This window comes from Vidua chalybeata, chromosome 1, assembly GCF_026979565.1.
Source record: "Vidua chalybeata isolate OUT-0048 chromosome 1, bVidCha1 merged haplotype, whole genome shotgun sequence".
In the NCBI taxonomy this organism is placed as follows: domain Eukaryota; kingdom Metazoa; phylum Chordata; class Aves; order Passeriformes; family Viduidae; genus Vidua; species Vidua chalybeata.
The window spans coordinates 74,487,003-74,559,091 of record NC_071530.1 but is presented as its reverse complement, the minus strand read 5'-3'; positions in this window follow the sequence as shown (position 1 = coordinate 74,559,091).

The window sequence follows — 72,089 nt, the reverse complement described above, 5'->3', positions numbered from 1 at the left end:
AAGGATGAAATTAATTTTACTCGTGTAAAAGTGGGTAATCTGTAGCAGGAGGATAGCAACCAAAGTTTGGCTTATTTATTGCACCGTAGGTGTGGGGAAGACCCTTCATTAAGGGCCAGAAGACAGGACAGTCTGAAAGTGTGCAGAATCCTAGTAGCTGAAACTACTCATTGCCTGCATTTTTAGTTCTTCGCAAAGCTCAGGCTGTGACACATCAGCATTCTTATGACACACTGTTTATGTGTAAGATGGGAAAGAATAACCACTGCATTACTGAAAACATTAGTCTGAATGTGTGCCTCTCTCCATGAGGCTGTAGGACTAAATAAAAATGTCCACCAAAAGTTCAGCTTTTTTCTTCCAAGAGATCTCATGGTACTTCTGTGCCATATTCATCTCCATCTGTGGGGTCCAAATCTGCATCTCATACAACAGTCTTTGCCCTTTCCTTTAGATTTCCTTTATATCAAACAGATACCTCACCTAAGAATTCCAGTGTTTACCTGAAATAGTACACGGGTAGAGAAAAGCAAATGAAAGCAAAATTTAAATTTAAGGAAGGCTCAATATAAACGGATAAAATTTTCTGAAAAAAAAATTGATTTCTTTCAGCAGGTTTCCCCAAGGTATGAGTGCACACAAACAAATATACGAAATTGTTTCTTTCTCATGAAAAAGTAGGAGCTTTGCAGGGTGGATGCAGAGGTTGTAATATTAAATCCACAAGGATGGTTTTATAGATTCTTTTTCATATTAACTAAAATACATTTAAGAAAATATAAAATAATACACTTTTATTTAAACTTGGATTTTAAGGACTGATTCGGGAAACTGTGTGAAAGAAATATGGAAGTGCAGCTTTAAGACTGATATTATATGATGAAAACTTTTAACAGAGTTTGCATTACTACTGATCCTGAAACTATAGCTTCTAATGTGCTTTTATGTGGGAGAATCCTTGTTGGTCTTTAAAAATGTTTTAATGATTGAGTGAAGTCTATAGAAATTACCTGAGTTTGAGTCTGTCACAATCTTATTTCCTTTTGTTTAAACTTTTTTTTTGTTGTTGTTTCATATTTCTTATATAAATGGATTTATTTAACCATGAAAACTTGTTCCAACATGTAATGTTATGAAAATGTTCAACATTTAATGTATAACTGTATAAAGGGCTGGATAGTTGTTATGTCATTGTCATGTAATGAAAATAAAATATAGTAAGACAATACAGAGGAAAAAATTAAAATATTAATATTTAAAACATATGTATTACATCTTTAATAGTTCTGTACTGTTGCATCCCGGGTTTGGTCAGTCAGGGGTTCTGATAAATGTTAGTTAGCCGGTTCTGTGTACCTCTACATTTCCCCCACGGTGGTCCGCTCTGAGTCACTTACCATTGGAGCATCCCCATGCCAGTCTTGTGGTCACCTCCCTGTCCACTCCTGAGAGTTCTGTGTCTGTTACCCTATCCCTGCATTCCCATTCGTCCTGGAACCCAGTACACACCCCTGTCGTGCTCCCATTAGTTAGCGTAGTCCCCGTCACTCCCCTGTTGTCTGTCCCCATTGGGCGAGGGGGGCTTCCGCCCTCATCAGTCCACCCCCTATAAAATGCCACACGCCCCTTTTTTCACCACCATCATTGTCCATGCGGTGCTAGGGAGCAGTCGCTGTTCTCCTTCGCAGCACCACGCAACCATAAACCTTCTCCAGCCAACTGCAAGGACAGGGTGCACCTTCCTTTGCCTCTTTACCTCATCCCAGGGCTGGTTACCAAGTGCAGCCAGCCCCACGCCAGCGTGCTGAATGCCACAGTGCCTGGGCCACGCAGCACCCCATTCCAGCCGAGAAGCAGCGCCTTTAGCCAGGCTCTCCAGAGCTGCCGGGGAGAAGAACACAATGCCATGCTGTACTGTTCTTATTACAGAAATTAACATAAATAACTTAATTACAAGGTTTTGGCAATATAAAAGATTGTCTTCATCCCTGAATATTCAAAAGACTAAGTCAAGAGCTCCACTGGTTTAACTGAGTTATGAATTAATTATTCCTCTTCAGAATCTTCCGAGCATATCTCACTGTTCTCCTTGACAATCTTGACAGAAACTGTTAATTCATGAGGCAACAAGCAGCAGCAAAACTAACTGAAGAGTGCTAACACCAAATAGAATTAAGAAAATTTCTAGTGTTTTACTTAAAAGATGTAAATATATATATATATATATATATATGTATGTATATATGCTGTGTTTTATCTAGCTGCCACATAATCCACAAGTATAAAGACTTTCTGCTATAATATTAAATAAACTTTTTTTTTTCAATGTTTGTTTTCCTTTTCCTTTAAAAACTTGTGATGAAAATACTTTCTTCCCCTGGACTAGTTAATATATTGTTAAAGTATTGTCTTTTCCTATATGATAGATCATTCCTGACTGCCACTTTGATGTTACATATCTTAAGTTCAACCTTTTTGAAGAACTTATAATGGCAGAGCACAAAGTTTTTCATTAGAGCAAAATTAAGGACAAACAAGCCCAGGGATACCACTGATATGATGGAGAAGTGACTGCCTCTTTAGTGTTTTCTCCACAGTCAGCTTTGAATATTTAGGAAGCATGATATGTTGAAGCAAGTCAGAGTGAAACTATTTAGTGTAAGACTTGTTAAGGAGGATGGAAAAAACCAAGGTAGCTACTCAGTTCCTAAAATGTCTCCTTCTTCCTTTCTTCTTAATTTCTATGTAATCTCTTATTTTAAATTGTTAGAGATTTCTTTCTTAGTTAGTATTTTTATAATTTAATCCTTAAAGGACATATATAAAAGTTAATCATAATACCTTATCGCAAATAAATACACACTACATTGAGTATGCACTTCATCAGAGAGCTAAGCATGTGCTTCAGCTTTGTTCTGAATGAAGATATTTTCTACCTTGGAGCTTTATCCTAGTACTTGCCATTTCATCCAGATTCCTTTAAGCTTCCCATAAGAGATTAAGTTGCCTTTAATGGAAATGGGATAAGGTCCTAACTAAACTGGAATTACTATAAAGCTATATACCATGTAAATCAGGTTGTCACTTAGTTTAAAAAGTCATAGATAATACTAACATGCTCTTTCCTGAGGCAATAATATCTGATTTAATATGGTAATGCTCTTACATCAAATACAGAGGCAGACCTTCATGCATGTATTTCCAGTTTATAAAAAGATTGCTTTAAGGTTATCTTGAATTGCCATTACATTTTAAAACAGAAATGTCAATATTGTTCTTAGGCAAAATTTCATTACTATTCCTAATATTCATTATAAATTTTCTTTCAGTAGACATTGAGGAGCATTTAGCATATAAAGGTTTTTTTGTGTTAAAAGATTTTCATCATTAATTTACAATAAAGTGTTAAAATTGCCATTTTCACCCTCACTAACCCATGAAATCAGTTGTCTGTCTGATTTATTGGGAGCTTAGCATATTTTAACAAATGAGATAGAGGAATAGATGCCTTGCGAAAAATAAGTTTCCATTTTACAGATATAAAAAGTCTCATAACAAATCAGTTCTGCCATGAAAAATTATAAGCACAAGGCACACTGTGGATCACAAGATTTTTTCTGAGTGTTTGTAGGCTGAATACTTTGCTTTCATTGCACTTTAGATGAGCAGAAAAGGTCATTTTTATTTACTGATATTTTTGGTCACATGAGAGCCATATGAGTACAGTCAAAATTCTAAGGAAGTATGAGAAGAACATTTGGCATCTCCCAAAGAATATTAAATCATTATGCCAAGTGTATTACAGATGGGGAATGCCTCCTATGTTAGCAGCTAATGATGAAACAATAGGGAATAGAAAACCTACAGTAAAATAGTAAAAAGGACAGACTATAAGACTGATCATATACAGTCCTTGAGACATAAAATAACATCAGACAAACCTATTGAAAATATGTCAGAGTCAAGACTCCTCAGATTTACTACTAATTTAATATTTTTTGGCAACAGGAAAATATCTTTGGCATTTTTAAGGTATAATTGTTTTAATGGATTAACATAATATCAATGTTATAATTAGTTGAAACTTGCATTATGAAAAAGAAGTCCATTAAAAAACCATGATAAGTACTTGAAGAAACTCTGAACAAATAATACAGACATATAGGATATTTTCAATAATAAAGATAATTTAAGGTATACAAATTATTTACCACAAATACAAAGAACATATTCTAGTTCAACATTTGGTACAAAATATGTCAGATTTAAATTTTGAAATTTTTTTTTATAAAAGAAATATTATTTATAATGTTACAATCCCTTTCTGATAAACTTCTATAAAATACCTTTGAGTCCCATTGAGCACTTTGGGTTTCAGAGCAGAAGATAGTTATCTCTTAGGGTACGGTTGAGTTTTACTGAAAAACAGTACACAGACTGCCATTCCCTGCACCTCAAATAAGATTTCAGGGGCTGCTGTCTTCCTGCTTTCTCGGTTTTTGAAAACTGGAACGTGCTTCTTCAGTGGTTCTTATGACCGCCCTATAAGGCACATGTACAACTCCTCAGTTTCCCAAAGCATGGAGGGTATTGTCCAACCTAATGAGTCTGACCCCTCACTTATCTGTTCTTTTTGAAGGACAAACATGGCTTTGAAAATCCAAAAAGAACATTTTTCCCTTTTCCTTTCCAGGTCTAAGATATCACTCGCTTTGTTTTTCAAGGGCTAGCAAACACAGTATGCACTTCACAACTGAGTAATGTCTAATCCCATATTTTTTGATATTTCCTAAACAGATAGAATGACACAATTCTTCTTAATCTATCAGCTTAATGCATCTACAGCATTTGGCTGAGAGTCATACATGTAGAAATAAAAGGCTCCCATATCACCAATTGAATTCTGAGATCATCAGGGCCAAGGCACATAAACATCAACAAGGGAGTTATATATTGTATGCTTCAGCCAGCCAAATGCCATTGCTTTATGGAATTATACAGTATTGAAATTGAAAATTATTTCTAAATGCTACAGCATTTATTAGTGAACATTCTGGCTAAAAAAGCTTTAAACACCATTTTGCTGTGTCTCAGTGCTAGGAAACGAGTGTACACTAAGAAGCAGTCAAACAATGTGAGTTACTCATCAATAATGCAGTAAGAATTTCTTACTGCAAGTAAGAAAATAAAAACACCCAAGTAAATCACTGTTTGCACTGCCCAGAAGTGAATAGCTAATGAAACTGAGAATTCTGCTTAACTTTGCATAACTGTGAGATAATCAAATATAAATAAAGAAACAAAAAAACAAGATGTATAAGTTTCTAGAATTTTTCTATCCCAAAAACTGAAAATAGTTTTTATTTAAATTTATCTAAAATGTCAGATTATTTTATGTGCTAGAACATAAAATCTTACTGCTTTCTGAAGGTAGACTCTTCAGATGAATAGCACCACCAAAGTTCACTCAACAGGAGAAGAAGAAAAAATAAAAATTAAATTAAAACCAGGGAAGATAGTTGTTTTGCCTGGCTTCGTGACCATTTCTATAGTGTTTTTCAGGGTGTTTCAAAAGAATTTGGGACATTAAAGTGGCTCAAGCCACTGTCTGATCTGGATAGGAAAACTCAGAACATTGCTTGCTCTTCTTTAATTTCTTTTTATTAGATGTGGCACAAGGAACTTGGTGCATCAGATCTCTGGACAACAAACAGGATTTGGCACTGCAGAGCCTATAGGGATGCTGTGAAGTGCCAGTGTCGAAGCAAGGGAGTGCAAGATACCTTTGGACATCTTACCATGCTGGTGACCAAATTTCCAAGAAATCAGTATTTGTACTCTCCTGAAGAAAAGACAGCATTCTCATCTGATGTTTTTTCCAGTGCTTACAAGTATTATCAAGGTTGATAGCTTAATGGAGAATACACTGCTTGGGCATAAAACTTTGTCAGCACATTTTTGCTCAGGCTTTTAGTTTATGCATAGCACATTTTTAATCTTTGAAGAAATAATCAAAATCCATCTCAAGGCAAAAAACAGGGAAACAGAAATGTGGTAAAAGCCAAAAGTGTTTGAAAATTGAAAAAGAGAGTTTATTTTAATGCTTTTCTGCATAAGCCAGCATGGAGATAAAATTGTGGTTGACTGGGACTCAAACACATTGTTTTAAAGAATCATAACAGTGTCAAACTTCCTTTGGTGCAGAAGCAAGAAGAGTTTCAGTGTCCATTTAATACACGCTGCTTGATTTTTCTTCTCAGTTAGTTTCTTAACATGTACTGTGATAGATACTTGTTGCATCCTGGGATTGGGTTTTAGGGGTTCTTATTTGTGTTAGCTAGCCAAGGCCTGTGTACCCCCATGCTTCCCCAGTGTATTCCCCGCCCCCCTGCAGTGTCTGGCCCCATGCTGCCTGCTGTTGGGCTTTCCCCCCTGCCACTCCAGTAACCCCGTCCGGCCCTGGGAACCCCCGTGCCTGCCACCCCATCCCCACGATCCAACTCAGCCCGAGGCTCGGTGTCTGCCCCTGTGGTGTGCTGGTTGGTCCTATGTCACCATCGCGTCACCCGCACAGATTGGGGGGCAGCGTCTGCCCTCCCTATCACTCCCCTATATAATCCTACTCCCTCCTGGGTCCGGGCCCCATTTCCCCCACGTGGCGTGGGAAGTGCAGGTCGCTACCCCCACCGCAGCTCTCAGTGACAATAAAGCCTTCCTGCCTTCCTTGTGGGTGATTTAGATGTTCCTTCCCTCTTTGCCTTGGACCCTCACGCGGGTGACAGAACCCGGCAGACCCCGACCAGCATGCCAGCGGCAGCAGCACGCGGGAGAGAAGCGGCGGACCCGGAAGTCCAGGCGGGAGCAGCGCCAAAGGACACTGGAGCTGCTCCGGACCAGGGAGAAAGAGTGAGACACCGCGGATACTGTTATTATTCACAAGTGTATTTATGTGTTGAAGTGTGTTGTATTTTGCCTTTCATTTGAGAAACATAACTTCTTTTTTGCTGAGAACAAATGTCAAGCTAGTATTTGTATATGATTCTGTTGCTCACATGTTTTATTAAACTTCATCTCTCTCCTAACCAGTGAGTCCTACTATGATAAAAGAATCTATCACTTTAATCCTAATCCTTACAGTATCAAACTTTCAGAAAAGTTGTGGTTTTCTACTAATATAGTGTTTTAAAAGCTGACTTCCTTATTAGTAGAACCATGCCTTAGTTTTTATGGGTCAAGAGATTTTCCACAAAAAAAAAAAAAAAAAAAAAAAAAAGGCATACCGACAAAAGGAGTAAGAAGTTAGAGAAAATTTACTTTTGACAAGAGGTTCATTGACGTCCATATGGTAAAAAAAAAAATCCCCTGGTCCATCACAGAGCAGTGTTTCTTGCCTATCTCAGCAGTTACTAATACTTTGCTGAAAGCTTCTATTGAGATGTATATTGATATATCCAAAGAAAAAAGATACAGAAGGGAAATATCAGTTTGCAAATTACACTGTAAGAATATTTTTTATTAACCATTACAGCATAGACTTCTGAGGGTTTTCTGAAAACTGTTTCATAAAGATTATCAATATATTTCTAAATTAAATTAATAGCATAGTAATTTCTCCATAAATTAATCCTGACTGGAAAATGTAATCACAGACTCCCTTTTAATACTCCTAATATTTGGCTAAATTTGACCTAGATCTGTATAAGCATTTTTTGATTTTGAAATCAGTTTAAGATTCCACAGCTGCATACACACATACCTTTTATATCTGCTGGATGAGGAACAAAACATGGAAACTAATGATGCCTTACAGATTTGTCCAAAGTGTACATCTAAGTTTGTATATTTTACTGGATTGTCTAATACTTTCAAGTAAAAAATTTCTATTAATAATACATTAAAATCCTTCTTAGTATTCTAGGTGTGTAGCCCCTCAAAACATAATGAACACTTAATGAAAATATGATTCTAGATGAACCAAATCATACTTTGCTACCAGTATAGTTATATTTCTTGAAAGGGCCTATTATGTGTATTTACTGATGCCAAAAGCATTGCTTCAGTCTCTACAAGATGATGAGTTTTTATATTGATGTTAATTGTGCTTTTACAGCAGTTATAGTTTTCCCAGCATGAGTAAAGTAAAATACAGCACTGACAATTTTGAGGCACAGCAAGACCTTTGTGAGGCAGTAATCTTGTTAACTAGTGATGAAAATTCTGTTAAAATACCTGAGACACAAAAAAATCAAAATGTGAGAAGATACAAATATAATGTGTTCATTTTCTTCTCTTCAAAGTGTCCCCTCTTGTATTATGTATTGCATATTGGTAAGTGAAACTTGTTTAATAACCAAGTCATTTGTGCATGGCTGAAAATCAGATATTTGAAAAAAATATTTTCTTTGAAGATAAGTCAAAGGCAATTCTTTTGGTGTTGTAAATCAAATTAATATTCACAAAATGAATCTAATTTTTTTTTAGTGCTATAGTTCAGGTTCAGTCTAGAATAGAGCTCAAAATTCACTACAGGTTCACTTCACATGGGATCTGCTAAATCAAGAGTGTTTAGAAGTGTGCACAGTAATTTAAGTCAGTTTAGCAATTTGATGGAAGCTGAAATTCCTAAGAGTTGAATTTATGTATAGGAAAAAATATTGACTACCCATTAGCTATAGCATGTGTATCTGAGAGTGGAATAGTCTCAACTGGATTTAGAAGATGCTATCTCTCCTGTTCAATTCTTCCCGTTGGAAGAAACCTCCTGTCATTATATCAAGAGCAGTTCTGTAAGTGTAAATCTAAAATAAATTTACTTTGTCAAAAGTACTGTACCTTTACGTGGAGGTAACTAAGGGTAGAATTTGGCAAAACTTCCCACATTGTCATGATTTTGTCCAGTTAATTCTAACAACAGACTATTTTTCTGAAGGAATCTAGTTTCAAATCTCATTCAAAATAATAATATCCATAAAATTATATACCTATTATTAAACAGAGGCATTTTCATAACAGTTTACCAGGAAGCAGCTGAAGATGCAGTTACTCTAATAGCTGTGAAATCTCTTACACTCATTAGAGATGATTTCCAAGCTGTAACACGGCTAAGACTTCAAGGATTTGCAGAGTGAAAGGCACAGACTATTATCCCTATTTGTGTAGGATTAGATAATAGAGAATTTTGCATTTTTGTTGAATTTGATAGGTGCTTCGGCTAGTAATTTCCATTTTAGAAATCTGAAATGAAAATAAAGATTGCAATGACCAATCTAAAAATTTATCTAAAAATTATTAATGTCATGTATGTTCAATGAGACAAATATTTTCCTTTCATGAAGCTCAAATGAAAAAATAATTCAGATGTTTCAATGTATCAAAAAGACAATATAAAAATTATCCCTTTAGCTTTATGTAAGACTAAAACTTTCTTAGAAAACTCATGTGGTTATTTAAGCCTTTACCACTAGTTTATGAGGTGCATTTTCACCTACTGTGAACCTAAATCTATCTTCTCCCAGAAAGATTGTTCAGATTGTTAAATGCCACATATTTTCTTGACCTGAGTTAATTAGACAAATAATTCTTTCTGTCATCCCATTCAAAAGTTCTTTATTTGCTGGATTGTATACCTGCTCTGCCAAATGTGTTTGTTTCATTCCTCAGATATCTAAAATATTTCCACTATATATTCTCAATAATTTGAAAGGTAAAAAATTGGTCAGCATCCAAATGAAAATGAAGATTTCTGAAATATCAACTTTGTATTATTTGAAAATAACAATCAGTATTTGGACACCTACTTTTTACATGTTTTTAGATGTCTCCATAGAGCCCTAGTAATATCTACCATTTGTGTGCACATGGTTAGATGACAACAAGATTTTTTATGATCAGTTTTGGTCTTCAATCTACTAGTTTTTTATGACTACAGTCATTTGAGGAAATAAATATAACAGACTTGTGGCATCTCCATCAGCTTGCAGATTACTGCTAAAATATACGAAACAGGTCTAAGCTTTTGTTAGCTTTTTGCTTAGCTTTTGGAAGAAATTATTCAGCTAGGGATTCTTTTTGTTGTTGTTGTTGCTATTAATTTTATATTCCTCCCCTCACTGAGACTGACTTTAATTTTTTGTCCATATTTTAGCTCACTGCAATTAGTTCAATATGCTGTAATATCACTAGTATTTAAACTGTTTAATATTTTGTCCCTGAGTTTTGACTTGTCTAAATTGTATCACCTTATCTTTCTTTTTAGCAAATGTACTTTTAATGCTAAATAGTATTCACGAATGTGCCCTATGACATAGTTTTTGATACAGTCAGTAAGCGTGCATTTTCTAAATTGTGCCTGCTGCAGTTTGGTATAAATCCTAATTATTATTTTTCACATGTGACAATATAAATTTTGGAGTGTATAATGATGAAAGCAGTGAAATACCTGTTACTCTCATTATATATTTCTAATGCAAGTGGATTTTTATGCAGAAAACTATATAGTTGTAAACAAGCATTACAATGAAAGAAAACTTTACTGTATAAAAATGTCTTACTACATTTGAGTTTTGCAAAGTTCCCAACAAATGTTCTTTTGAGTTGATTCTACCATTAACTTAGGATCCTGGCAGTTGCAGAGTTTTAGGGGGAGATTTTTTGTATTGGAGCAACATCACAGGGCAATTTAACAATTTCCTCCTAGATGCATATGAGACACCTGAAATAACTTTCGATGAGTTGTACATAGATAACTCAGGTAACAGGTAACATGTACTGCACTTTAACATCAGCTTCTCCTTTTCATGTTTAGCTGGTGGACAGTGTTCCTTTCACCAAACTAATGAAAAACATTGTATTGACTTATTCATGTTGCTATTGTTCTTGTGAACATGAACTTTTTTGTTGTGGAAACATGAAAACATTTATATTATTTTTATATACACATATATATGAATATCTTATATTAACAGCAGTATCTGCTAAAGACTCATGACTGCTTAGATTTCAAATTCATATCATAGAAAACATGAGCTATACAACTGGAAAATACATCAAGTCTAGACTACATTTTTGGTGTTCACTTGTACAGAACCACAGAACTCTTAACAGCACCCCAGAGCTCAGCTTCCCCTTTATGGTTGGTGTCAGGATTCTGAGAGAGTAAGACCATGTAGTTTTAACAAAGAAAATGTTATTATCTGCTTTATGATGCTGATTTATTTGGCATTATAACCTAGGCTAGATGCTTTGATCATTTTTTTGCCATTTGGCTTGTCACCATTAGCACCACTGATGTTCAGGTGTGAAAGCTGACATCAAATGTTTTAGATTTCTCAGTCTGAAGATTTTTTTCTGATTCTATTAAAGCAGGAAAAGAATGTGAAAATGTATCAGTATGAGTAGTTTTACTGTGGTAAACCAACACATCATTGAAATAATAGGACTTTGATGTGAAACATAGTCCCACAGCAATAATAATCTGAAGACATAATAATGACTAATTTAGCGATCACACAAATTTCACAAAGCTTTCAAAGCATTTGGTTAATAAGTGTCCTCCTTCAGGAGGGAAAAAAAGCACAAAAAAACCAACCAACCAACATTTTTTTAAAGCATGAGCAGAGAAGGGCAAGATGATAAGAAGGAAAATAAATTGTTATGTCCTCACAAAGCTTTCCCTTTAACTCTTTTGTAAATACAAATAAAAAAGCCTAGCTTGTACTTTGTGCATTGAACACTACACTGCCTGTTGTTAAATGAAGCAGTGGAGGTCAGGAAACTTATGAGGCATAAAAGGAGTAAGATTAGAAAGAGCATAGTAAAGAGAAAATCAAAAAAGTGGTTCTGATATGGTGTAGAATATTTCTGAAAATCAAACCTCTTTCAGAGTACAAATGGATTCAATAAATTTCAAACAAGATTTAGTACCTTTGATCCAGAAAGGCATGATAGCTTTCAGTGAATACAATTCCGCAGGAGAAATGTTTTGCTGAGTTGGAATGCCAGTACGGAACAAATGAAGCAGGACAGAGTATGCTTTGTCCAGAAATTCAGTGGCTTAATTAGAATGAGAGAACTGATTCAACCATTTAAGAAAATACAACAATAAATGCTCTTTTCAATTTCCTTTGATTTGGGCATTTAAAGAAGAAGCAATGGTGAAACATTGCCCTAGATGTTTCCTGTATTGTCAGGCCTTATATGAGGGAGATGAAACAAACATTCCCGTGTCTGTGGGAGAGCTGAGGAACAGATGATTTTCAGAAAGCAAGTACCACTTTGAGTGATAAATGATTCCGTCTACTAGTCCATCCTGACTTTACATATCTGCTGAACAATACTGCAGATGTTTAAAGGTAGTAAAGATCCATATATCCTTAAGTGAATGAAACTCCTGCATTATCACCTGGTACTTCATGACTGTCTATTGAGTTTCTTGTATAATGCATCCAAAAAGGAATTTGAAATAGGGTGTGTACATAAATACACACACATGCTTTTATATAGACATTAAACACACACGTATGTAACATGTATAACAAATTCTATAAAACCTCTGCAATATGCATTTATTTTTTTTTCCAAAAGATACATGCCTTCCTAACACAGTATTGCAATACAATAAATCAGAGAGGAAACAGTCTAAGATGGTCTGAGGGTGTGTGGAAAATAAGTTCCTAACACAGGTGATGAGTGAGACAGCTAAAGAAGGCACCCTATTGGACCTGGTGTTTGTGAACAGGAAGGAGTGGTGGATCATACTTGGAGGCCATCCTGACCATAACAAGCATATATAAAGTTTTTGATTCTCACAGAACTAAGGTGGGGATCAGCAGAACTGCTACAATGGACTTCCAAATGGCAGTCTTTGGACTTTAGGAGTTTAGTTGAGAGACTCTCTTGGGAGGCAGTCCTGAAGGGCAAAGGACTCCAGGAAGGCTGGACATTCTCCAAGAAGGAAATCTTAAAGGTGTAGGAGGAGACCATCCCCACGTGTCAAAAGACAAGCTGGTGGGAATGACTGGTGTGGTTGAATGGAGACCTTTTACTGGAACTCAGGGAAAAAAGAGAGTTTTCTGCATAAAAAAATGACTGGATGGCCAGGCCAAAAGAGTTGTGGTGAATTAAGGAAATCCAGTTGGCAGCTGGTCACAAGTGGCATTCATCAGGGCTTGGCATTGAGGCTATTCTGTTTAGTATCTTTATCAATGATCTGATCCAAGGGGATCGGGTGCACCTTCAGTCAGTTTGCAGAGTGCACCAAGCTGGGCAGGAGTGCTAATCCATTAGAGGGTAGGAGGGCTCTGCAGAGAATTATGGACAGACTGGATCAATGGGCCTCAGTCAAGTGTCTGTGTACTCTTTTCGGACCCTTACTATAAGAAATACACTGAGGTGCTGGATCATGTCCAGAGAAAGGCAACAAACCTCTAGAAAACAATTCCTGTGAGGAGTGGCTGAAGGAGCTTGTGTAGTTCAGCCTGGAGAAAAGGCAGCTCAGGTTCTACTCAGTGAACAGTGCACTTCTCCAAACCATGGATCTCCAAGGAATCACTGTGGGTGACAATGTCAAAAGCTTTGATAAGGTCCAGATAGACAACATCCATGGTGTTTCCTGCATGATTAAAGTAAAAGTGAAGTTAGCATAAGAAAACACCATCATATTCTGAACTGCAACAGAAATAAAATGTTAATTAACATCAAGAGGTAAGCAGTCAACATGTGCATTGAAAGACATATCTGAACAATTTTCACACAAAATAAGAATAATAAATAGAATTCTGTCTCTATTTTGCAGCTAGCTATATTAAACAGTACTAAATAGTAATGAACCAGTGAAAATCCCAGACCTTCTCATGATGCTTTGTGACCTGATGAAGAAGAACCTCTTTTTGGTGACGGAGCAGAGTTCTTGAGAAGATGTCTTGTATCTTTTGTATATATGAGGGAGGCTTTATATACTTTTCAACAAAGTCTTAGCTTCAGAAAACAATGGCAGTGCACTGGAGTTGAAATTAATGAACAGAGAATCTCCTCTGTATTCTCCCCCAAACTGACATTTTAATTTTCCTGATCTTTATAACTAGTGGTCTCACTTGTAGTATGAATTAGAGTCAGGGTTTTCTAAATGCTCTTATCTTCAATTTTCTTTCTTTTTCTCACACCCTTTCTTTCACCTGCAGAGAAGTCAAATGAAGACTTAATTTGGTGTCTTAGGCATGGACCAGGCACATAATTTGAGTTTCCTACTGTCAAAAATCTAAGAAGTGGGAAAAACAGTAGTGACAAATAAGAGGAACTAGGAACAAAATTCTGAAATTGCATTATTAGAAAGCAGGGATTATTGTGTCAGTCAGTAGGGCATCCGTGTTAATATTTATTAACAAGAAGAAATATAGTACAGAAATCACAATGGACACTAGATGTGGGAGTTATATCTAAAGAGTTTTTCTTTAAGAAAGTAGATGGTCTGAACTATCTTTGAGAAGTGGCATAAAAAACATCTTGGCTTATGAGAAGCAGAATTGGTGAGGAATTGTGAGTTTGTTTTTTCCTCAAATTTTAATGAGAAGAGTTAGTTTTAAGTCTATAGTTCACTAACAAAAAAAAGAAAAAAAAATTAGTCAGGCTTGCTAGCATTATAAGTACCATTGAAATAATTGCTCCATTTCCAGTAGAGACTTCACATTATAATTAACCAGTAGTGATTTGTATTGAAAATGAATCATATTATGGCTACTATAATCTAGTCTTCTACAGCTAGTGAGACAGATGGTTCCTTTTTTAAAGTTATAAATATAAATGAGAGTATTAATATCATTAGAAATAAACATTAGTAATATCTAGTATATTTATGATACCTTTTTCTGGAATATGTATTTTAAGTCTATTTTTGGGTATAGGAAAAAATGTATTTTGATGGTTACCTTATAGTTTAAAGGCCTCCTAAAAAAATTAGGCCCCTGGGATCCATCCTTCTAATTCTGTTCTAAACTATTCTTTTGCAAAGTATTACTTTACAGAGGTGTTTGTATTTCTCATGGAAACCAAAAAAGGAAGTAATCTGTGAGAAAAATATATATATATATCCATTAGATGGATTATGATGTTTGAAAAAAATAAAGTAATTTTGGAAGACTGTAGCACAAATCACTTTTTGTACTCAGACAAAATATTGTTTTTCCAAATAAATGAAGTGATATTGAATTGGATCATTATATACTACAAAATAAATTAGAGGCACATTCATGTTTATTGCTGAGAATTTTGAGGACTCATAGTACAATCTAGATACTTTCTTCTTGGCTTACAAGATCTGTTTTCTACATGTTTATGCAATTCAGTGCTATGCCAAACACAGGTATTTGTACTGAGCACATCTGAGGAGTTAATTTTCTTTGCAGCAGCCTATATTTTGCTGTGTTTTATGTAGGTGAACAAAAGAATGCTGATATGCTGAATGCTTCTATGTTTTAGGTAAGTGAGCAAAAGAATGCTGATAACACACCAATATCTTGGCTATTGCTGAATAGGGCTTGCACAGCATCAACACCTTCTCTCTTTCTCCTCATCTTCTCAGTTAGTACAATGCAAGTGGGCAAGAGATTTGGAGAGCTAGAACTGGGACAGATGATCTGAACTGACTAAAGAGGTACTCCATGCTACACAACAAAATTAGGAAGAAGTTCTTTGAAAGTAGCTATTTCTTGGAGACTTTTGGGGCATCTGTTTGTTGGTAGTGACTTTTGCACCACTTGTGTTTTTCACAGCTAAGCCAAAGGTTTTACCATGTCAGTTGCAGCTGGAGTCAAGGCAACTCTCATAAACAAGTCCAAGTTACCTCTGCAAAGATCATATAACCTATATGTTAAATGTTTCCTTCCCTCTTTCAATAATCAAACACTAGCTGATACAAGAATTTGAGCCATTAATAAAGAATAAATTCAGTCCATACAGACTCATTAGAAAAAAAAAAAAAAATTAGTTTAGGACCTTCAAATTGGGGTCAAAGGTGTAAAGCAACTTCACATCCTAAAAAAATAATTATACACTTTGAGCGAAGGTAGGATTTATAATTGAATTGTCTGTCCTGGTTAATTAGATAATTAATGTGTTCCAGTATCTTTGCATACTGTGGTAATATATATATATAAAATAATGCAGAAGGACATTTTGAAGTTTAACAATAGTAGTTCAAATGTATATGTTGTTCAAATAATATATACAATACTGAAATTGGGGTGAAGATGAAGGTTTGTGACTTTGGATGTTGGATAATGAGATAGCCTTCATAAGGTTGTATTTCTGGCTTAGCAAATTCTCAATGGCATTGAACTTCATTAAAAGAGCTCTCGGGATACATCTACCAAGGAGACAGTGCTTAGATGTAGAAGAGAAAATTTTGTTCAAGTGCTCTAATATGCTGAAATCTACCGAAGTCTTGGGCATGAGGGAATAGTAACAGACTTTTATAAAACAGTAAACAGGTGGGAAACTTTCTCATAATTTTACTTGAACCAAAGTGGCAAGCTGTTTGAAAAACAAAACTAGAAACTCTATCTATACATAAAATATCTTAATTTTTGTTGTAGGTTTATGCTATTTGCTTTATCTTGATGAACTGGACATCATACTGTATTGCAAAGGGTTCATAGTTTCAAATAAAATTACTATTATGAATTAATTGATAGAGACATATTGGGAAGTTGGTAGAAAGACCAATCTCAACATAAGTTAACTATTAAATAAGCAGGACACAAAGTGACCAGGAAAAACAGGCTGTGTTAATCCAATGATGGAGTTGTGATGCATGCTAAAGAAAGTTTTATTTGAATCACTTTAGTGAAGCAATGCTATAAATTACTAACATGAAATCTACGTAAAATAAATGGCACCTAAAGGAAGACTACTACAGTATTAATTTTATATCAGATAGGAGAGTTATATATTTCAGTTTGGCACAGAAATGTTTTAAAAACTCCATAGTGAAGACTACAGAAAATGAGTGTTACCTCTCAAAAATACTTAACAAAGGTCAAAATAAATAATAATTTTGTAAGAATAAAGGGAGTTATTTAAAAATAAAAAGCCATTCTTCAAAAAGAAGAATGCATTTCTAAGTCAAGAAAAAAGGATCATGGTATCTTTGGTATTAAATGATAAATATAATTAAAAATAATCAAACTGATGATGACACACAGTTTTACAAAATGCATGAAAATTACAATTGCCATTTCAGGACCAAGAAATGAGCCAGAGAGGTTCTAGTCTCAGTAGATGATTAAGGAAGCAAATAACAAAATATGTACTTAGAGGAATTGAGGAAACAGAAGCCAAATGTCCCTTTCCCTTTCCCTTTCCCTTTCCCTTTCCCTTTCCCTTTCCTTTCCCTTTCCCTTTCCCTTTCCCTTTCCCTTTCCCTTTCCCTTTCCCTTTCCCTTTCCCTTTCTCTTTCTCTTTCTGTAGCATCCCATGAACTCTCTGCTCTCAGTAAATTCCCAAGTCCCCTGCCTTGGCAACAGCAGTGACTAACCACCATAGAGTGGTCCTCCTGGGGGAAAAAGAGGACTCACATAGATTTCCCCAGGTTTCTCCTTTCCCTGTTTCCTCATTAGTTGGATACCCTGGTGGCTGTGCTCTTCCCCTGGAGACCAGTCCCCTCTCTCCAGTCCTTAGCTCCGCCCCCTATGCCTTCCTCTGCTTGAATCCCTGCTCCAGGTGGTGCTCCTCTTTCTCACTGGGTTCCCTTTCAGCCTGATGTCATCTGCCTCCCTGCACTAACACCTTGCCAAAAGAGCCTTTCTTGCCTCTCTTGCTGAGCCAGCTGCAGTGAGTGTGGTATGTGGATCTGACTGCATTGCCTGAATGTTTACACAACCTGCTTTTCTGCAGGAGAGGTTTGTTGGGAATAGATACTAGGCAGCAGCACCCACCATCCATCTCCCACATTTTTTATTTCCCTTTCCCTTTCCCTTTCCCTTTCCCTTTCCCTTTCCCTTTCCCTTTCCCTTTCTTTTCTTTTTCTTAAGGGAGTATTCAAATACTGTACAAAACTAAACTATTTACAAAGAGATTATGAATCAAGTTGACTGACTTCAAGAGTTTGCCCATATAAGCTATAGTCATCCAAGCACTTTAAAGGGAATCTATATTAAATGCTAGTTGTGCTATGAAATTTCATTGTAAAGAACCCAAACAATAAAGCTACAACAAATACAACATCAGTTCTAAGGACTGAAGTATGACAAATACCATACTACTTTAAAGAAAGGATTGCATGGATTTACAGAACAGTATTATTCAGTAAACCTCACAAATGTACACGACAAATTAATGAAAAGCTAAAATATTGAATGTTGATAGTGGACATGTAGTAGCAGGATAAATGGCACAAGGTTTAACAGCATGTTTATTAAAAAGAGTTATGCCTTACATATTTTTGGGTTTCTTTAAACAGTAAACATGGATAACTTGAATCTTGTTGGCAGGGTATCTGCAAGGTCTGTCTATGAAAACTTCAGGAAATTTTGCAGGAATATTTGACGTTATACAGTATGATATTATTATATGGAGACAAAAATATAATTACTTGAGTAGATCAATAATTGGCTAAAAGCTTCGACTCAGAGGTAAGGAGTGAAAATATATTTTTTCAAAATGAGAGAAGATCTTTGCTTGGACACACAATTTTCCACAGATTTGGAAGTAATCTTAAAATTGGTGTGAATAATGAAGTGATAAAATTTGTTGGTAGTTCAATACAGTAAGAAGGAAATCCCACTGTGAAGGATTACAGAAGTTACTGCATAATCATGTGATGTATAAAATCCAGATCAGATTTACTGTGAAATGATACAGTTGGGAAAACTTCACATAAAGCAAATGGGCACTGACCTGACCTTTGTCCTCAGGAGTGAAATCTTTATGTTGTAACAGATTGTTCCACAAAAATGCCACCTCTGTGCTCAGTAGCAGGCAAAGTACAAAAGAAGTGCTAAGTACTAATCATGAAAGGGAAAAAAAAACAAACCAGGATACATTTTTATCCCACTGTTTAAAGAAATAAATATTTGTAAATATCTAAAGAATCACTAGTGTCACAATGTTCTGGCTTTGGCTTGGGTAGAGGTAATTTTCTTTACAGTAGATAATAGGAGGCTATGTCTTGTGTTTGTGCTTGAAACCGTGGTTATAGCATGAGGGTGTTTTAGTTATTGCTGAGCAGTGCTTGCTGTGTCAAGGCCTTTTCGGCTCCTCACAGCACCTCCAGTGAGCAGACTGGGGTTGCGCAAGCTGGTAGGAGACACAGTCAGGATAGCTGACTCCAACTGACCAAAGGGATATTCCAGACTGCATGCATCATGCTGAGGAAAGAAGAAGGAAGGGAGGATGTTTGAAGCAATGTCATTTGTCCTGTTATGTGTGATGAAGCCCTGTCGTGCTTTCCTGACTATATCTGAACAAATGCCTGTCCATGGGATGCGGTGAATGAATTCCTAGCTTGCTTTTCTTGTGTGCGCAGCTTTCAGTTTCCTTATTAAATTTCCTTTATCTCAACTCATGAGTTTTCTCACTTTTCCTATTCTCTCCCCCATTCCAGTGTGAAGGGAGTGAGAGACCAGATGCTAGCTGAGCTCTAGTCATGACACATGAGCAGCAGGAAAGGGTGAATATGTGTCAATCTAGTATCTCTTCCACACTGCAACATGGAAAATTCTAACTAAAGTACTAGGAGGCAGGCTAGAAACAAAAGGACATTCCTCTATGAAGTTAGGTTGTGCAACTGTTTGCTATGGCATATTGTTGACCAAGACAATTTACAGAGACTGAAGAGGAGGCTAAATAGTTTCATGTTACCATCATCCATTGAAGGTTACAAAATTTGCATGTGGCCCTAATATGCAACTTGTTGAAGGATAGGAGTAAATTCAGGAAATGCTTTCCCCACTTAGCTGCTGTAGCTTTTACTGGAGGCAGATGACCCTGTTGATCCAGTACAGCTGTTCTTAAGGATGTTTTTCTAGGTTTTTTTCATTCCTTCAACAACCATGGGGAACATTTTTTCCTGTGCTTAGTTGTAAATAAGTCAGATGCGCCACAAGGCTTCACATTCGTTTCTAAGTAAATAAAGGTATGATTTTACATGTTCTTATAAAGATAATACTTTAAAATACTTCAAAAGATCCAGAAACTGTAGGAAATTTATTGTGCTTTATGTGCATATCTCTTCATAACTCTTGCGAGCAGAAGTCTGTGAATTTACAAGGCTCTGAAGTGATCAGAAGCTATGCTTCCACAGTAATACAGCAACGAGGTGAAATTCTGTACCCAATCTTTCAGTAGCAGCTTCTCAAAAAATATTCAAATGGACCTTACATATTCCAGAAATATACCATCTAGACATATACTCTATGACCCATAATTAATACAGTTGTGCCTATGCCACTGTCACCCATGGTAGGTAATTATCTTGCTCATAAATGCTAAAGTTAGTGTATTTGTGAGATAGTGAATTCATCAATCAATGTTGTAGTGAGTTAGAAACTTAGCAAATTAGACCAGTCTGTTAAAAGGGGATTGCCTCCTCACACTACTACACTCAACACACATTTTATGAAAAGAAGAACCCGGGAGTCTTGGTAGATGGTAAGTTGACCAGTACTGTGCCCTTGTGCCCAGGAGGGCCAATGGTATCCTGGGGTGCATTGGGAAGAGTGTGGCCAGCAGGTCAAGGGAGGTGATTCTGCCCCTCTACTCAGCCCTTGTGACACCACATCCAGAGTATTGTGTTCAATTCCAGTCATCAAATTCAAGAAGGAGAAAGAGTTACTGTAGAATGTGGATGATCTGGGGTCTGGAGCATCTCTCTTGTGAGGAGAGACTGAGGGAACTGGGTCTGTTTAGTCTAGAGAAGAGCAGACTGAGAGGGCACCTCATCAATACATATAAATATCTCAAAGACATTTGTTAAGAGGAGGGTGCCAGACTCTTTTCAGTGGTGCCTAGAGACAGGACAAGGAGCAATGGCCATAAAGAAAAATACAAGAAGCTTCACCTCAACATCAGGAAGAACTTCTTCATTGCAGGTGGTAGAGCACTGGAATGGTCTGTTCGGAGGTCATGGAGTCTCCCTCTCTGGAGAGATTCAAACCCTGAGTTCCTGCTCCAGGTGACCCTGCCTTGGCAGAGGAGTCTAACTGCTCTCCAGAAGTCCCTTCTAACCTTAACCATTTTGGGATTCTGTGATTATGTATCTTTTTTTTTTTTTTTTTTTACTTTATATTGATAAATACTAATAAAAAGGTAAAAATCTTAAGCAGAAGTTCAAGTTGAAATAGGTGTAACTGAAAGGGAAAAAAACCCATAATTTCTGAAAGAGTACTGCAAAATGAAAAATTAATGAAAGCCTGGGATGTTGTTTTTTTCACTTATTATAAAAGTGAAAGCAAATAAATTCAAAAACATTTAAAAAAATGGCTAACACAGCTGTTGCTACCATCTTGTGGGGAAATATTAGTTTAAGGAAAGGTCACAAAAGTTACAGACAAAAACTGGGGACAGATTTGTACTGTAAAAGCTGAAGTAGCGGAGTTCATGTTAGTAAAGCTATATTCTATATGCTATAAAGTGAATTAGAATATATATTTCAGAAAGCCTGTGTGAGCAGAGGACAGGCTGACTGTTACAGGGTTATTTCATCTTTAAATTCTTCCATGTTATGATTAATGGTCATTGATCTGATTGTATATACACTGTTCATATCAATGATATAAGATACAACAATTGGATTACTGTCAACTACTGAAATTCTGTTCAGTGGATCACTTTTCCTTGCATTTTTGTTGCTTGTATATTGCACATTTTTTTCTTTGTAGAGTTTTTTCCTTTTTTTGTAACTTGCTGAGAAATGCCTGACATTTTTTTCTGCTAGGGCCAATGTGTTTAAGACAATGTTTGTTCAGAAATTATATTAATAGACCTTCTTCCTGTCCCTGTGTCAGAGTATAATAACTATAAAGTACATGAACCTACGCAAACATACACTTCACATGTGACCTATCTTTCTGATGACACTTTATTTTAGAAGTGTTCTCATTATGTACTATGTTAGAAGTCTGGAAGGTGTGAAATAACAAAATTCTGACAAAATCCTGGCGGCATAAATCACTGCACTAAGCTTCCTCATTCAAAGGACGCATGCATACAATAAAAGATACATTATGGTCATAAGGGGACAAGGTAAGAAACCTACTTTAGTCTTTGGAGTTACCATAAGACAGAATTTGCAACGATATTCATAGTCCTCAGCTGATATAAAATATCAGATTATTTATATCAACTAGTAATTAACCTGGACAGTTCTTGAAAGAAGTCATTCTAAAGACACTAATGTTGCATCCTGGAATTGGGTTTTAGGGCTTCTTATTTGTGTTAGCTAGCCGAGTCCTGTGTACCCCTGTGCTTCCCCCGTGTATCCCCCCCAGCGGTGTCTAGCCCCAGGCTGCCTGCCGTTGGGCTTTCCCCTCTGCCTCTCCTGTAACCACTCCCCCGTCTGGGCCCAGGAACCCCTATGCCCGCTGCCCCTCCCCCACGATCCCACTCAGCCCAAGGCTCGGTGTCCGCCCCTGCGGTGTGCTGGTTGGTCACTGTCCTACGTCATCATCGCGGCACCCGCACGGATTGGGAGGGCGGTGACTGCCCTCCCTATCACATCCCCTGTATCACCGCTCCCTCCTGGGTTCCGGCACCATTTCCCCCATGTGGTGTGGGAAGTGCGGGTCGCTACCCCCCACCGCAGCTCTCAGTGACAATAAAGCCTTCCTGCCTTCCTCGTGGGTGATCCGAACCCAGCAGACCCCGACCAGTGTGCCAGTGCCAGCAGCACGCAGGAGAGAAGCGGCGGACCTGGAAGTCCGGGCGGGGGCGACGCCAAAGGGTGTCGGAGCTGCTCTGAACCTGGGGGAAAGAGTGCGACGCCGCACACTAATACTGAAAAAAATGAACATTTCTTTTATCCTTAATAACGGTCTTCCTATGTAGTGTTCTGGGGATGGGAAATAGAGACAGCTGATGTCAATGCTTTTGTTTTCCTATTTTAGGCAATAGATTGTAGGTGCATTGTTACCATTTAGAAGCCCCTTTCTATGTATAACATTTCCCCTTATATTAGTATCTTTAAGTATCATACTGGTATTACTAAAGTGATAGTACTGAGTTTGATATAAGAATGATGTTTGCCAAATCATAATCATAGCAATCTCAGTGGATGAACTTAAAATAAGCACCTCTTGTGGACCTGTCAATTTCTTCTGTAGAAACACAACAGACGTGGGACAGAATTAAGAATGATGCCTCCTAAAAATAATGACTGTTAAGAGGAACAGGTTTTTTTAATTGTAGCCATTTTTGAATAATTTTCTAGAAAAGACAGGGCTTACAGATGTCAAGACACGCCATGCTACCTTGTGTGTGGACTTCTGGTCTGGATTGCCAGGATGCAACATTATTCATCACGAGTATCATTGGCAGATTTATCACTGTACATTCTGATCCTTTTCTAGCATGTGAAAAAAAACCCCAAACAAACTGTGTGCACACCGTTTAGGAAGTTATGTGTTTCCTTTTATTGTGTAAATGCACCTGTTGTTTTGTACACATACTTGCAAATAAATGCACCTGTTGTTTTGTAAACATACTTCCAAATAAATCTTATCATAACTCAGGCATCTAAAAATACCTATATCCAAGATCAGCCAGAAATATCTATACTTGGATTTATATAAGCATTTAGGCATATATCTATATATACTATTTTTTTCAAGGTAGTCAACATGACTTACCTTTTTAACTTGTTCCTTGTTATTACTACTACTACTCCCAAACCTTTATACCACTAGAGATTTATATTCAGTAGAGTAACTGAGGCAGTTGGCTACTCTTCTTAAATGAAGTCATGTACTTAGTACAGCAATATTCAGTTTCCTGGCCTGTATGTTCTTGGCACACATTCTTTCTGTCATAAGAAATTGTTCAAGTCTTCCATGGAGACACAAAACTCTCTTTGAGAAAACAAAGATTCTTTTCTATTACATGAGGAAATTTTGCTAGTTATTCCTTTAATCTTCATGATTAATTTGGAAAAGTAACACCAGACTCATCAAATTGTATCCTAGCTTACACAACTTTTTCCTCTTCTGTGCCTGGGTAAAAATAATCTTCTTCCTTTTCCTCAGTAGCTTTCTTTATTGTTTCACTCTCCCATCTGCAAAGAGAAGTCTTTATGAAAATTGACTGCTATCACGAATTTTATTGACTTGTTGTATGCTGAAAAGTTTCCTGAGGTGACAAGGGTTTTCTTTCTCTACTTGAGTAAATTCACTCATTTCTGGTGTTAAGGACTTGGTGAATTGCTTCTATGAAGTGTTCAAAACAGTATCAAAATAGGCTTATAAAAAAAAAAAATTAGTATCAAAACAGTATCAAAATACATTTATCAAAATAGGATCATATTTTGATGCTGCATTTCATGGAAGCTATAATGTGTCAAAATGCCTGTATCTTTACTTAAATAATGCTACATTTTCACCTTTTAGAAATAAGCAAATTATAAATGTATTCCTATCAGTGCCTGAAGTAAATGAGAAGAAAGATATGACAGCAGGTAAAGACAAAATGGTTAAAAGGAAGTGAAAATAAACTATTAGGTGGAGGGAATAATGTTATTTTAACTGAGAAGTGACTAAGAAGGAAAGAGGTCCTGAACAGTATCAAAATTTGACAGGAAATCTTAAAACTCTGACCCTGTTCTGGGAAGTGTCATGTACTGGTGCAAATCAGAGCTAAGATGTGAAATTAGCATCTTGACCAGCAATAATAATTCAGGGAGACCTAACATCTAAATCTCTAGAAGCAAAACTCTCTACTTTCTCATTTCCCATCCAGCAATCTCAAAGTGGCAGAGGGGGAAGAATAAGGTAGTATTAGCAATGGGAGAAAGAGTATTCAATGTCAGGTGCTTACAGGTAAATCCTATTGACCTATCTGTCCTTTGTGCTATTGGGTAAGGCAGCCATACATTCCCTGAGGATTCCTTTATGACAGCTATTGCCTTAATGCAAGATAAAGTCTTTTTCCCATTGCAGTAGCACTAAAGGGAATTACAAGAACTCAAGAAAAAGGCCTGTTGGTTTCAGTAATAACAGACAGTTTGGTCATGTTCTTGGACTGGGATTTCAAATACACTGAAATTCAATTCTCATGGGAGGTAGAAATAACAATTTTTACAGGTTGTATAGGATCCTCCTACTTTTTAATGAAGTTTTCCTTTCTTATTTAGTGTTCAGTTTTGTTCTACAGTAGCTTCATAAGAACAAATATAAGTGTTGTTTGTGTCAGTTATCATAAAATGTCTTATTCCTCTGGGCAGTAGGGGAGTGGTTTAATACAAGCAATGATTGACTGTCTTATTTTAAATTTTTTCTATGTATTCTGTCTATTAAAAAAGTTAATTGGGGTTTACTTCTATTTTTTTCTTTAGAGTGTAAATGATCAGTAGAAAATTGACAACTACTTGTTTTTATGATTTTATCTACTAGATTTACTTAGAGACAATAGCTATATAAGAACATAGAAATCAGTGGATTTTAGTTTTGTTCTTAGATGTATTGCATTAAGTGTGCAATAATGGGACAGCAACTATGTCTGACCTTTATTTGGTGGCTGATAGTACTAAATACCCACAGTTTGAATTTAAGGAAAATGGGATTTGAATTTGAAAATTCCTGAGTGTCTCTCAGCAATGGTCAATGAAACTCATTCCATTTAACTTCATGAGAAAAATGGCTCTTTTCAAGTCAAGCATTTCATGTGCTTAAAGGACTTGACAGCAAATGACAGTTCGTAAGTTCTTCTCTTACATTTTTGTGTTCTGAAGTGTCTTAAATAAAACTGGAATGTCGTATCTCTACAGCAAAGATGGAATTACCTTTATTAAAAAAAAAAATCCATAAGGCTTTCATACAAAATGAAATGCTACCAAAAAAGTCTAATATAGATTTCAGAGACATTGAGTGGCAAGACTAAATCCTTAAGTGAAAAATTAAAGAAAGATTATACAGTATTTTAAATGCATGAGTGACAAAATATGTTAGAAAAAAACAGAATTGGTATTTATGTCAGAGATGTAATACACTAATCTAACAACAAAACCCAGGAGTTCAGTGTTACAATCAAGTCTGACTTGACCGAAATCATCATTTTTTTCTTTCTGTATAAATAACTCTTTTAATGGTATAGCTTCAGGTTTTCAAAATATTTTCTGGCCAAATCAGTTGGTACAGTTATCATAACTGGCCTTACCAAATCAGGAATAGTGACAGCTTATCATCTGAATAAAAATTAGTGCAACATTTTTATTGGTTTGCTATTACCAAGATGGAAGAAAGAAATGTATGCTCATTAATCCACATCTCATCAATTCTTCAGATGAGTTGTCCCTACCCACCCTTTATTTTCATGTAGGCCAAACAACTTCTGTTTTCATTGTTTTATTGTGCAATAATTTCACCAAAACAAGTGGGTAAGTAGCTTTTGAAGAAATATAAAAGGCCAAATGTATAATATTAATTTCCAACTCATAGATGAAAAAATATTAGAAAAAAAAAAGTTGGAAGGTCACAGAAATTATAACTATGGATTAATTAAACTGAATTTCTGAGTGATTATATAATGTATGTTCTATTGGAAAAAGGAATCAATTATTCTGTTATAAGCATCCCTATTAGTTAATAAATGCAAATACCGTGTTGCCGGAGGAGCACTTTTTTGTAGTTATTGGACCTGAATAAAGATTAAATTAACTGTGACCATAGTGCCTGAAGATATACACACATTTTCCAAAGCAGGAAGCATTTCAAACTGCCTTTCTCACATCATGCAGGTATAGGCTGTTTGAATCCACACGTGGAGGCAACTGATTCCAGGTTTAAAAGTTATCTGCTGCACCCAGAATTTTACAGTTTCAGTTCTGAAACTTTGCTTGCAAATACTTGCTGTATCCTTTCCTCCGTGATGTTTTTAACACTATCATACTACATGTATGTAAACAGGGTATTTTAAGGAGGAACTCCTCACAGTTTATGATTTATAGAACTTCTATAAACTGATGTCTTAGGAGATTACTTCATTACCAGAAAATAAGGCATTTTCACTGTGATTAAAGGTTGTTCAGATGGATAATAGATATTTTTTTTTTCTGAATGGTATAAAGGTAGAATAAGGAATACTTAACTGCATTTAAATCTATGAAAGTACAGATTGAAGATGTAGCAACAAAAATTACCTTTATTTTTTTTTTGGGTGAGACTGTTCTGAAGAGACTGGTGATACTTTTCAATATTTCTGAACTTGCTTAGAAACATGGAAACAGCCCCAAAAACTACCAAGGCTAGTTGCACAGATAAGTAACAATGAAAATCAAGGGCAAAGAAAAATATGGGGTGAGCAAAAAATACACCATTGGGAACTAACTCTGCATGCCAAAGAAATGGAATTGAAAATCTTTGGGATATTTTAACTCAGGTTGTGGGCATTGACACAACTATTCTGATGTAAATAAGCATTAGAAAAAATTAAACAGTTCTCCTATTCTCAGAAGATTGATTTAAAACCAAAAATATCTTTCCTTTTCAAAGAGTGCAAACACATGCCTGAGAAATAAAAAAAAACTAACAATAAATTCCACAAAACATAGCCATAAACATTCCATAAAACATATACAGTATTTGTTAGTTATTATGATTGTTAAATTGTTCATTAAATAAGATTCCACTTCTTATATTTTGTACTCATCCTCCTCTTTTAAAAGAATTTAAACTCAATTTTTTCCAGATTTAAAGGAAATTAAAGGATGATAGCATTTTTTTCTGAAGTGAGCTTGATTATGCAAACCACACAGATAAACATGAATGCTTTTATACTTTTTTTTCTAGTGCTTTTTAATTTTTTCCCAAAGAAAATAAATTTTGAAAGATGTCTGTATTGACTTCGTCAGAAATGTCTCATAAAACATCTGTTTGAAGTTTCAGTGAAGCATTTTTTTAAGGAAAAGTATGATTAAAGTGATTTCTGCCAAGGTTACCATATTACTGATGATCAAAAAGAAAGCAGATGTCACAACATACAGAGGGGGTGAATGGAGGAGAAAAAGGGGATGCAGAGCAATGTGGTTGCTTATGAGTGAACAATGGAAAGCTCAAGACATCTGTGTCTGGGGACCACGCCTTGGCCATGCATGAGCAGACACAGGGATGGCTGTAAGGGAGAGAGGAGAATTAGCTCCTGGAGCTGTGGCATCCAGGATCAGCTCTACATCTGCTGACTGCAAACCCTGATATTTCTATACTCATATGCTTTCCAGACCTCTCTGTGTACAGCTGGAAGAGATGTAATGCTCAAAGAACACAGGTGGAACATGTTTGCCTAAAAACCCCCAAAGTCCTGGGCAAGAGTTCAAGCATCAAAAAGCATTCCCCAAGCAATTATCAGCTTACAAAGCCTCAGTATATGGAAGCCTAAATTCCAGACCAGGTATAATCCAGGTTTTGACCCTCCAAGAAGAAAAATAATTTTACATCTCAGGATGTAAAATTATTTTTTGCAAAATCCTTTGTAGAGTTTTCAACTATTTTCAAAAGTAGCTTTCAGTCTTCAACTACTCATTTGTAGAGAAGAGATTGGTTTGGTGGCACAGCTAACAATGTAGGACACTGCCTTTGCTTCAAGGCATAGCTACACAGTGCTCAGCAATGCTCTGCCCCATAAAAGAAGATTGATGTTCTAATAGGTTTAGAAGCTGAGAGCTGCTTAGAGAGTGTGTAGGGGGAAACCTTTGATTTTTGTTTCTAAATTATGAAACAATTTATATTTATCTTGAAGCTATAGCATTTCTATTTTAGCAAATCCTAGGGATCTTAGGCTTTGTAATAGAAAGAAGCTTGAGCTTTCAGTTTGATGATAAGAGTTTAAAGTTATGATCAATGAGTAAGATTAAAAAAATCTTTTACACAAAATGTTCAAAAGCAGGGGAGCTCTTTACTGGAGTTTGTAGTGAAAGAGTTTGTCTAAGTGAAACAATTTGCACTTACCAGCACTCAGATATTATAGCAAGATGTTTATTAGAGATACTTAAAGCAGATGGAGCTAAATTAAACCAACAGTTTCCCTTTTAAAATATAGTAATTTTTTTTTCTATGATGTCTTTGCTTTTATGAGTAAGTACAGCAGTAAAGGCTACAAATCTGTGTTCCTGCTGGAACCAAATACATATGATGTCTGTGTGATACTTCTCTAATGTAAACACCTTAGATGAAGCATGCACAAATAACAAAACTGATGAAAGTCAGAAAGCCAGCTACAAAATGATCTGAAAGAAAAAAATATCTGATCTATGATGTTAATCTTTAGATTGTGAAGCCTGCTTTAACGTATCCTCTCTTCACAGGTGCTGAAAATAAGAGTGCACAGGTGCTGTACTTAGAGAGTGCACAGAGGAGAGATGTCTCCAGAAAGTCGCTCCCCTAGGTGTTACATCCCCATGTGTGCTGAGCACTGCTGGCAAGGAGATTTATCCTACTGGGTGGAATTCAGCCAGCAAAAACAACCTTGTGGAAGCCTTTCCCAAAGTCTTCAGAGAAACTTAATGATGTGCAGGGCTGCTGCTCCTCCCGTGCCTCCAGAGAGGTGATGGCAGTTCAAGGGTGGAGAGGAAGGTGTAGGTCTGGGTCAAAGCCTCTGGCACTGATGGGATTCCTGCTGTTGACTGCTGTGTATTTGAGACCAGGACTTTTATACCACACTAGCAAAACTCTCCCACAGCTTGCCCCTTATGTAAAAACCACCATACTACACCAGGATAAAAGTCTTCTGCTTCTTTCTGTGTCTTGAGATAAATGATTAGGAGTATGGGAAGCAGTGAATACTTCTCTCCTGGCTCAGGTATGTGGTGATGGTGGTCCTGAGACTTCCCACTCCTGAGTGGGAATTCAGTTCAGTAGTCCTGAGGCTGCAGCCACAGTATCATGTTTAATACATGGGCATTTTTTCAATGAATTCGCTTAATAATTTTTGAACACTTCATATTTACTTCCTGTAACAATGAATTCCAAAAACCGATTATACATATGTGCAAAACAGTTTCACATAAGAGCTTTTTCCTGATTCTACAGCAGCTGTACAATCAACTCTGATGAAAAATGGAGAATAAACACTGTTTATTCATTTTTTTGCAAGACATCCAGCTTCCTGTATGTTGTGTATATATTGCATTCTTCATAGCTTATCTAAACTAAAGACCACAGAATATTTCATTTTTTATCAAGTTATATCTGATCTGTCCTCTTAGTTTGCCCCACTTCAGGATCTTCTACATGATTTTGAGAGGAAGATGGCTATAGTTTCAGCCAATATTGAAGATTCAAATCCAACAAAGATTGAAATTACAACAAAACAAAATAATTTTTTGTGTTTGTTTTTTTTTTTTTTTATTTCTAACTAATCCAAAATTTCTTGAGTTTTTGACTACTTTTGAATAATGAGCTGATATTTTCATAGATCCAGTCATAATGACACAAGGACCTCTTTCCTGAATGAATGACATGCTAATAGTTATTTCAAGCTTATCACTGCATATGTGTAATTGTGACTGTTCTTCCCTTTATGAGCATTACTTTGCATTTATCAGTGCTGGGTCTTGACCGTTATTTTTATCACCCAGTTACTCATGCTGATTCCTCTGAGCATCTCTCTAGTCAGTTCTAATTTTGTACTCTAAATATGCTGCTGTAACATCCCTATTTCCCCTTTTCCACATTATTTATTAGTAGTTTGAGTAGTACTGTGCACAGCATAGGTACCGGAAGAGCTCTGTGGGAAATCACTACTGTAAAATACTTATATTTCTTTGTAAATTTGATTTTCTATTTTTCTCTTTCTTCCTGAAGATCTTGTGTTACAAATCTGAGAGAGCTACCATCCTCTGACAATGATGATCTAATCTCTTTAAGAACTTTTTTTAAGATAACTTATAAAAAGTTTTTTGGAAAGCATCATCCCAATAAATCCTATCCAAAAGATATCATAAAACTTCAACAGATTTTGATTCAAGACTTTCTGCAGTGAAGTCAGTGCTGAATCCTCCTCAGAACGTTCCATATCAAGGTACATAGCTCTATTCCTACATGGTTTTTGCCAGCATGTTCAGTACAGAAATCAATGATTTTGGTCTATAGACCTTTTTACTATCATACGTAATCTAGTCCCTTTCAAATAATGGTCTATTCATGGCAAGTTGGATCTGATAGTTCTTTATTTCAGTTGATTTTAGACTTTGGGGATTAATACTATTTATTTCTGATTGTTTTGGGATGGCTTTTTTGTTTAGTGTCTGGTTTGTGGGGTTCTTTTCTGTTACATTTCTGTTCATTTCAATGTTTTGTTCTCAAATCATTCTACTGATGCTTCCGTATAAGGTATTTGATCAAAATTCTGCCTTGTAAATTAAGATAAGTAATGAAGATCCTAAGCTCTTCTGCTGTGAATCCTAGTGTTAAAAGCAGGTGAATTGGAGCCGAGATAGTTTAAAAAGGCTTGGGCCTGTTTATTAAAAACAAGAACAACTGAAGACGAGGCCCCAGGATAAAGCCCAGAACTTCAGCAGCAAGCCAGAGTTACTGTGTGCTACACAGGGTGTTTCCTAGTTCCATGCTCAGCACGCGGGGGTTTTTAAAGTCTCTTAAAGCTGCCGGATTGGTGTGCTCTTGATCCTTTTGTTTATTGGCCCTTTTTCCGGTCACTGGTTGGTCCAATTTGCGGTGCATTCCTGACCAATCATTCTGGGATGCTTCGATTTCACTGGCTGGCTTGTTGTCCAATTACAGTCCAGGCTGCTGTCATCAGGCCATGAAGTAACCTTCTGGAAAGTTCTTACCACCCCCTTCTAGTGGGCACACGCTCATACTACAGTACATTTAACTTCATAACTTATTGCATTAATTAGGCATAACAATTCATTATATTAATTAACAATTCATAGCAACATGACATCATTAACGATTTATAACCCCACCTATTAAAACAAATTTATTTATAACACTAGTATAAAAAAATCATGTAGCTTTTCTGACCTAAACCTACAGGATTTGATATGAATCATCCCACAATTTCAGACTATCACACTGCAGACATAATTATAAAATATTTGGCTTTAAACTTTTAAAGTACAAATTCATTGACAATGCATTTAGAATTAACAAAAAGAAAAAAAAAAGGTTGAATTAAATACGTTACTACCTTTTGTTTGCTATTTGCTTGTAAGATGTAAAAGGTTAGAAAAAGGTTCCTTTGGTATCCTGGGAGTATGGCTGAGGCATGAGATCTCTTTTGCATTCCTGTAAGAGTTTGAAAGTTATCCAGGCAATGCTGTTCATAAATACAGGACAGCTTTAGCATATGATTTGCAGAAGTCTCCACTCTACCTCTTGCATAATAAATACTTGTGACACTAAATTCCTCCTGCCTCTCTTTGTTTCCTTCTGTCAATACCTCTGTTGATGATCTGCTTCTTAGAAGTTAGCTTATCAAGAATGTTATTTCATAGTTAAATTACCTGCATAGTAGCTCCCTGCAAGAAAGGTATATAATCAACAGCTAATGGTGTCACAAATATTTGATTGCTATATCTGTCTTGACAGAACCAAGTATTACCATTCCTTTTGAAACAGAAATTACAATTCTGATCGAAGTACTATTACTAATGCTGTTCTTAACCCACATAACAACCCTTCAACCTTTATATAAGAAAAAAAATTAGATAAAATCTTTCTTCTTAGAGGGAGCAACAAAGACAATCCAGATCCACTTTGTGCTGCCTTTCCCATTACATTCTTTGGATTTCAGCTTTGCTGTTTACTCAGTTGCAACATTATTTTGCTTGCGTTTCTAATGGCTTTGAACTGTCTGTGACTTTTACCTGGTAGAAACAACACTAATTCTTTGGGACTCATTCTCTTATATTCTCTTGTGGCCCTAGTCGATGTTTAAATAAAACTGCAGGATTTAATGTCTCCTATATTTACCTGATTAACCTGACATGAAAATAAAACTGAAACAAAAACAAACAGGCAAACAAAAAAACTCCAAACAAAAAAAAACCTTACACTCCCCAGACAAGGAAACAAACCAACCAACCAACCAACCAAGTCTACGAAGGAACCAAAGAACATGATACGCGTGGTTGCACAACAAATGTCTGGCACAGCCCATCAACCCAAGTTTTCCAATCCTGCTTGTTGTTAATACTCAGCTTTCCTCTGGAGTGTGGGTTATGTGGGGTTTTGCTTGCCTTCTTTTATTGAATTTTAAGTCAAAGAGAGGATCACTGCAGGTGTTATTATATGAAAGAATATAATCTGTAAAATATACATCTAACTTTCATAGCTGTAGTATTTTTTTCTCTGGGAAATTAAAATAATAGCTTTTCCTTAAGGAATTACTATTTTTGTTTTTTTTTGTGAACAAAATTATGACATATTTGAGGTCTTGGCTTTGAGTCTTGGAGATTTTAAATTAAGTCCCTGTTTTGATACATATTTTGTTATAATTCTGAAATGATGTGTTGTCTCTTGATATGACTCAGATTTATACATTTTCATAACTAGTTATTCTTGCTGTTACTCAGAGCATTATGAGGAGATAATTTTAATACTCAGTATTTTGCCAGTAGCACAGCCAGGTCTTTTTCTTTTCTTTAAGTATTTAACAATAGTATATTTTTGACAGTTGTTGCAACATCATTATTCATAGCCAGAACATAAAAACATCACCACCAAAGAAGAATGTACTGTTATGTGATTCATAAAAAGCAGTGAAATTATTCTAAAGAAAACATTATCAAAATGGTGGCATTTAGTATTCTTAAGAGGAAAAAAAAATTCTAGTGCTGCATCTTTTCCTTCTGTTTTCTCAGAAAAAAATATTTTCTATATTAAATAAAAAGCAGCAATCACTTGTCAGTCTTAAACAGATTTTTCATACCCTAATCATTATTTTCTCCTTTAAAAGTCCATGTATTTTTCATTCTACTACGTTGATCCAGTTTGCTGTTAGCATGGGTCCCAGAGGAGTTTGTAACCTACACCCTTGCTTTGGCTTTCTGCAAATTCCACTTGCTACATACTGCACTCTCCATAAGTTAGCCATATTTACACTGCTATAGGCATAAAGTCCAAATGTTTCTGTTTAAAATAAGAGGAAGAATAAGCTTCAAAGATTAAAGACTTAAAATATGCACAAGATCCCTTTGTGTGATGGCAGAATAATGGCACATTGTCTTTCTTTAATTTCTGGGATTTTTTAAATCTGCATTGTATCAGTAAATCATAACTACTGCATTGATGCTGCCTTGTCTACTTATTTTTTTAATAACGTAATTCACTCACAGAGGGGGAGATGAGGAGAAGCTATTATTATTAAGCTGAACACACAATGCTGCTATTTCCTGCTATCTCCTGATGGTTCCTGATCAGGTTGACTGGAACATGTTAAGAGAAAAGCAAAACAAACAATACAGCAATACAAACAAGTAGAAATGAAAGAGATAATGCAACTATTTTGAAGCAAAATACTTAGCACAGCCTCTGTCCTCCGCCGTTCGTCCTAGTCACATGGCTTCAGTAAAGTCTTTGAAATTAGCTGTTCTCTAAGTGACATCCGTTTAGGGATTAGTTAGTCATGTAAGGATCAGTGTTTAAGTATGGGCTTGTTCCCTGTTCAACCCATCTGTCATTTTTCTGAGATAATACATTAATTTCCATAGCAACAGCCTGTAATGTTACCAATAGGATTATTACGACTTTGCTGCATGATCAAGCGAAGGAAGCTGGACTGGTCTGGAATAAACTGTTATCCAAGCCCAGGAAGCCTGAATAATAGGAAAGCTGTTATAAAACCCATAGTTAAGCCTCCTTTGCTATCTGTCACGTTAAAATAACTAGGAAAAATAAGTTAAATGTGGTCTGAATTTTCACCACTTGTAAATGTTAGTTATATTGACTTGATTTGGCATATTCCAGGTTTTGCTGAAGTCCAAGAGATGCTGAGTCGTGGCCTAAATCCATTGCTGCTTTTTAAATAATGAAAAAATACAGTCTGGATTCCCAACATTAGAACATTGTGCAACATCCTAAATATCACTATTTTTTACAGCATAACAGAAAAATAAGAGGAAATTAATTCCAACACTATATGAGGTGAAGCACGTGCATTAACAGTATATTTAGACTTGTTGGTATTTTAACAGAATTAGAATTCCATGTTAACAGAGTCTTTGACAGATTTGATAGAGGCACTCCAATTACAAACTGATACATTTGGCAGAATCACTGTTCTTACTGTGCTCTGCACCATGTTTTATTGTGACCAATTTCTAGATAGACAATATGGGCTAAACCAATCAATAATTATTAAAAAGAAACCCAAAACAAACCCCAAAATTAATTAGAATACTGCTGATTGTCGCATTATTTAATTAATAGCACTCATATAGTCTTCAAAGAATTCTGTCTCCTACCAGTTCAAGACTCCTGCATGTCCACATGCCATCTAGAGTGAAAAAAAAAAATCATCATATTAGAATGATAGAGGTAAACTTAACAACTATGGCAGTGGAATTATCTAGTTATATGAGTTTTAGTGTAAAAACTGCACACGGAGAAAAAAATACAAAGCTGAATTGTTGTCATATATTTTAAGCTAATGCTCTAAGGCATATTACAACCTACTGCTGGAAAAGTTACTTAGGGAAGTCTAGAAAGCACTCTACATCCTACACTTCAGTAAAGCACTGTGGATTAGGTGACCCAGATTTGCAGGGAAAAAGGAGATGATCGGACCCTCTTAGAATTCAAGAGAAAAGTCTAGAAGTCTTAAGTGAAAAAGGGGGAAATGCTTTTTACTGATAGGATTTGGATGAAGTACTTTGGTCTAATAAATTGCATATACTGGCTTAATTGCTGGGTTCCCCAAAGGATTTAATACTGTCATTCGAACTCATTTGTTGAAGTCAAACCATTAGTGGCAGGGCATTTAGTGAGTTTATAAAATCACTCCAGGAATTCCTGGGTTTGGCTGAAAAAGAAACAAATTTCACAAATAAACTTCAGATTAAAATAATAGTAATCAGTGTCTGTGTTTTGCTTTCTTTCTTTTTTTTTTTTTTTTTTTTTGTTTGCTTTTTTTTGTTGGGTTTTTTTTTTTTTGTTTTTTTTTTTTTGTTTTCTTTTTTTTAAATCACAACAGTAGAGGGATTAATTATATGTTTCTGTATAGGATGAAATCTATTTTTTAATGTATGACTCCATTTTACTATACACAGGATTATTGTCAAAGTGTGTGCAAGAATTTAATCAATTTAGTCTTTCCATGAGTACATGCATGAGTACATCCATTTCAACATCCTCCTCATCTGAGGAAGAATAACCTAGGCACTGGTAAGCAAGGGGGACAAGCTGGAAATCACCTGGGCAGAGAGAGACCTGGGGTTCCTATTAGATTCCAAACTAGAGTTAACAACCAATGCACGCTTGTAGCAAAGAAAACCGTCCACATCTCAGTCTCCAAAGGGAGGAGTGTTGTCAGCAGGCCAAGGGATGTGCTCCTTCCCCTCTGCTCATCCCTGGTGATACACATCTGGAATACTGGGCCTGGGCTCCCTAGTACAAGAGAAATACGAACTTACTGGAGATTCTCTGACATTCAGCTGAGCAATTGATGGACAGGTAGAATTTATTAGATGTCTTTTTTGTTCCAAAGAGGGCCCATATTCCTGCTCTAGACATTGATGCTGGTTTTCCATTCAACTGTTCAGACACAATGATAGGACTACTAAAATTTTACCTAAAAGAGTTTTTTATTCCACCATATTTGGAAGTTTGCTGCATTGACCTGAGCAGTTTTTACTTCTCCTATACCTGTAATTTTGTCTCTCAAGCTCTCACCTCTCATGCATACCAAATGCCAGTTGGAATCTTCATGTGCTCAGGCTATAGCTGAGGAGGCATAAATCTCTAGGAGAAGATAAGTGGATGAAAACACCAAGTTGTAAGATCTCATTAAATATTATTAAAAAGAAATGAATTTTATTTTATAAACCTAACAGCTGTTAAACTGGTTGTGGCTTATCCATTTTTAAAGCACTTTTCTTGCTTTTTTATTTTTAATTTTTTTTAAATTTTTAAATTTTTATCTGTAGCTAAAGAAATGCCTGAATACCTGTTTCTGGTAGAATCAATTAACAATCTTCCAAAACTTGTCTTAAATAGGAAGCAATTTACCACTTAACTTTACACCTAAAATAAGTTCTGCTCTCCTATACTGAGCTCAAATGGCAGCAAGACAGATACTGGCATTATTTCACATTCACTCTTTATCACAGGTACACTCTGTGTTGACTACTATGAATGGGAAAGAGTAGAGCTACTATTATTCTTGTTGATTTTCATAAGCAAATGTAGAATCCTGAGATACAGAGACCAAAACTCAAGATATGGGCACATTAAGATTGTATACAATGGCAAAACAATGCCTTCTCTCCTGTCCTTGGCACCTGCTATGATGAAGACCAACATTGTGTTGAAAACTGTCAAAACTGTTTTCTGATAGAAATACTGTGTCTGTTCAGATGTTGTATGTTGTTGCATCCTGGACTTTGGGTTTAGGTCAGGGCTCTGATGTGTGTTAGCAAATCCTGTGTACCCCCATGTATCCCCTGGTTTCCCCCCCTCCCCTTGCAGTACCTGGTTCCTGAGCTGCCTGACCATGTGGCCTGGCCCCTGTCCCTCCTGTCTCTTCCTGTGGGTCCTTCCCTGCTATTACCCCTCCCCCATAGCCGGAGCCACTCTGGACCCCCGGCGCTGCCCCTGCCACCTCCGCATTGGCTCCTGCCTTCCACACCACACCCCTGCAGCCCTGGGAGTGCCTGGGGCCCTGGCACTGCCCCTGAGTGCCCCTATTGGTTCCCCTGTGGCCAGGACCGCCTCAGTACCGCCCCGGTACCGCCCCGGGTCCTGGTGCCATCCCCTACTGTGTCCCTATTGGCTTCCCCAGACCACGTGACACCCCCCACTCCTCCCTCCATAAAACTCCCACGAGGCCGGGGCCAGGCAGCCATGTTGTCCAACTCAGGAATTGGGAGCACATCAATAAAATGCTCTCAGCTCCTGCCACGGGGAATTTGGTCCTTCCTTCTCCCCCTTTATCAAGGTCCCTCGTGCGCGGCGGTAGAAGTGGCCGACCCACCTTCCTGGAGCCACGAAGCCCGGGAGCAGCGGTGGGACCGGGACCGGAGGAACCATGGTGCCCCGCCGGGCACGGCGGCTGCTCCGGACCCAGGAGAAATACCAGAATGTCGCAGTTTGTACCAATGATACCCCTGATTCAGAGGATTCCATGAGATTGGCACTTGCACCAACTTCCTTCTGCTGTCTGCAATGGTGTTACCCAATGGGGACCTGGAAATCGAAAGAAACATCCAAATCTAGAAGACGATCAGCTTACTTGTACTGACTATTGTCCCTTTTTTTTGCACCTTACATGACCTGCTGTTAGAAAAGGGATCATCCTTTTCTAGGATCACAGCCCTGGCTGTTCTCAAACATTCTGGTACTCTTTTGAGAGAGAAGATCTCCCATGCAAATCATACTTCCATTCTAATTAACATTTATGTCATTTAAAGTTCCATACCCATGTGAACATTGCCTTGAAATCATTGGTGATGGGATGTGTAGCCTGGCAAAAACCAAAACTAACCAACCAACCAAGCAAAATTAGTTGTATGGTTAATTAAGCTTTTTCTGTAGTAATTAGACAGTTTAATCTCGTAGACTGACAAAACCCCAACAGGAATAAAAGCAAATTCTTGGTCCTAGGTATAAGAAGTATTACACTTCAGTCCTTAAAAAATTCGTGTTCCACAGGGAATCAAGTTTCTTGAAGCACTCTTCCTGAAATCCAGATTCATTGTCTGCTCTGCCAGACTAGCCTTGTACATACACAATGCTACAGCACAAAGTGTGAGACTTGAATATCTTCACTAACTTACAGTTTGGTGAGTTTCTCCTTGTTAATTTACTGCCTGTTGCCCATGCATTATTCCAGTAGCTAGTGAATTAATCCAAATACCTATTTTTCTCAACAAATTTGAACCCTTTATAAAGTTCAGGTTCTTAAGTACCTATGGATAGTTCCTGTAACCTTTAACTTCTTATTTTTTGCAAAAATTCTAAATATCTGTTTTGAAATTTATTCCACAGCTCCTTATCTTCTTGCACAGGTGCTTGATTGCCTCTGATGCACTGTTACCCATGGAGATCTGTTATCCCGCCACTTCAGTTTCTAAGATCAAAGTCCCATACAGTTTCTTAAAAAGCTTGATTTCTGTATATGTATATTTCTCTGTAAAGCCTCAACTTCCTCCTTCTCTTAAAAGGATTTTTTCATCACTTCCCCACATGTTACTTCCATTCCTATGTAAGAGGTTATTTCACTTTGTCAGTCTTCTATTCTGTAGCAAACAAGATTTTAAAGCAACAACAAGTCCATCAAGAAAACTTTACTATCAGTGTTATGGCCTATGCTGGCATAGCACATTGCCTAATCCTTGTTAAAGAAATGTTCTCTGTGGGAATTAAAGTCTTCTATATTAAAATAAAATAATTTCTCTAGTACCATATGAATGTAGATTTAATGTAAGCAAAATCACAGACATGTTTAGTGTGAAGAATGTGAGTGGGAAGAAAGGTAAGACAAAAAGCTTTAATGTAAGAATTTTTCTTCAGGTATTCATTCTTTAGGTATCAGTGTTAGAGGGAAGATTCTCAGCTTCTTATTTGTTTATTGCTGTAATTAATTTGTAATCTCAAACACTTCCACCCTCCTGTTGAATTCAGGTTTCTTACAGAAACCTACTATTAGTACTTTTCCACATACAGTCTGAAATATCTAGAAATTCTTCATCAGATACACTTTTTTCCTTCAAATTCTTGGTGGTGGCCACAGCTCATTCACACTGGATTTGCTTTATATTAACCCCAACACTCAAACACCCTTAATCATTAGTAAGTAGAGAGTTCTCTTTTAAAAACCATGCAACAGTGAGCAAGTTTTGCAACTTTGTCAGATCCACAATCAAGCTGTTGCCACTGTAGTGGGTGCAAAGAAGTGAAGCATAACTGAATTTTCCTCATACTCAGTACTCCATTCCTCAAACATGGTACATGTCAAAACTTTGGTAGCTGTCAGAGCTCTACCTTGTATCCTGCTCCCATGTTGGTGCAGCTGTTTCCTTGGCTGCCCATGTATTTCCATGGCACTTCCTGCAGGTAACCAACCTCATGGCTGCAGCCACTGCAACTCAGACAAGGGCATCGCCAATCAAAATACCACTGCCGTGATTTCCCTGGGTTTCATATGGCTATCTGGTAGTTATGGCTGTAACAACTGTAGCAGTCATTCCCAGCAGAATTGCTGTGTTGCTATCTGAAGATACAGATGTCAGGCTACTCTGCCTCACTGTCCCCGAGAAGAAATCTGCATCAACTTCTGTCCAGTACTTGGGCTGAAACTATGGCCCATTTCTGCTGGTATTGCAACTAGGAAAAATTTGGCAATCACTATTGTTGGCTTTTGCTCAAAAGCCTTCTTATTTTCTTAATACATTCTCACCTTCTTACTTAGTTACAAAAATAATAGGTTTAGGAGCAGCTCTGTTGACAACTTGTGGAGAGACCAACCAAATACTCTTCTTTGACCACCAGATGATTAGCTCTACAGCATTGCAAGAAACATTTTGCTGAGGTTTATGTATTCCTTGGAACACTGGCTCAAGGGTCTTTGAAATTGCAGAAATTTGAATAAACAAAACATAAGACAAAAACCTTTTAAGGATATTTAAAAACCAGTATCAAAATACTGGCAGTTTAGACTTCCCACCTCTATTTTGACTCAAGCTGTATTTTCAAAGATTCATGCCTCTAACATTCTTACTATTTTCTAATAAATGCTCTAGAAACAATATAAAGGAAGTTTGTGACTACTGGACTTACTGATATTTTTCTGACACCATAAATATTTGCCCATTTAAAATTATATTTTGCAAGAAAGAATTTGAGCTTATTGCAGGAATAACTTTTATTATTGTTTTTAAATAACAAAGAGATAGAAGATGGAATTCTTTATGAATTCTATAATGCCTGTGAGATGAACAAGATAAAAGCTGAGTAATGTCAGCATACTGTAGCTCTTTTCCACAAAAGAAATTTTGAATAATGTTACACACTTGCTTTACTGAAATGGATTTAACATACTGCATACCAAACAGCAGCTCACCCTTCCCGTCCTTCTGTAAGAGAATAATGTTGTGCTTCAGCATGTGGATAATTTCTCTTTGTGCTAATCACCGAATTAATGAGATTTACAGACCAATTTCGTCCTCTGGTACTCCTTTATTGTATTGACGCACACACTGTAGCTATTTTGTCACTAGACAAGAGTAGGTGAGAAAAGGTGACTTGTTTATGAACACTGAAAAAATATTGTGGATTATTGTCAATGTCTTTATTTATTTTAAAATATTTGAATAAAAAGGAAAAAAAATCCAAGTTTTCAGATGTCCTTAGCACAGCTGATTTCTATCAAAATTAATTAGATTGTAATAACTAAATACTTTGGAAGTGAATTAATTTTTCTTTAGAAGGTTCCCTGTACAATTAAACCCTACATATCCATTTCAAAGTTTTGAATTATTTTATATATTAAAGTAGGTAACTCTGCAGATGAGGACGTAAGCACTGCTAATCAATTAACATAATTTTACTAATACAGATTATCATTAAAAGCATACAATTTATTAGCATTTTCAACCTTAATACTATTTTTATCACTATAGCTGAATATTTTTGTATAAGGATACCTAGGAGATATATTGATTCACATCTGTGAAATTGAGATGAATAGTGATTTCTAAAAGAGACAATGTTCTCTTAGAAGTTTGCATATACTCAAGCCATGTAAAATTATTTTATTATGCTAAATATATATATATCCCAGAAATATATACTTATTACTTCTATAAAAATATAAAACAGACACAAAAAAACATGTTCCAGTAGAGTTGTACTCTATTATTTAGTACTATTTTTTAAAATTATTGTCTTTATTTATTCTGTTGGGAAAACTTAGTGGAAATTGGAATATTTATTTAAAACCCAGATGAGGTATCTTGGGTAAATCTGGTGCACTTTGGTGCCTTCTTTGTTGACAGTGGTAAATACTGCTGATGATTTAAAGTATATTAGTTCAACTTATTGAAAGCATAAGGAAAAAAAGTTTAGTCCCTGTGTGACAAATCTACATCCAGCTTGTATACTACTCTGTGAGTGCTGTCGGCTCAGTCAATATATATGAAAGAATTTGAGGAGGTATCTGGTGTTTCTCTCAGAAGCATCAGCTCCTCTACTTTTTTCTTCCTTCAGTGGAAAATACTCACTACATAATGAGCCTGCCAAATAACAAATAAATAACAACTTTGCTTGTCCTTCTTGAGATTCGTTTCCCCTATGATTAGTTTTGATACTGGATGAAAAAAAAAAATCACAAATGAATTCTTAGGAAAAGCACTCCTATATTTTTTCTTCTCCTGTGACTTTACACTTACATGGCGAGGTATATTGAGCTATAAGTTTCCATATTTGCTATCCACCTGTCTCTCTGCCACCATGTAACCATGATGTTCTAGAATTGGATTTTTAATGATATTTTAAAACAATAATTGAATTTTGCCTTGACATTTGGTATCCTATTTTGCTAAGACTACAAAAAATGTTTTCTAGATGATTATCTAAAACTAGAGAAATGCATACTCAAATGCTGATTTGAAATAAGTGGTTTAGTTCTTTTTTTTTAATTTGTGTAAGATGTACTTTGGCTTTGGTAACCTTTTAAGTCCTTTTATGTCATCTAATACTAAGTGCATTTGTAGGACAAAATCAGTCATATGCCCTCACAAAAACTACAAATACTATTTGAGACTGATAATTCAAATGTACGCAAAGATACATCTGCACTTGAAGCATTGAGAACTACTAATGGCTTAATCCAGTCAATCAAGTACAAGATGACTGCCTGCCATACCTGCCATACACTGTCAGGGAACAGGATCACAAAAGGATTTTTTTGTTTGCAGCTTTTTCTGTATTTATTATACTCTGTGTAAATCATTAACGCATAACACATTTATTCTACCTGAATAGTGCTATGAGTACAGGTTGCTGTTAGCACTTTCTGCAAGAAAATACATGGTATTATGTTCTGAACAGAGATTTTTGTCCACTGTCTAAGCCTACCTTTCAACTGGAAAGACCAGTATACATTGAAAATAATGGATCCTTTGTGGCTTTTCTTGGAATTAGATCAGACTCTAAAAGAGGCAGACAAGTATCCTGTAATATTCTGTTTTTTCTTCTTTATGCCTCTTTCTGTGTTATAAGACTATGGGAGGTGTATAAGCTTGCACTGATTTAATTAGTGATCCCTTGTTTGAAATGCTAATAGAACTGTTTAAGTTTGGCCCACTTAAGACAACTTTTGTTTTTCTCAGAGGAATAGAAAGAGACATATGAACATTTTCAGATGCTGTAGTTCAATGGACTTAGAGCTTCTGATTCTGTAAATTGGGCCCTACTGATATGGAACAATGTTTTGCCCATTGTATCAGTCCATAGATCTAGGTCACTCTCTCTTCTTCTTTCCTTAGAGCAAAACAGTGAATGTAGCTAGTAAGTGTTACAAATATAATACTGTTCTTGAACAAAGATAAATCACAACTGGATTTGGTCATATATTTCAGTTGTGTCCCATTTTCTCTAACTAAAAAGTGGCAAATTTAAACTTCTACTCAGCAGATCAAGTGTTTAAAAGAGCTGTTTCACACAGCATCAAGTGCAGTGGAAAAAAAGAAAGACCTCGTGTTTCTGAAAAAGTCCTAGACTTCTTTAATTCTATGATTCTATCTGCTCAGATAGAACAGTCTCCTATTTTCAAATATAGGTGTGCTTCAGAATGGAAGAGATTAATCTTTAAATTGTAATTATTGTAAGTGTTTTAATTCTTCTTTCAAAACTTCAAAAATCTCTGCTTTCATGTTTCTTGTCTAGTTTCTTTTTTTTTCAAAAACAGACATAATTTAAATTAATCTCAGATTCTGAGATATCAGTCTCAGCAGCAAATATTATGAAAGAAATAATAAATTACTTAGGCAGCAGTGACTGAAAACCTCAATATCTCCAAGTTTCCCATTCCCTTAAAAGCAACACATTCCTTCAGCTGAAGAGCAGAAAAAGAACCTGACTTGTGATCATTTACTGAGATCCTAGCATAATTTTCATTTAGCAGAGTGTACACTGAACACTTGCTAAAGAGTGTGGCTTATATTCCAGACAGATTTGAGCAAATATTTATCCATGATACTCATATACACATTCAAAGATTTTGCAGCCTTTTTATGGACACATCACAAGGAAGAAAGAATAAAACCAAAACACTAGATTTTTTACTGGTTGATTGAGTATAAATTATTTGATCAATCCCAGTGTTTTTCCACTCTGTAAGTACCTTAAAATGCAAGGTATTTTTAATGATTGATAATGTTTCCCTTCACTTCAGTGTAGCACTTCAAGAGTATAAAACTTCAGTCAGCCACAGCAAGGGAAAATAATTCAATGCACTGTAATGCCAGCTACCACAATTCATCCATCAGCTTTTTCAGTGGCAGCAAACCACTAGACATGAACATCAAGGACAGTCTGTATCTCAAAAGAGTCAGCTTGAGGCAGCTTAACTGTTTTACCATTGTTAACTGTCATCTGAACTGTGACATGCTGCTTTCACTACTTCTAACTGATGTCAAAAAGAAGAGCATAAACGTAACTGAATAAACCACAAGAACTGAAGCAGTTCCTTTATCTAATAGCTTTATACCTACAAAGTGCTTGATAATAAAAACACTGGTCACCGGTTGTATTTGTGTAAAAAATAAGTTGACTGTCATTGCTGAACAGAGTTTAAAGTTACTGCAATCACACAATAAATCAAGTCCTGAATATTATGCCCTGCAAATGGTCCCCTCAAAAAAGATCTTGTGCCACTGATGATCTTAAATTAATTCTCTTTGGTGAACCATACTTGCATCTATTTTCAGGATTTTTGTGTGCTTACTATTTTTGAGAATTAAATGGGAAAGGATTTGCAAAAGGTGGTTTTAGGACTCATGTTGATGGTATTTTTTGTTACAGTGTGTTCTACATTTCTGCACATTGTCAGACATATATAATCATATCACTAGGACAGTAGTTTTTGGTTTGGGGTTTTTTGGACAGATTTCTGGGTGTCTTTTTTAAAGGAAAGATCTCATCTGCATGATTTCCACCACTGCCATTAAATAGATGCTGTGATTTATGTACTTTGTCACTAGCATTTCATAGGAGTTGCAAGCTAGTCGCAGGAAATTTTTCATTGCTTTCTTTGGCAAAGATGATCTATATCACTGTTAGTGCTGTAATCTGGCAAAGCTTTTGTGTTTGTTTATTCATATAGTTGGTGAACAGACCCAGTTAAGCCTAAAGCACTACAATGGTTACAAAGAGTTTTACTTAACTGGACACAATTTTATCATTTTATGTATCAATGAGAAGAGTATATATGTATCTGGAATGTAGTGGGAGTGCTGTTCACTAACATTCTTCATATTTGGCAAATGCTGAACTTACACAGTCAGAGACCTACAGTGGCACAAGGGTGAAGTGGCCTGCTGACCACAGAACTGTGGACCTTGGGAACCTTAGAAAGCTGCAGTACGTTTTTTTCCTCAGAAGAAGGAAAACATTGGCTTCAAAATAATGAAGAATTCATCTGAGGAAAATATTCCAAATGTTTATCTCTTCTCGAGATAAATTTTCTCTAATAAAATTACATTTCTAAAATTACAAATAAAATTACATTTCTATGTGTGACTATTTAATCTTCAGAAAAGTATAGCAGAAAATAGAGTAAAATTCTTGGGCAATATTTTAAAATAGTTGTTGATAAATTTACTGTTGCTTACAGCAAAATTGTCTTTTTGCATGTTCGTTTTAGGTTAATAGTGGTTTACTTCAAATATAACCTTTTATCAGGTTTTCAGAGAAAGGTAAGAAAACTGTTGTATCACTTGAAATTTGAAAAATAAAGATTTTTAATGCAAGTTTTCTTGCATCATCTTTCCATTTAATCCCATAGACACATTTAAAGGAGTAAGGATATGTCTAATCTTAGACAGTAGAAAGGAAATTTTAAGTGTCTTCTCTGGAGCAAATCCAACAATTTCTGTTCATGCTTATGATGGACTTTAATCTTCTTCTCCATAAGAGAAATAAAATAATTTTGCACAAAGAGAACGTAAAAAAATAAAGAAATTGTACATTCTGTTTCTGTTGTTTCATTATTTGCACCTAGCTTTCCAGCTGAAATGTCCTCTGGTGAAACTAATACATTATAAACTGTTATTTATAGTGAGAGAGGTAGAATATATTGCTTATATATTAGACCAAGGTAAAGGAAAAAATACAGAAACTGTACATCCCACTTATTCAGCTTTGAGATTTTTTTTATTTGTTTGATCTATTTTAGTTGTTTGGGGATTTGTTTTATGACTGTTTGGTAGTTAATTCTTCCTCTTTTGTCTTATAATATTACTCTAACTTGTTTTCAGTTTAACCATAGTAATTTGGATTGAAGATGTTTTTACACACTTTTAAGTTCCTGGATAACCACTGGTTTATCCTCTAGTTTTTCTGGTTTTATTTTTATTTTAGAAATACTATATGCATTTAATGATAAATTAATATTATTTTCTGCAAAAATTTTGAATCATTTTGCTCATAGTTAAAGCTTACTGCACTTTGATGTAGGAGTTCTACATCTGAATCCCTGAGTATCTAAAAAGAAATCTGCATGTGACAAGAGAGGCAAATAAATAAATGCCAAAAGATTGAAGCTTTTTCTTCCTAGAAAAGTATGGGCAAATCATTATTAGCTTTCATTGTTCCATGTCTCCAAATAATGATTATGACATTGATACTTTGTCTATACTGAAGATATACACTTCTTTCCATAGCATAAAGATGTTATGGTCAGTTATGGTTTATAATGATGTCACAGAAAACAGAAGAAATTATTGACTCAAGCAAATTACAGAAAATGAACCTCTCCCAGATGGAGAATACTAACACTATTAATCCCTAGAAAAAAAAAAACAAAAAAAAAAAAACAAAAAAAATTAAAAAACAAAAAAAAAAAAAAAAAAAAAAAAAAAAAAAAACAAAAAAAAACCCAACCAAAAACAACAAACCAAACCAAACCAAAACCAAAAAAAAAAAAAAAAAAGCCACCAAAAAAACCCCCAAAAAACAAGGATGGTGTTGCTTGATTGGGGGAAGGTGCAGAGTTGGAAGCAAAAAGCTATTGGAAAATAAAAAGAAGAACAGAAACAGTAAAATTTAGAGACAGGTAAACCTCAAATAATGTTTTCTCCAGTATGTTTCTCTGATACATGTAAAATATATTTTGAAATATATATTTTCCTTTTTCTGTTCATCTTACTCATAAACTCTTGCACTTTCTTTTTTCCAGTACATTCAAATGTCCACAAATTCATTGTCCAGCATTCTTAAATATCTAATTTCTTATGAAAAGAAACATTCAGAAGTAAACTAATATCACCCAGTACTGCTGGATGAGATGGCATAATTTCAAGATTATTAACATTGTATTTTGACTGCCCATGTTATTTTTACTGAATAGTTCTTAGAAAGCCAATAGAAATTTTAAATTCTTTGATTAGTAGCTGTACTTGATTAAAACATGGGAGAAATGTTTTTGTTTTAATAATTCCATAATACTTTGAATGTCATGCCTGGCTTAAAACATTTAAAAAAGTGAATCAATCTTAGAAATGCATGATGGGGAATATATATTTTTCTATTCTTTATTCCAAGTCAAATTTCTGGGAAAAAAACCCAGGTCTACAAGGTAAATCACACACACATCCACCCACCCACGCCCCCCCCCACATATATATAAATATATATATACACTATATATATTTTTTTAAAAATATATCTACATTTATACATCTGTAGATATATATGTACAGTTTCTTAAAAATGGAAGTAAATATGCAGAAAAAAATGGATATTAAGCTGACAATTATGGGTTAAGAAACAGTTAACCAGAATTTTAACAGCAGGTGTTCCTCTTTCCTGCAAGTAGCAAAAGCCATCTATTAATATGAAATAGGTTTCTAACAATATGTGCAATTAAGAGCCAGAATGCAGAAAGTTCTGGGGTTTTGATCAAACACACCTCCTGGTGACTGTTCTGAAACCTTATTTATGAAAACCAGATTCAAGGAAGAACAGATTTTTGCTAGAGAAAAGCCATATTCAAATATGGGTCTAAGCTCAGTTAAACATGGTAAGAGAAGAAGATAGCAAAGCAATGACTGATAGATCAAACTCAGTGGGAAGATTCCAAAGATTACTAAAAGAGATAACAACTCTATTGTGGAAATGTACCTACATATTGGAAGTCTTTGGGAATGTTTAATATCAGCAGTACCATTTGCACTGACTAAAGGTTTCTAAAATGCAATGGACATAACAGCTGCTAAAAGGGATTTGAGTAAATGGTAAATGTGAAATGTGACTGAAAAGGATCTAAAATACAAGTATAAGAAATTAATTTTGTGGAAGAAACTCAAATTCTAATCAGAATTTCCTCAAGAACACACCTTTGGTGCACAGAAATATTCAGTGCTTGTAGACTTGAATAGGTCTTGGTAGAGAAGAGCTGTATTTAAAATTATCAGCTTGCTGAAGCGCAAGACAAAGTGTTCCTTTATTCATTCTAGATCTTTTTCAGGGAACCAGTGGAACTAAAACCTTTGTTCATTTCTTTTTCATTCAACTTCAAAAACAGAATACACTGCTGATACAAACTGAAAAGACTAATAGATAGCTATTAGCATTAATAATAATTTGCATTAAAAATCTCGTATTAAAAATCTTAACACAACAGTACTTCATGGTGGCATGATCCAATGTGGTGAAGGTGCACACGTCAAGGTTAGAATTCTGTGCAGAAAACAGATATGTAGCACAAATGCATAGGAAAAAGAAAGTAGCTGTTGACATAGGCAAAATGGATATATGAATGATGTCCATGACCCCAGTACAAGATTTATCTATGCCAGAGTTCTGGAAAGTGGGCAGGCAATGGTGGCAGCTGCTGGTGTGGGAGCAGTTGTTCCTCATATTTTCCCATCTGCCAGGCAGCAGGAGCAAGAGCAAGCATCTGAGATCACCACAGCTTCCCTGTGGCTTTGTATTCCTGCTCCAGCCGTTCTCAGATTCTCACCTATAGAGCTGCAAAGTTTAATTTCTTCTGTGTTGGCAAAAGAGGTCATGAGCCAGCTCTGGGGATCTTTCTGAGTAACTTGAAAGAAAAAATTATTGAGGCAGCAAAACTGCCTCATTGTAAAAGCTTCCATTCTCTTTTACTCTCCATGATATTAAACCAACAGTTTTTTTGTGGGATGTTTGTACATCTATGCTGTCTACACAGGCACTCACAAGCACATCCCTTCCTAACTTTGGTCAGAAAAGTTCAATAAACGGTAGTCATAAGAATTATTGTTTCTGGGCTTCTAAAGATGCAAGGAAATGTTACTATTTCATGCTGTCACAATCTTTTTATTATCAAATCTGATGTCCTTACAGCTTCAGTATTGCAGACCTTGGGACAATCTGAGAGGTCTCTTTAGATGATGTTGGAAAACAACAGATGATCTAAATCACATCAGATCTATCTTTTGACTCTCTGTCAATCACTCTTTAAATAAACAAATGTTTCTTATTCATATGCATAAGCTTCTCACCCTCATTCAGAAGTCAGATTATCTCAGCTACCAGAAGGGGAATATGTAAATCCTGTTAGATGGCTTGCTTTAAAATGAAATAAGTCACCCAATACAGCTTTATCAGCAGTATTCAGTTTGTCTAGTTAGCAGAAGAAGCACTTTGGCATGCTTCTAAGCTTCTCTAGCTAAGTTACACAAACTGGCACACAGAATACTGTTACTACAGCAAAACCATGATTACAGTCTAGACCCCTCTCCTCTTTCTTCCTCTATGCTGCCCTCACCAGGAGTAAACCCAACAAAACAAATAAGCACTGCAAAAATAATTTGGGATCTACTTGATGTAGGAGTGGAAAGTAGAGAATGAAGAGCTGTTTTCTCTTATGAAAGAGTTGGATATGCTGATTTACCCTATTGATTTCCCCCCCAAAGTAATTTAAGTAGAGCATCAGCACCCTTAATGGAGTTATGAGTGGCATGACCCAGGAGAACCAAGCAGACAAGTGAAGAGCTGAGACAATCTTGAAAGGCTTCACAAAAATCATACAGGTAAGAACCTGATGGATAGGTAAGTTAGACAGCAGTGACATTTACAAATGAAGCAGAAGTAGAATCAAAGAATCGTAAAATGGTTAGAATTGGAAGGGACCTAGCTCCAACCCCCGAGTCATGGACAGGGAAACTTCTGCTAGACCAGGTTTACATGTTATAGTAAAGAATTTCCACCTATATTTAATCTACTCTGCCTTGAGTGAAGGTGAGGCATCACCGACTAAGGGATGAACATGAAATTAGTGCTTCACAGGGAGGGAGTCAGCTCCAGGCTCAATAATGATCCTGGTAACAAATTCATATCCCTGATATTCTTTCTACCCATCCATCTTTCTGCCGCTTAATGTTGTTCTTTTACTTGCTCATTCAGTGACATATTAAAAGAATCCATCTTTCATCCAGAAGCTTAGACTCACTTTGTGTTGTCTTTTTGTAACAAGAAGAAGAGGAACTCATTGTGAATGTGGAAAATTACAGAACTGGGAAATAGGGGGGAAAAAAAGGGAATCAAGAATTAAGGAGGTGTTAGGATCTTCTCTAACCACAGAGCAAGTGAGCTCTCTATGGATTTCGAATATTCAAAGGTTCAAAATATTCCCCAAAACATAATTAAAACCAAACGAGGTTAAATGTTGATACAAAAAAATTGATATATTTTATTTTAATGTACATATTTTATTTAGCAGTAAAAAAGACAAAGAGAAAGAAAGAGAAAGAAAGAGAAAGAAAGAGAAAGAAAGAGAAAGAAAGAGAAAGAAAGAGAAAGAAAGAGAAAAGGGGGGCGGGGGGCAGATGGACAGGAAGATTGACAGAAAGGTATTAAGAAAAAACATATCACTACTCCATGGGTCCCAACAATGTCTTGTCTGTCCCCTCCACCTGGTCTTATTTTTCCCCCACAGAAAGGTATAGAATTCAAAGGATTAATACACATTTGGACCAGGTGGGAACATCCTGGTGCCTCTCATAGGGAGGTCAAGTTTGTCACTGTCTCTTGCAAGATTGTGGGTCAGCTGCATTACATGCAGTGTTCTGGTGCAAGGCCTCAAGAATGAGTCTAGGTGAACTTCAGGGGCCTTTGATGGATTGTGACATCCCCTCTGCTTCCCCTTCATGTGTATGTCCTGTGGATGTGACTTTCCCAGGGTGGGGGGGCAGTTTCACAGCTGAGCCTGTTCATGTAACAGAAGATGGGTGTTCACAGCCTTTGACAAGAGGTTGCTGCATGCACCCAAGACACTCCTCCTCCCCACTTTGATCAGGGGGTCTGTGCAAGCCTGGATTTATCGCCTCTACCCCAAAGCTGCTGGGCTTGATGCTCCTGTGGAAGTGTCCTCACAGCCTTATCAATTACTTTGCAGAGTGGATATGCTTAATAGTGTCAAATTTTCTTATCTGGAATAGCCTTAGGCATTTTTACTCAAAGTGCGAGGCCTGAGCCCAAGGACCACATTCAGGGTGCAGTGGTCTTCCATGCAAATTTTGTTAAACAACTTTGCCATAATAGGCAAAAGTCCTACATAAAAATTTTAAACAATAAACCATAACATTTCAGTCTCTGACAGGAAGTATGAACCAAACTGCTTAATTTATATTCCTGAAAAAAATATAGTTATGTTTTTTCCTGCAATAGAAACACATGTCCACAGAGAAAATCTTGTCTGTGTGGAATTCCACTCATATGACTGTGGTAAAATGTCAGGCAATAAATATTTTAAATATGTAGATGAGTTGTAAGGATTTTGAAGAAAACAAAGGGATTGATCAGACATTCTGAATGAGAACTGATGTAGTCTATCCAGAGGAAAAGCTGGAAGAGAAATCTTAAATCTCTAAATACATAAAAGACAGCTGTAAAGCAAAAGGGTAAAATCTGTTCTCCATCTCCACTGTCAATAAGAATGACAATAATGGATTTGAAAGGGAATAATGCAGGTTAATGTCCTCATCAGGAGGAAAAAAGATTAATGGTAAATGTAATTATACACTTTAATGAAATGCCCTGAAAGATTATAATATCTCCATCACCGGAAATTTTAAAACAAGTAAGAAAAATATGTTATGAAAGTAGGTAGTTGTCATGGCTTAACCACAACCTGCAACTCTGTACCAGTCAGTCTGTCACTCATTCCACTGCTCACCTTCCCCCTGGTGGGGAGGAGAATGAGAAAAAGAAAAAAAGTAAACCTTATGGGTTGAGATGAAAAGAGTTTAATAACAGAAACAAAATACATATGATACTACTATTACTATTACTACTACTACTACTAATTTATAGAAGTATTGATAATTGTAAAGAAAAAGAGAGAGTGGGAGAATGAAGAATCATCTCCTGTAGTGGGAGATAAGGTCCAAAACTATCTCAGGAACCTGAAGGTATACAGGTCCATGGGACCTGATGAGATACATCCAAAGAACCTGAGGGAGTTGGCTGAGGAAATTACTAAGCCAGCATCCACCATATTTGAGAAGACATGGCACTATGGTGAAGTGACTGAAAAAGGGGAAATATAATGCTTATTTTTAAAAAGGGAAATAGGGAAGGTCCAGGGAATTACAGGCCTGCCAGCCTTGGTGTCCAACAAGATCATGGAGTAGATGCTTCTGGAAACTCTGTTAGGATGCACAGAAAATAAGGAGATGATTGGTGAGAGCCGTCATGTCTTCCCTAACAGCAAATTGTGCCTGAGAAATTTCTTTTCCACCTATGACAAGGTTAAAGCAATGATGGACAAGAGAAGAACAACAGATGTCATCTACCAGGACTTCTGCAAAGTATTTGGCACTGCCCTGCATGACATCCTTTTCTCTAATGTGTAGAAACATGGATTTGATGTGTTGACCACTCGGTGGTTAAGGATTTGGCTGGATGGTTGCGCTCAACAAGTTGTGGTCATATAGCTTTATGTCCAAGTAGATACCACTGATGAGTGGTGCTCCTCAGGCTTTGGTTTTGAGACCAGCACTGGTTAACATCTTTGACACAGACAAGTCATCCTCAGCAAGTTTGCCAACACCAAGCTGTGTGGTGCCGTCAGCATGCTGGAGGGAAGGGATGCCATCCAGAGGGACCTTGTCAGGCTTAAAATAGGATTAAATTTCACTGTGTACATCTATATGGAGATATATATATATATATATATATATGTGTCTGTGTTTGGATATGCAGATAAATAGATTTTCTAAAGAATACAGCCAATGTTTCTCACAAATTTGACAATTAAGATTTTTTTTGTCTGCAATACAAAGTGTGCTAGTAAGGAATATAGGAATGTTACATTTTTTAGAGGATTAGACAACTAAGGAAAGGTACCTAATAGGCCTTAAAAATGTGTGTAACAGCTAATGACCCTTTCTCTCATTAAAGTAATTGAGACATATACTAACAAAGCCAATTTTTTACCAATTTCTTCTAGACTGAAGTGAAAGTGATTATGAAATATCTCTGTTAATGGGGTGCTAATCCAACAAATGTTGGTTTACAACCTATGCAGCTCATTAGCACATGCTTTATTCTCAGCTGGAATGCTGCTGACTCGAGTACAACTTTGTAACCTTCAGAAATAGCAATCCCCTTTCCATCCATCAAACACGTGGAACAATCACAGAAGGTTTTCATTAGGTCTCTAGCCTTCAGAGTGTATTTCCTTCCTCATGACATTTCGTTAAGCATAATGTTTTTCCATGTTCATGTAAAACACACGAGAATAGATATTCTTGGTTGTAGGCTAGTGCTGTAATGGGTGGACTGACTCATTCCATCATGACAATTCTAATCTTCTCTTATATGTCATTTCCTAGGAAAAAAACAATTACATTGTTAAGAGTAAGGTTATGTTTTTAAAGAGATCCCAGCTTGGTTTCGTTAATAAAGAAAATTAGCTGGAGACCCTAGATAATTTCCTAAAATCTGACAAGTTAGACCTTGACCATGGTGGAGATGCAGATAAAATATAGCTTGTTCCTATCAATATTTCAAATTATAGGTAACAAAAAAAAAAAAGTAGTGTGATTGTCTCAATTTCAGGGCTGCACAGAGAAATTATTTTTGCAGTGATAAATGATTTGCAAGCAAGAATATAACTGGATATATTTATTGTAAGACACAAAAGATAAAAGAGGTTTTAGAAACAAAACAACACAATCAGTTGCTTTGTGACATTTCTCAGTGGGAGAATCCATTGGCAGCTGTTCAACACCATTTGTAAGCTAATATTAAATTAAGTCTAAATGTATACTCTTCCACCTAAATATTGACAAGTTTTGGGCGATTTAGCACAAAAAAATATATATTTTACAACTGAACTCCTTGTCTCATGAACTTTAAACTACTTAGGCATCTTCCAACCTTCTTTACTTCATAAGCTAAAGTTCAGAATTATATTTAAATCAAAGAACATGCATATCACAGGACCTCCATGGGATGATTTCTTCATTCCCAGCCTGCAGATTTTTTGGTGCCATGAAGAACAGACAGACAAATAACAAGATGCTATTTACCATGTGTTCACTTGTGGAGTGATTGAATAAGACCAGACTGGTAGAAACTGAAATGTGATGTAGAACTTGAGGTGTGTACTTAAAGATGTCCAATAGTTTCTGTCTGAAATATCCTTAATCAAGGGTGCCAGAACCTATGCAGCAAGCAGTAACAAATATTTGGACCAGTTCTTTTCTAATGACTTTTACCTTAATATCTAATAATATTTTATTTAACTACAATTTAAGTATTTTCAGTGCTTCAATTTCTGCTTTGCCAGGTTCAGAAAATTATTTCAAATAGACATCCTAATAGTAACTATGACTCCATTAATGGTTAAATGACAAGATTTTTATTGTATTAAGGTTTGTATGGGAACAGTTTGTAAGTATGCCTGAACTCAGGCAATTTAGTACTCAGAAGAAACACTTTTTTGTCATCATGCTTTGTGGTTTTCACACAGTTCAAGTGTTTCTTCAACAATAAAAATGCACAAAGTAGTAGAGCAAGTAAACTGTTTGCTTCATAATTTGTTGTTCACCTGCAGAGAAGCCCAAGCATACTCGTAAGGTCGAGGATTTCCAGATCAGATATCTCAATCTCCTAAAGTCTTCTTCTCATGCTTTTGCAAGCAATCAGACACAAGAAGAACAGTTTGCTTTACTTTACTCCAAAAAGCAGGCATGTGTAAAGCCATTTTTTAGAATATCCTTCTCTCAATATCCTACTCCCTCTGGAAATAAAGTGTCCTGAAGTGATAAAAATGTCTTTTAAAATTAATGGATAAATGGGATATTGCACTCTTCCTTAGAATAATCTTATATTTTTACCTTGATATTTTTATTTAAGTAGTAAAAATTTAATTTCTTCCTTCTTCTCTTAATGATTGTGTTATGATATACTGTCATAGCTCAATATACAACACAATAATGAGGCACACAGGGTACTTAAAAAGGTATTTATCTCCTTAGGTCAACAGTAATTCTTCTGAACTCTAAATGTTTCTAATTTCTGTATTAGATGCAACCACATGCCACAAAATTATTTGCTACAGTAAGAGAAATAGATTTCAGATCCATCTAGCATAGATTTAGTAAATACATTGATTTATAAATAATAAAAGCACTAAACCATGTCAGCTACAAACTACCCCCACCCCACCCATCCCCCCAAAAAAAAAGGTTATGGCAAAATACATATCAGTGAAGAAAGGATTTAAAGAAATATAAAATGAGCCCTTGGCTTTGGTTTGTTTGTTTGGGTTTTTTTTTGCTTGTTTTTAGATAAAGCCTTCAATTCTGAGCATGCAGGAAGAAGTGTTTGAAAGGAGAAAGGAATGTTCTGTATTATAGACCAGACAGCTTATTTAGTCAAGTTCAGGTTAACAGAAAATTTTACATACTCCTTAAACCACTTTATTAAATGTACAAGCCGATTTATTGATTTGGTAAGTAAGGAGGGAAGGTAATAACAGGAAAAAAGAATTTAAGGGAGCCTGGAAGAAAGGCCTGCAACCACTTAGAGCCTGGGTTTTGTTTCTCTAAGGACTTTACATTTGACAAATGGCAGGCTCTTTCCTGTATGGTTGATTCTTTGGTAACCTAGCTGTGTTAAGAATGGATACATATCCATCTGAGAGCAAAAGAAAGAAAACCAATGACTGAGCTGAAAAGTAGTGGAAATTCTTCCAAAGTTTTCAGACACTTTCATCAGTGCCTGGTCTAGCACATTTTGTCATGCTGGTATTCTTATCTTCAGTTCATAGCAGAAGGCTCTGTAACTTGAGGTTTCTATTGCCTCTATTGCTGTTGGCTACTACTTTCTGTACATAGGGCTTTATAAGCTGTCAAGGGCTAAGCTGGTTCACACAGCAGTCCTTTGTTACAAAATACCTTATTTGTTCATAGAGAGAGAGATAGTCTTTGAATTAAACTTAAAAATACTTACTGCTTTCTTACGTTTTATATCCAAGGGTGGAAGGAATATTTTTTATGTGCAATACTAGTATACTGTCCTTGACCCTATGTATACTGCCACCATGCTATGCCATGACCTACAAGATCAATGAAAACAAAGGGCTTTAGAGTTTGATCTGAGGAATATAGCACCATAATTTAAAACAAAGTGAAGTATGATTTGAGTAAAATGCATTCTTCACTGGTTTCAGAAGTTCACCTACAGAAAGTTTTTCAAAGCAGGAAAGTCAAATGTGAGCAGGTGTTTGTGACAGTGGCACTAATGAAGACTTCTTCCAGATCCATTCCTTTTCCCTGAAGCTTTACTTGATGTATTCCAGTAGAAGAGTATATAAGCAGGCTCTTCTTATGAAAGACTGCAGGGAAGAAACCAGCTGAGGCTCATTTTCCAGAAGTATGAGACCTTTTTTTAGTTCTTGTGAAAATGACCAATACACTTAACAGTTTAGAGTGTTGTGAGGAATAGACTGTAGGAAAGACAAATGGACATCACAGACATTCCAATAATATAGTATTTCAAATGTGTGTGTAATAGCAGCATGAGATACTGTCCTCAGCCCTAGAAGACTCACATCACCTCCAAAGAAATTGATAGGATCTGTCAGATTTGTACATGTGCATATGTATGTGCCTGTATAAATACATATGCATATAACTATACACACACTGGAGGGAAAACACACAAATATCCCTGTGTTCAAGACTGATGATGAAAAAATACAGTTTTTAGAAAAACACTTTATCACCTTTCCCACTCCCCATGAAGAAAGAGTACTTCTAAAAGACATTGGAAATGACAAGAAGTGTCAACTGGACAGCTCACATTTCTATCATAGATTTGCATGTTTTCTATAGCTTTGTGTCACCTAATGGATGCTTTTTACCTCAGCTATAAGTTAATCATTCTTTGATAGTACAAAACCAAACACAAGGCAACACTACACTAAAATTCACTTACTGTGTGTGTTTGCCATACTTATTAAGAGAATAATTTTCAGTCCTTTCTTTTACTCCTGTTTGTGAAATATAACTTCAGAAAACCTGGCAGAGATATAAGCAAATTATGTATGTAACTTAAAGAGGAATGAATATTCTTCTTTACTGTCATAGAAAGAGTAATTCTTGCACAGGATCCAGTGCCAAAGAAATCTGCTAACTGGAAGAATCTGAGGATCTGATGCAGCTGCTATTAAATTTATCTCACAGAAATCTTTAATACTACTTCTTTGAAAGATACAACTAAACGGCAACTAGTTGCAGAAACATGAAAAAAAATACCCAGCCAGATAGCTACATAATAATAATATAAAATATAATAATACAGAATAGTTTAAAAGGTGACAGATAATTTTCTGAAGAATTCAGAAATCCTTAACAAATTATTCTAATATAAACACTTAAAGTAATCTGAACACTCTTAATAATGGTGGTGTACAACACAAGAATACCTTCTCTTTCATATTTTATAAGATACAACCTATTGCTCCTTTTATTTATTGATTTTTTCTAAGAAGCCTGCATCTGATAAGGAAACAGGCTTAGAGTTTTAGAAACAAAGAACCTAATTGATAATATAGGTTAAATCTTTGTATTTATGCTTCATATTCTTTCGTAATGTAGTTGATCCATCTCTTTCTCCAAAGGCAAAAATTAATCATAATGTGCTAGTGGATTTTTTTTCTCCAGTATTTCACAAAATATCAGTTCATTTTGCTTTAAGTGCCTTAATAGAACTCGATTCGTTTTGTTACCTAGCTTGGATTGCTGCCCAGCATGTCGTCTCTCCCTGATGCACTAAAAATGGGAATCGTATTGAAGGAGATAGCTTATTTTACTGACCTAAAACTCTGGAGTACAGAGCTTTTAATTTACCATATTTCAAATTCAAATGAAAGTAACCAATTAGCTGAAAGTACAATTAACCTCAACTATGTAAATAAATAAATAAACTGTTGAACATTGTTAACTCTGTATAGAGGAATGGTAGTTCTAGACATCAATGTGGAGAGTTCAAATCCACATTTACCATTCACCATAACAGAATCCAAGATATTAAAGGAATTTCTTCATGCTGGACAAGAAAGTACTGCAGAACTTTGGATCATGCAAGGCTAAAGTGGGTGCTGCTTGACTTTATTATGATTATTTTTAAAGTTACAGTAAACAGTGCTTCTCAATAAGGCGGTACATAATATTTATGCACATTATATTATAATATATGCAAACCTAAGATTTTTCAGGAGAATATGCTAAATATAAGAAAACACAGTTTGATTCTGAAAAACAAATGTGATGCACTTATGTCATACTTTAATACCAGTCAGCAGCCAAGCCCCATGCAGCTGCTTGCTCACTCCTCCCCAGGTGGTATCAGGGAAAGAATTGGAAGGGTAAAAGGTAAACTTGCGGGTTGAGATGAAGAGAGTTTAATAAGGAAAGTAAAAGTCACACACACAAGCAGAACAAAACAAAGAATTAATTCACTCCTTCCCATGGATAAGCCATCCCTGGAAGTGCAGGGCCACATCACACACAGCAGTGTCTTTGGAAGACAAATGTCACCATTCCAAATGTCGCCTCCTTTCCTCTTTCTTCCCCCCACTTTATATACAGAGCATGATGCCATATGGTCTGGCATATCCCTTTGGACAGTTTGGGTCCTGTGTCCTGGATGCGTCTTCTCCCAGCTTCCCATGTACCAGTCTACACAACAGCAGGACAATGCAAAAAGCAGAAAAGGTACTGGCTTTGTATGATCCCTGCTCAGCAACAAAAAAAACATCTCTGTATTATCAACTCTGTTCAGCACAAACCTACTTGTAAGGCTAGATGGAAGTATGAAATCATTTTCAAATGAACATTTTATAGTTTTAGTTTTACATTGGGCAAGAGGTGTGAAAAAATTCATCTCATTATCACATTCTGATTAAGGCCGGTCTAAGTACAACTGTCCCTGAGAAGAAGGCACAAAAAGTGTATCCTATAATCCCTTCTGTCTTTTACTAGTACCATCTGTAGTGGAAAGCTAAATGAACATTTTTGAAAATGCAAAAACTATACAAGAATCCTAGCCCAGCTGACTTTGATGAAAAATTCTATGAAATTAGATCCTTAATACCGGCATCTGGAATCTTCTGATTTCAAGAACTATACTTTAATAAAAAAATTTGAAAGTAATGAACAGGAACGAAGACCAATATCTGTGCCAGGCAGTAGCTGATTCTAAAGCTCAGTAGAAATATATGCAATTTCTAATTTTGCTGTTAATCTAGTTCACTAGGAAATGCCAGAGAATATTTTTTCATAGAGTATTTCAACTCTATTTCCACTTACAATAAAGCTGTAATGATTCATAAGTATATCTGGATTCACTATTTGTCTCTTTCAGATGATATTTTAATAGCCTATTGTTCACTGTTCTTAATAGAAAGCAAGTTGATAAAGCAATCAGATTGTATGCAAAGCTTTGACTTAAAGAACTGCTCAGTGCAATCACACATCTTACACTGAATTTTTCATATTTTTCACATTTTTTTCATTCACAAAGGAATATGATGAAGAAAAGCCAGCTGAGAAAGCATCATCATCATCATCATCATGTTCAATAGTGAAAATAAAACCATCAGTATATGTCTACCCCAATCTTCCTTCCTTCCCCAAATTATGAACATTACATTAATATGGGAAACATTACATCTGAAGGCATCATTATGTCAATATGTTTAAAATATTTTATAAAAGCATTTAATGCACAATATTATGCAGACAGAAATAATTTTTGTAATGCCATCAACTCTATATGCTGAATGCCAGTGAGAATTCAGCTTGTTAGACATTATTTTGACTACAAAAAATTATGTGATACTAAGAAATTGACAGCACAAATACAATTGTTGCACTGTTTCAGATTTTAATAATGCTACTACCCTATGAGAAAATTTCAGATTACAGTTTTCATAAATTTCTTTCTAATGTAGGGGTCTGGGCAGATAAGAGGAATAAAAAGAAATAGGCAGACACTGGGTAAGGTGCTCAAACATTGAAGAAATAATGATTTTACTAGAAAATGCTATGAAGACTATTGTAAATGTTTGTATTGTCAAGGTAAAAAGCCAAAAGAATAAGATGATGCCTTACTCAAACCAGGTACATGTGATAGGTACAGCTTTGATGTGCCAAAAACTTAGATCATCTAAAAGGACAAGATTACACAGTTACTTGATAACTACATACCTTTTTTGTGTAGACAAAATAATATTAAGTTGATGGGAAACTAACTGGACAATAGTTTGGTACTTCAGGTTAGTAATTTAAATTGTATTACCTCGATAAAGCAGGACATTTGCAGATTTGCTCTATACTATACAAATTATAAAAATTCCAATATGAACTCCAAGACTATCAGAATATTACATGTAAGAACTGAATTTAAAGAATACACTTAATTATATTTCCTCAGTTCTAAGCAGTTGACAAGAACCAGTAAACAAATTTAAATGAAATAAAAACTGTTTGTGTGTATGTGGGTGGATGCATAGCATAAAGAACACAAATATTCGTCCAGAAAAGAACAAAGAAAAATGTGACCAAGCAAAAGAGAATACTTTTGGATTGCCTTTAACTTCAGGTTTATGGCAAGCTGAACCTGAGTCAGCAGTGCCCTGGCAGCCAAGTATGTCCTGGGGGACATCAGGCACAGCATGGCCAGCTGGGCAAGGGAGGGGATTGTCCTACTCTGCTCTGAGCTGGGGCAGCCTCACCTCGAGTGCTGGGGGCAGTTTTGGGTGCCATAATGTAAGAAAGACATTAAGCTCTTAGAGAGCATCCAAAGGAGGGCCATGAGGATGGTGAAGGGCATTGAGGGGAAGCTGTATGAGGAGTGGCTGAGGTAGCTTGGACTGTTCAGCCTGGAGAGGAGGAATCTGAGGGGAGACCTCATTGCAGTCTTCAAGATCCTCACAAGAAGAAGTGGAGGGGTAGGGAGTGATCTCTTAACTCTTGTGACCAATGATAGAACTTGTGGAAATGGCATGAAGCTGAGTTAGGGGTGGTTTATCTTGGATATCAGTTCTTCACCCAGAGGGTGGTTGCACACTGGAACAAATTCCCCAGGGAAGTGGTAACAGCACCAAGCCTGACAGAGTTCAAGAAGTGTTTGGACAATACTCCCAGGAACATGGTATGACTCTTGGGGTGTCCTGTGCAGGGCCAGAAGTTGGACTTCATGATCCTGATGGGTGCCTTCCAACCCAGCATATTCTGTGATTCTATGATTCTGTACATTTTTAACACCCAATGAGTAAAACAGAAGTTGTTTTGTCTTGTTATCATTTTAGAATATCAACTTACAGGTAAAGAGTAAAACAAGAACTATTTGCATACCACAATTTTCTGAAATATATTAATCTGTTTTTACTTTAATAAGTGCTATTTGGTTTGTGCATTGTTAGAAAACCTCTATCTTTGAAAAGTTAAATCTCAGAACAATGCCAAAGATACCTCAGTCTGAATCCTGGTCTTTCATTAACTTTTACATTTCTCCAGACCTTCTTATTTCAGGCTTGAGACCCTGTCCTTTACAGAATCATAGAGTCATAGAATATCCTGAGTTGAAAGGGACAAACAAGGATTGTTGAACTCCAGCTCTACAAGGCAGCAGCCCTGCAGAAGTTGAAGTAACCTGTCCTTAATATTGTATAACATTAACAGCAGCTGACCACAGTATCACTAAGTACAGATAAATAATACATTCCCCTAGAATCCAAGTTATAAATGCAATCTTACTATTTTATTAGTAGCCAAGAGTTGCCCTCATGAACCCTTCAAGTGCCTTCTACAATTAAAATTCCAGAAATTCATTCTTTCTTGGGTGATACCTTAAGGTGTGAAATGAGAGGAAAACAAGAAAAACCCGTCATCTCCATCTACGGCATTTTTAGATTGGTGCATGTTGATGTGAATCAGAATATACAACTGACAGAAAAATAACAATGCTTCTAAACCCAACATAAATTATATAAATAATATTAGGGAAACAGCTCTCAAAACCACTGGGCTGCTCCAGCTATGTAATTAATAATTTACTGAATAGTTCCTCAGTACAAAAAAAATCTGTGATATTCAGTAAACATTAAACTTCACAAAAACAGCACACATTTGAGACATACCATACAATAAATTATCAGCTCACTTGAGCACATAAGTTCAGACACTCTTGAAGCTCAAGAGCATTTCTGTAGTTAATTGACATAATCTCTACAGGGAGGATATTTTAAAAAGCAGGATTAGATTACAGACAGTTACCCTTGAAACTGAGTAAAAACGTTGTTACACAATGAAAGAAAAAAATCTTATCAGGCAGTCATTTATTTTTTGAAGTTTATTAGGAGGCTCAGACATCCTAGTAAATTGCCATTCTACTCAGAAAATTAGTCAGCTTTTGTAAAAGGAAGGGTATGTGTGTATGAAAGAGTATTCACAGAGGATGAACACTGAGATAATACTGTTCTGATTTTCTTGACCTTTAAAGACAAAAGACATGTTCATTTTTATAGGCTGTAATAACTCTAAACCATATTCTGCTAAAAACTTTCCAGGGTTAAAAGCTTCCTTACAAATATCTATATTTGGGACAACATAAGTTTCCCAAAGTAAGTTTTTTAATTTTTCTGACTTTAGAAGTTTAAAATATAGTGTGTCAGACTTACCAACTACTCCCTGTAAGAAGGGAATCAGGGCCCTGTTCATCCTAGCTCTCCCAACTGGCAAGCACAATCCTTTCATTCAAAAGAAAACAGACTTTACTCATTTCCTACAGATATGAACATCTCTGTAATCTCCCAGCTTCTCTCTGTAGACATCTTTTTCTTGTGGCTGTGATAATATTTAAAATAGGATTCACTGTGTATAGATAGATAGATAGATAGATAGATAGATAGATAGATAGATAGATATGCATGCACATTGACCATTTTCTAGTTTTCACTCTTGTGAGTGAAAGCATAAATCTAATGTCAAGGTTTCTTTCTTTGAAACGTTATCTATTTGTTTTTTTAAATGAAGTGACTCCAAAAGATGCTAGATGAATTAAAGAATATTTTTTAAAAGGGATTATTTTCAAATGTGTGGTATTCCATAGCCTGGTCACTGGTCTTCAGAGCATGTGCAAATTTTTCATTGTTGCTTGATTACAATTTTAAAATATTTTGCTATGCAAAATAAAGAGAGAAAAAAAAAACATTTTAGCGTATAACAGAAGTCTGCTTCTAACCTTCACTGTGCAGCTGCTCTTTATCAAAGTATTTCTGATGACCTGTAACTCAAAAAACAGCTTGACAGGTTTAAATTTACAATTTGTAGGAAATATACACATTTGGGTGCCACTCTGCAACAAATCCATTTGCACTGCAGAGGCGATAATCTACATAAACCATACAAACCTTCATATCTAGGATTAGCTCTTGTTAATCCTCTTTTTACTTCTCTCCACTGTCTTTCCGTTCCCTGCTGCACCAAGCATAAATTATTTGCTTTCCTATTTTAAGTCCTGATAACCTATCTCTGCCCAACCTTTCATCTCTCCTGTGACAGCAAGACATTGACCCCCACTTACAGTTTTGCACACTGTACCTACCTGTACATGTATTTGGTGATATTTAGCTGCTTTTCAACACAGTTCCCCCCTTTTATCAAACCATCTTATGAAAATGGGCAGTAAATTCTTTTCATTCTGAGTTCTCATATCTTCAAAATGATGACATTATCTTTCTTCAAGTCCCTTAAATCTATTATTAGCTTTACAGCCAATAATGGGTAGGTAAATGACGTGTTGTGACTCAGGTGAACTCCTTGCATAATTCTCCCCATACTTCGTCTACTAATATAGTCGTACATAGCTGTGTTGGTTTTCATGATACAGCTCATTCTCTGTACTTGATTGCTAAAGGGATAGTTTTCATCAGAACCAGTTAAACACATTTTTTCCCTTTCTTCTTTTTAGAATGTTGAGATTCTAGTATGCCTGACTTTTGAAAATTTCAAGTATCCTGAAATACAACGTAGTGTCTAATACTAAAATAAGTACTTGGATTCTGGTGCTGGATTAATAATAATAATATATCATTCTAGAGACTTTGACAGAGTTTTCTGACAAAACATATGTTACTGACATGGAGAAATTCTATCTTAGAGTATGAGTTGCTTATTAAAGTCATTTATCTTCTTCCTGAAAGTCTAAAGTATCATCTCAGTTGGCAGCTGGCATCCTAAAGAAGTTAGGGGCATTGGTTTATTCTGACCACAGACTCTGAAGTGTGATAACTACCTACCCTTCTCTTCTTATTTATCAACAGGCCTTTTCATGTCCACTGCCTCACCTCCTCTCCCATCTTTACTGAAATACAAATATTCAACTCAATTTTTTGACATTAGTAAAATATACATCTAATAGAGAAGAAATAAATTAATCTAAGTGAACAGGTGCTGTCTTCTACTTTGACTTATACCAGGATTTTGGAAATTAAATGTAAACTTGACACTGTTTGTTCCTCTTCCCCTTTTTTCCCTATGGTAAAACCTACTTTATGACTAAACAATCACTGTAGTTTGTCTGTTCTGGGTAGGCAAAAGACATACAGACATACATCAGTCTTAACTGATGCAGACTTTTTATCAAGCTCAAATGTCATGACAAGTCAGGCTTTTATAGCATTAAAAAAGCAAAAACTTATGTTTTTCCAGTAGAATGCAATCATATAATTTCTCAATAGCATTCATCATTAAAGTATAAATTAACTATACGCTTCCTAGCTGAAAATAATAAAAAATCTTTTCAGTCTCCCTGTGATATAGGTGCTATCTATTGTGGGGGCTAACAGAAAAGGCTAGAAATACAGCCTTCCATGTTTTGAGAATTGTGTCATTTGTCAACCTCAATTTCCATGTAACATGCAATAAGATGAAATGATAAAAAAGTTTGAGGCAATAAAAAGATATGCTCATCTGGGAATGTTGCCATCAATTCATGCTTTTCAGTGGGGAGAAAAATAATTATGCTGAGCTGGCTTTTATGTGAAGAATAAAATTTGAATTGCAAGCATGTTTTATATTTATAATTGTTATAATTTAGCTGCATTTTAAAACTGGAATGATAATGGTGAATAAAAGGTGTAATTAGCCTTTTTGTGGTAGTTATTAATGAGTGATAACACATATAAATCCCTTGTGATTTTATTTTCAAAATCTGATAACCTATCTAATGGACAGTTGATAAGGGAAAGAGTGTTAATCTCTGCAGTTGCTCTGATTCCAGGGTCTGGTTATTGGTCTACAGACTAAAACTAGTATGGAAAGTTATATTTATATATATTTGAACAGAGGAGGTTTTTTAAAATAATATAAGAGAGGAGGGAGAATAGATGTATCAGTATATGCATGTGTATGAACAACGTGGATTTTCCTTCACGTACTGTAGTGCTTCGGAAGAAAGTGTTTTGTGAAAATTGGACCAGTTTTGAGAGAACCTATGAAGATGTGTCTGGACACAAATTATTATGGTGAAGCAACCCAAAATCATTCTGAAAATAAATATTTTGCTTCATCTTTCTGAAGTGCTGCCATAAAGATTACTAAATTCTTATGCTTTTCCTCACTGGGACACCAGTAATCTTGAAATGCTTAATCCTGGATTAATTCTCAAGCTTGTCAACTTTACTGGAGAGTTTTGCATTGTCCTTGATTAGCATTGTAATTATGTTACCATATCCCAAAACCATATTTTCCACCTCATTGACATTTCACTACAAAGTGTTCATCTACCTTGCAAATCCATTACATATTTCCTTAAATACCTACACTGAATCCCACAGACCATCTATATTTTTATGTTGCATGTACAGAACCGGAACTTAAGCAAATTAAGCTTCAGATCACACTCAGCAATACACTTAAATTCAGAATATCATGAGTACTGGGAAGCAACGGCTTTTCTCCAGTCTCTAATCTGTGATTGCACTATGCGTCTAGAATTTTCAGTCTTTAGACCAGATCATAAACCAAACATGGCTGAGTTCATACTAGATGTTAAGAAAGAAGTAAGGACCTTCAGAGTCTTCAGAAACAAAAGATAGTACCAATATAAATGTTTAACCTAAAGAATCCATAGATGGTTTCTAGCTTTTCTGTATCTCAAATCCAACAGTTCACACAAATTTATGGAAAGATAAAGAAGATTTCTAAGATAATATATTTATGTTTCTTTTTGGTTTTGGTTTAGTCTTAGTGCTTAATTGCCTAAGAATCTTTTAACACTTTTTTCTATTTATTTTACATTTGGTGGGACCATTTCTTTGGCTCTTTTTCATGACAAATTCATTGTTGTGGAGCAACTGTCCAGCTGTTTTATTAAATGACCTCTCTGGGCTTTATTTTTTTGAGTCCGGAATAAAGAAAGCTACAAGACAAAATCAGTGGGAGACATTGATGCTCAGACCCTTAGGAAAAACAGGAGAGAAGTCATCTTATTGCCAGGCTGATTGCTCACAGAAGATGAATCACATACAATATGCAATTAGTTGTCAACTGCTTTGTCATTATTAAATGTGTATTGTTTTTGCTTAAGAAAAAAAATACCAATATTTGAATTGATCATGAAGTATGTTTATTGTATATTTGCTGATTTTATTCCAGCAAGAACAATCCCTTCAAATCTTGGATGAAGGAGAGTAAAAATAGGTATTGGAAGATATAATTAGCAATAATGTAATTTATTTATTGCTGTAATTAGCCTAGTAAGTGGATGCTAAGAGATTCAGCTGATGGAAGTTGTAAGCTTTCATGGTTATGAATTTGTTTTTAATATTTGAGGTCTTTTAACTTACACAGGTTTTGAGTAATTTCTTTGTATGAAAGATGCTTTGAAATTTCTCCCCATAAAAACATACATTATGGTTATTTTAATTGTGTAAAATTTAAAAATTAATCCTGCCTGTACAATACTAATTGTATCATATTCACAGTAGTTCTAAGCTACATGTTACCAGTAGAATTTTCTTGGTTAAAGGCCTTAGTCACTGATCTGAAATGTCTGCATGCAGAAAGCATAAATGTCTCTTGATGTCTTTCTTATTTAATAACATGAATATAAAGGTTATGGCCAGGCATTTTTTAATTATAAATTCCATTTTAATATGTTTTCTTGAAATGTTTACTCCATGCAATATGTATAAAATAGTACAAAATATGACTGAAAGAACTTTAAAAATTATATGCCATGCCATTTGACACATAGATCTTCATTTGTCAAGACAAAAGAATTTACCAAATGTTATTCACAGCTTTGTTGTCTATTTACAGCTCTTTAAAGAGTTCCTTCTATTTAACTGAAAATTGTCTCAAAGTTTTCTAAAACAAAAATATTTTCATGATTATTAATTGATTAGCATAAAAATTTGAAGTTGGAGTAGTGTATAGGCAACATTGTCAAAATAATCAGAGGCAGAGTTGTCCATGTGGCACTTGAGTAGGAAATTGCCTGTTGTTGCTGAAAATTAATCTGAAAAATTAATTTGGCAAGGTTCAAATCTGGAAATTCCCATACTTAGGGAATCAAAAGATAAATCTAAAATGCACATCAAAATATCTTATCGCCAATCATGAAAACACATGAGAAGCCTTGAAAACAGCAGGGTGAAGAAAACCGACATAGAAGGCCTCTGTACAGTAACATGAATGTCAGCTTTGATGTTGACAAATTTGTTCATTCAGCCCTTTCCTGCTATGACTCAAAAGTATTGAAAAAGCCTTTGGGGGATATATTTTTTGGAAGCAGGAGTAAAATGGTAGTACAAAGTGTGACCATTTATCATATAACATTACTTGAAAATTAACCATCATATAGATACATTATGAGCAGAAAATGTCAGCTTGCACACCGTTACCAATTTTTTACCAAGGCATTTGAGATGTCACCCAAATCTGAGCTCTGAAGTGCTTGGGGAAAAGAATATAGTGGGGACTTGACGTGACCTTAGGCTATCAGATATAAAACATACCTGTGGTCATCACTGTACATGACCTTTCTGTTGGAAAGAGAAATGAAATCTTGAAGTTCTGACCTGTAAAATGAGAACCCACAAAGAGAGTTAGGAAATGTTTGTTTGTGTGTTTGTTTTTTTTTTTTTTTTAGAACTGGAAATAATAGCTTTTCTCTCAGAAGAAACAATCCAATTTCCTAAAGAAGACAATAGTTCTATCAGTAAAGTGGAGCCTTTTTATCTACGTTGATACAATTCAGGCAATGACTCTTATTTTCCACCGAGGGATTGTAGGAGCTCAGAATGAGAGTCCTTCTCCTCCCTCAAAAACCAAAATAATTTAAAAAAGAGTGTAACACCTCTAAAAATGTCCTTGTATCTGTTTGCAAGCTATTGATAGAAGGGGAAGACCAAGTGATCATGTAGGTTTTCTCTGTCACATCTTGACAAAAGCCATGTTGCAGATTTGGTCAGATCAGGAAACTGAATCTTTGTCTTCTGAGACTTACCTCAGAACTTTTCTGATTGAGCATTTTCAGTAGCTGGGAACTAAATTTTAAATTTTTCTTTGAGTTCTTGCATGACTGGATTTTGAAGGATGCTGAAATAAACTCATTTTTCTGGCAATAGGCCTATGTTTTCATTTTTGGATCATTGACCACTCTGCCACAAGAAGTGATTAAAAGCTGTGTTTTCAGCTTACTAGCAAAACACTATTATACATTTATTAAGGGAAAAAAAAAAAAAAAAAGAAGAAAAAAGAAGTCATGAACTCCAGCCCCTTCTGTGTTAAAAATGATGAAAAATGTTGGCATCTTATAATTATGCACTTCAGCAGGTCTTTATGCAATCATTACAAAGGATTGGTGTGTTCTGAGTGACACAAATCCCAACAGGAAATTCAGGGCAATATATATTGTGGAGCCTTCCCATTCTGAGGAGGCTGTAATCTGATTTTAAGACTCCTCCCATGGGACACCCAATAAAAGTCCACAGCCCTGGGTCTCCTCTCTCTCTGCTCGTAGCTCTGGGCTCTCTGGGCTTTGCTAAGACTCCCAGGCCTCTGCTCCCCTGCTCCCCCCAGCACAGGGGGTGGCAGGGGGGAAATAAAATGGACTCCCCTACTAAACAACAGAAACTTGTCTCATTTATTTTCCCTGTTGCCGTTGTGGCCTCCCTGGATCACAATTGTCACTGTAGCCACACGCTGCTACAGTAGATGATTTTGCTGGCTGTGTTGTAGGCCAGTATGAAAACAGTTTGTCCTAACAGACTTTGCACTGTCCTTCATTTATGAGAATAAAAGATACAGTGTGTAGAGCTGCAGTCTTCCTTTATCATTTAATTGCTTGGATTGCAATGCAATCAAATGCATTGCTTGGATTACATTTGATCTGAGGTTATAATCCTTTGTATCTGCCTAAATTCTGTGGCAGCTGTGCCTGACCATATGCCTTGTGAACCCCAATCTGCTGCCTCAACCACCCAGTCACCACAACCTCACCTGCCCATTGCCTTTAGAAGAACTGGTCCTGACCCTGATCCTCACTGGGACACACAGGGACTGGGCCCCTCTAGGGAATGGATTATTGTACTCAGAATGCTAGAACTGCCTATGCATATACTTATGTATTTGCTTACTTATTTGTTTTAAAGCATCATTAATATGTTTGTAGTATGGTCATGTGCAGCTCTAGAACCAATGCTCCATCACATATACGCTGCATAAATTCTTTTTTTTTAAATTATTTTAAGTAGTTCTCTGATTCATGTGTTGCCATGACTAATGTGAAAGCAGCAAAACGATGTTATTCTGTAGTGGTTTATATATATTGATAGGTTTTTCTGACTTTTTCATGCTGTCATCTTTGCACTGCACTTTGGTTCTAGGGTCTGCATCTCTCCCAGTGTTACATACAAAATCAGTTACTGGAGAGAATGATAAAAATGAATGGGTCAAAGTATACCCAATAGCTGTAGAAAGCCATGGCTCTGAGGATGGCATCATGCAATGTCAGTGCATTTGATAACAAGTTAGTGTGTTCTTTCATGATGGACACAGATTAACCCAACAAAATGAGAATTTTCTTACTGCACACAATGCAGTTGCATTAAAATGAGTAATCAATTGTCTGCTATTTAAAGTGATCGGTATACAAAATCACTACTGCAGGATCTTTCAGGGTGAACATATTTCTAAAAATACAAAATAATTGTTGCTGCTCAAGTTTTCTTCTGGTCCCTGTTCCTTGTATTTATGTTCTTATGTTCATCTTCAAAAAATAGCCAAAGACAGACATGCATACCTTCCATACGTCCTTCTGGGAGGCTGGAAGGAGGGAGTTTCATCATTGTATGTATACATTGTTCCCCTGTGTTCAGCACTGGTGAGGCTGCACCTCAAGTACTGTTTTTGATCTCTCACTACAAGAAAGACATTGAGGTGGCTGGAGTGTGTCCAGAGGACAACAGACCTAGTGAAGAATGTAAAGAGAAAACATCAGAGCATCATTCATAGAATGACTTGGTTTGAAAGAAACCTTAAAGATCATCTAGTTCCAACCCCCCTGCCATGGGCAGGGACACCTTCCAGTAGACCAGGTTGCTCAGAGCCCCATCTGACCTGGTTGTGGACACTTCCAGGGATTGGGCACCCACAACTTCCTTGCACTCCCAGTTCCAGTGCCTCACCACCCTGTGAGCAATGAGTTTCTTCCTTACATCCAATCTAAGTACCTCCTCCTAAAGTCATCCCTCTTTTCTTATCACTATCTGTCTGTGTAAAAAGTTATTCTCCCTCTTTTTTATAAAACTTGTTTAAGTACTGAAAAGATGCAATGAGGTCTCACTGGACCCTTCTCTTCAGGAAAAATTTCATAGGAGAGGTGCTCCACCACTCTGAACAATTTTGTGGCTCTCCTCTGTACCCACTCCAACAGGTCCAACGTGTCTTTCCTGTACTGAGGATTCCAGATGTACACACAATACTCCAAATG